This window comes from Procambarus clarkii, chromosome 4 (genome assembly GCF_040958095.1).
Source record: "Procambarus clarkii isolate CNS0578487 chromosome 4, FALCON_Pclarkii_2.0, whole genome shotgun sequence".
Classification (NCBI taxonomy): domain Eukaryota; kingdom Metazoa; phylum Arthropoda; class Malacostraca; order Decapoda; family Cambaridae; genus Procambarus; species Procambarus clarkii.
Window position 1 is genome coordinate 39,560,916 of NC_091153.1, and position 72,089 is coordinate 39,633,004.

Below are 72,089 nucleotides of genomic sequence, written 5' to 3' on the forward strand. Positions count from 1 at the left end.
GGTCGTGTCTGGCGGCCTGCTGTGGCGCAGGGTGGCCCCTCCCCCCATGGGGAGGGGGGGTCGGGGAAGGCAGGGCAGGTTTCTTCCCCTGCATTCTGTCGAGTTGTCTTGGAGTGGGTATGCTTGGGCGTCGTCGAAACGACGTCGTTCCTCAGATGGGTTTCCTGTCTGTTTCCGGTTCCAAAACGGGACTGCGCGGACCTGCGGTTCATTCTGGACTTGTCTCGTCTGAACCCCTAGGTTCATTGCCCCTCCTTTCGGATGACTACGCTGTCTCAGGTTCGGCTCCTCTTGGAGCCGGGCGCTTGGATGGTGTCCCTGGACCTCCGGGACGCTTATTGGCATGTCCCGATTCAGCCACGGTTCAGGGACTGGCTCGGTTTTGTTGTGGGGCGTCTGAGTTACTGCTTTCGTTGTCTCCCGTTCGGGTTGAACCTGGCACTTCGCGTGTTCACGCGCCTTACACGGGTTGTGGTGGCTCGTTTGCGTCTCCTATGTGTTCGGGTGTTGGCCTACCTCGACGACTGGCTGGTTTGGGCTCCTAGCCGGTCAGCTTGCTTGCTAGCCAGGGCTAACCCGAACCTGGTGAGCTGGGAAAGAAGAAAGTTCTTTCCCAGCTCGCCGGGTTCGGGTTCTTGGTGAACTGGAGGGAAGTCCCATCTGGTTCCCTCTCAGGTTCGGACGTGGCTGGGTCTTGTTTGGGACTCTCGAACCGCCTCCTTGTCTCTCCCTCCGGAGTCTCTCCTGTGGCTACGGTCCCTCCTTCGTCTGTTTCTGGTGGGCCCTCAGGTCACCCGGCGGTTGCTCGAGGGGCTGTGCGGGAGCCTGAACTTCGAGATGGTGGTCTACCTGCCGGGTCGGGTTTAGCTTCGTCGGCTGTTCTCGTTCCTTCTGGGTTCCCCTTCCGCCTCGCGATCGCAGAGTTCGACCCCTGGGGGCCTTGCGTCGGTTGCTGCGTCACCGGCTTCCTCTTCGGGTTTTTCAGGGTTCAGTGCCTTGGCGCCTACCCGAGCCCTCGCTCGATGTGTACACGGATGCATCGTCTTTTGGCTGGGGTTTTGTGACCAGTCCTCACCAGGCCGGCCAGGGGTGTTGGGATCCGTCCTTCCGTCGAGCTCACAGCACAGTGCGGGAGTTTGCAGCAGTGTGGAGGATTCTTGGGAGGATTCGGGTGGCCCGCGGATTGACGATTCGGCTCCATTCGGACTGCTCTCCGGTGGTTCATTGCCTGAACCGCGGGGGTTCGATGCGGTCCTAGTCTCTTTGGGGTTGGTCGCCTCGGGTGACTCGTCTGCTGAGTTCTCAGGGTTTGGCTCTCCTGGCGGTTCACGTACAGGGAGTGTCCAACGTCTTGGCCGACGCCTTGCCTCACTTTGTTCCCCTCTCCACGGAGTGGACAGTCGATGACGAGTCCTTCCATTGGCTTTGCCAGACGTTCGGGCGTTAAAGTAAAGCTTTACTTTATTCCTGTCCTGATGGTGTCCCACCTGAGGGCTTCTTCTTGGCGGCAGTATGAAGTTTCCTGGTGGTCCTTCTGTTTCTTTTTGCGTCTTCGTCGTGTTAGTTCCTTGTCTGTTCGGGTGGTCTTGTCCTTCCTCTCTTGGTTGTTTCAGGACCGTCATCTTATGCCTAACACTCGCCTCATATCGTGCGGCGCTGGCAGAGCCGCTTCAGCTTGCCTTCGGTATCGATGTTACGTCTGCGCCGTTTCGCAAGCTGTCTCGTGCATTGTTTCACCTCCGGCCTGCTCATGCGCTGCCTGAGCCGTCCTGGTCTTTGAACAGAGTGCTCGCTTTCCTTTCATCTCCTCGTTTCGTTATGGCCCCTTCGGTCCAGGATTGTTTTTCCAAGGCTCTTTTCTTGTTGGCTTTGGCCTCTGGGGGGTCGGGTAGGGGAGATTCATGCTCTCCTCCGGCGCAGGGGTTTCTGCTCTTTTGGTCGTGGAGATTGTTTTCTTCGCTTGCAGCCGTCATCTTCTTTTCTGGCGAAGAATGAGACTGCTGCGTTCTGGAGGGGTCAGTGGGTGGTTGATGCTTGGTTGGTCAGGCCGGGGGTGCATCATGTTTTGTGTCTGGTTGCGGCGCTTCGCTGTTATTTGCACGCCACGGCTTCTGTGTTCGGGGATGCGCTGTGGGTTGATCCGGTTTCCCTTCTTCCCTGTTCGCGGGTTCGGGTCTCCCAGGTCGTCCGCAGGGTTATTAAGTCCAGCCAGCCTGCGGTCTATCCCCGTGCCCATGACGTTCGTAAGTTCGCGGCTCTTGCTGCCATCTTTGGGAATATGTCTTGGTCTGATATTCGGGCGCGGGGATTTTGGCGATCGAACAGGGTCCTGGCTGCTCGTTACCTTGTGAATGTCCCTGGGCCCCGTCGGGCCTGTGTTGCTTTGGGTCGGCGGTTGCAGCCAGTTGTCTCGGCTTCGAGTTGAGGAGTGAGCGACGACCGCCTCCCGGGTAAGTCCCTCTTTTTCCGTCTGTGGGTAGTTAGCTCCGGGGAGCCGACGGGGCTCCCCCCAGAAAACCAGCGTTGAATGTAATGAAACGCCAATTTCTGGGTGAGACTCGGAGGCTCCCCGGCATCCCTCCCTCCCTCCGGTCGGCGTTTTTTTCGCGTTTTTGACATTCAGCCTCAAGAACTGAGGTGTGGGTAGCCGGCGTGGAGGGTCTGGGGCTCCCCCTTCCCCCCTCCCGGGGAGGGGGGAGCTGTGCAGACAGCAGCGTGGCGGCTTGTGACGTCACACTAGTTTGCTTGTTTTCTATTGGGAAGTTCTGTCCACTAGTTCGGCTTTTGGTAGAAATTTTAGCCAGAATAGGGGTTTATTTTGAGGCGCTTACCTTCAAGATTCTGAAGGGAATTGATAGGGTAGATAAAGAGAGTCTATTTAACACAAGGGGAACACGCACAAGGGGGACACAGGTGGAAACTGAGTGCCCAAATGAGCCACAGAGATATTAGAAAGAACTTTTTTAGTGTCAAAGTGGTTGACAAATGGAATGCATTAGGGGGTGATGTGGTGGAGGCTGACTCCATACACAGTTTCAAGTGTAGATATGATAGAGCCCAGTAGGCTCAGGAATCTGTACACCTGTTGATTGACGGTTGAGAGGCGGGACCAAAGAGCCAGAGCTCAACCCCCGCAAACACAACTAGGTGAGTGCACACACACACACACACAGGCCGACGACGGTAGGAGACACACATGATTAGTGAGGTCCGCGGAAATTTCTTTTCTCGGGACATTGAAGGAGTATAGAGGCTAGATCATAGTATTTGGCCTCTCGCAGTGTGTAGCTAGCAGGGTGCAACATAGCATAGTCATATTGCTAGCGATAGTGCGAAGAAACCAAAGTGGAGCTAGTGGCATCACCGGTGCATATACAGTGTGGAGGACCGCGTGGAGCAACCTGACCTGACGGCCAGGTGGGACGACCCGCCGTGGAAGTACCTGATTGTGTTTGTTCGGTGGTGACTGTGATCAGTGGTAAAGTAAATTAGTGAGTTGGAACACAATGATACAGTGACTGACTCCAGAGCTTTGTGTAGAAAGAGAAGAACTGCCATCATCAATCTACTAGCACTTAGTGAATCACCAAGTGGAAGGCGACGACGGAGCACCGTCAACCATTCATCATCATTACTCATCTAGTTGTGTGAATGGAAAGGAAGACTGATATGTTCCCCTCTCTGGTTAATTAATCAGGTGTGCAGTGCGAGGTAAAATATTATCAAATTCTTGTTCAGGATAGCATATATATTTAAAAAATCTCAAAGTGACTCATTTGGGTAGAAGTTAACGCTTACGGGAACTCGTGAAACACGCACATACGCCCACGTACATATGCACGCACGCACACGCAAAAACGCACACATATACGCACACACAAATTCTGCTCAATTCTTCAGGTGTACAGAGGTAAAATATTACCAAATTCTTGTTCAGTATACCAGATACATTTAAAATATCAAAGTGGCTCATTTTGGGTAGCGGTTGACATTTTACAGGACCCCCGTAACACACGCACGCACACACACACGCACGCACACATGCACACGTACATTTGCAAGCACACACGCACGCACATGCAAAAACAAACACATGCACGCACTCACACATACGTCCAGTCAGGCTAGAAGGGATTAACACCTTTCGTGGAAAGGGGATATAATCCTCACTCATAATCCACCCCTCTCTTACCCCTTCTCTTACCCCCTCTCTTACCTGCCGTAATCTGCAGACACCACAAATCCTCTTAACCCCCATCCCACACACACACGTTCTCTCTCTCTCTCTCTCTCTCTCTCTCTCTCTCTCTCTCTCTCTCTCTCTCTCTCTCTCTCTCTCTCTCTCTCTCTCTCTCTCTCTCTCTCTCTCTCTCTCTCTCTCTCTCTCTCTCTCTCTCTCTCTCTCTCTCTCTCTCTCTCTCTCTCTCTCTCTCTCTCTCTCTCTCTCTCTCTCTCTCTCTCTCTCTCTCTCTCTCTCTCTCTCTCTCTCTCTCTCTCTCTCTCTCTCTCTCTCTCTCTCTCTCTCTCTCTCTCTCTCTCTCTCTCTCTCTCTCTCTCTCTCTCTCTCTCTCTCTCTCTCTCTCTCTCTCTCTCTCTCTCTCTCTCTCTCTCTCTCTCTCTCTCTCTCTCTCTCTCTCTCTCTCTCTCTCTCTCTCTCTCTCTCTCTCTCTCTCTCTCTCTCTCTCTCTCTCTCTCTCTCTCTCTCTCTCTCTCTCTCTCTCTCTCTCTCTCTCTCTCTCTCTCTCTCTCTCTCTCTCTCTCTCTCTCTCTCTCTCTCTCTCTCTCTCTCTCTCTCTCTCTCTCTCTCTCTCTCTCTCTCTCTCTCTCTCTCTCTCTCTCTCTCTCTCTCTCTCTCTCTCTCTCTCTCTCTCTCTCTCTCTCTCTCTCTCTCTCTCTCTCTCTCTCTCTCTCTCTCTCTCTCTCTCTCTCTCTCTCTCTCTCTCTCTCTCTCTCTCTCTCTCTCTCTCTCTCTCTCTCTCTCTCTCTCTCTCTCTCTCTCTCTCTCTCTCTCTCTCTCTCTCTCTCTCTCTCTCTCTCTCTCTCTCTCTCTCTCTCTCTCTCTCTCTCTCTCTCTCTCTCTCTCTCTCTCTCTCTCTCTCTCTCTCTCTCTCTCTCTCTCTCTCTCTCTCTCTCTCTCTCTCTCTCGCTCGCTCGCTCGCTCGCTCGCTCTAGCTCTCTCTCTCTTGCTCTCTCTCTTGACAAGGGGCAAAATGGCAGGAGGACGCAACAGGGACATAGGAAACAGCCAGAGTGACCAAACGGAGGAAATGTTAACCCAAGTTCTGGAGGAATTCAGGAGGGAGATGCATGAAATGAGGATTACAATTAACAACCTGCAAAGTGAGCTGACATCAGCAAGGGAGGAGATCAAATCCCTCACAGAGAAAAATAGACTGAGCATCAGATTATCATCCAAAGGGAAGGTGGGAATGTTACATTGGAAGGAAATGCCTCTGTACCTGAAACATTTGCGGACATACTGAAAAAGAGCTCAGAAGCAATGGCCACAGTGAGGGAGGTAGCCATGCAAGCTGCTACCTCACAGGAAGCAGCAAGGTGCACCACTCAGCTGCTGGAGAGAAAAAGATCAGTGGTAGTTGTAGGCATCAAAGAACAGGAAGGATCCAACAGGCAAAAATGGAATAGCAAGGATAGAGAGGCAGTACGTGGGCTACTGAAGGGGTTACAGATGGAAGGGGCTGAACAAAACATTGAGAAGGTTTTCAGGTTGGGCTGGTACAACAAAGACAGAAACTGACTTGTAAAGGTGGTGTTTACAAATGAAACCACGAAGGAGGATATTCTCGAAAGGAAGGGTCGTCTGCAGCATGTGGAGGGATACAAAAAAGTATTCCTGCAGAGGGACAGGATGAAGGAGGAGAGAGCCAGGGCAGCAGAGGCAAGGAGGAAGCGCAGGGAGAGAGGAGCAAACCAGGAAATCACAGCCCCCAACACAACAGTCCTAGAGACAAGAGGGGAACCTACGACCAGCATCCCAACAACACCAGAGAGGAGGGCAACACCACCACCCCCCTCTGCATAGAAACCCTCCCTTCCCCTCACCCTACCTGCCCCCACCCAACCCTCCCTCCCCCCCCCCCCACCCCATTCTGACCCCTGTCACCCCTTTCCCATTCCCTTCATGTCCCCCCTTCCACCTTTCCCCCCCTGTCTCCCCTCCCCCTTCATCCCATACCCTCCTTATCCCTCCTCCCCCCTCACCCCGTATCCTCCATGTCCCCCCTATCTCCTTAACCCACACCCTACCTGTCCCCCCTATCTCCTTAACCCACACCCTACCTGTCCCCCCTTCCCTTAAACCCCCACCCCCCACCCCAAAATCCTCTGAGACCCTGCAAACCACTTCACAGATCTTCTCACCCACGGAACAGTTTCCCACACCAGCAGAATGCTCGCCAAGAAAGGGACAAGAAAATGAACAGAAGAAAGTGAGCTTCAAGGAAATGTACACTAACATAGATGGGGTTACAAATAAAACAAGTGAACTCGGAGAATGGGCACTAGAAGAAAACCCAGACATAATAGCACTCACAGAAACAAAGCTAACGAAAACTATATCAAATGCAGTGTTTCCACAGGGCTACTATGTAGTGAGGAAAGAGAGAGAAGGGAGAGGAGGAGGTGGTGTAGCTTTGCTACTAAGAGAAGGTTGGAGTTTCGAAGAGATGGTAATTCAGAACTGTGAAGGTTTCAGTGACTACATATCAGGCACCATAGCAACTGGAGGACAGAAAATTATAGTAGTAGTCATATATAACCCCCCACCGAATGTCAGAAGACCCAGACAGGAATATGATAGAAACAACTTGGCCACCATCAATATAATAGAGAGAGCAGCTTCTGTGGCTAGCAGGAACGGATCCAGGCTACTAATCATGGTAGACTTCAACCATGGAAAGATAGATTGGGGGAACAGAGACCCACATGGAGGCCCAGACACATGGAGAGCTAAGTTGCTAGATGTGGCAATAAGAAATTTTCTAAGCCAACACGTCAAGGGACCGACAAGAATGAGAGGAGGGGATGAACCAGCCTTGCTTGATCTGATATTTACCCTAAATGAGTCGGATATAAGGAAAGTTAAGTTGGAAGCCCCCTTGGGAATGAGTGATCATAGTGTATTGAGCTTTGAGTACCTGGTTGAGCTAGGAATTATCACCCCCAAAAAAGAACTGGGAAACAAAGGGCTGGCATACCGAAAGGGAAACTATGAGGAGATGAATAAATTCCTATGGGATATATACATTGGGACACAGAACTCGGAACCAAGTCTGTACAAGACATGATGGACTATGTCACCCAAGAATGTCAAACCTGCTGTAAGCAGGTTTGTCCCAGCCCAACAGGAAAAAACAGAGAAGCAAAGGAAGAATCCGTGGTTTAATAGGGAATGTATGAAAGCAAAGGAGCTGAACAAAAGGGCATGGAGGAACTTCCGTAATAACAGAACACCAGAAAGTAGAGAGAGATACAAGAGAACCAGGAACAAGTATGTTAGTGTGAGAAGAGCAGCTGAGAAAAGGTATGAAAATGATATAGCTAATAAAGACAAGACCGAACCAAAGCTACTACACAGTCACATCAGGAGGAAGACAGCAGTGAAGGAACAGGTGATGAAACTTAGGGTGGGCGAGGACAGGTACACAGAGAATGACAAAGAGGTGTGTGAAGAACTCAACAAAAGGTTCCAGGAGGTCTTTACAATAGAACAGAGAGAAGTCACGGCGCTAGAAGAGGTGGCAGCAAACCAGGTGACCTTGGAAAGGTTCGAAATTACAAGAGATGAGGTCAAGAAGCACCTATTGGAGCTGGATGTGAGAAAAGCTGTTGGGCCGGACGGAATCTCACCATGGGTTTTGAAAGAGTGTGCCGGAGCACTTTGCTTGCCACTCTCCATAGTGTATAGTAGGTCACTGGAAACGGGAGACCTACCAGAAATATGGAAGACTGCTAATGTAGTACCAATATACAAAAAGGGTGACAGACAAGAGGCACTGAACTAAAGGCCAGTGTCCTTAACTTGTATACCATGCAAGGTGATGGAGAAGATTGTGAGAAAAAACCTAGTAACACGTCTGGAGAGAAGAGACTTCGTGACAACCCATCAACATGGGTTCAGGGAGGGTAAATCTTGCCTTACAGGCTTGATAGAATTCTACGATCAGGTGACAAAGATTAAGCAAGAAAGAGAAGGATGGGTGGACTGCATTTTTTTGGACTGTCGGAAAGCCTTTGACACAGTACCCCATAAAAGGTTGATGCATAAGCTGGAGAAACAGGCAGGAGTAACTGGTAGCGCGCTCCAGTGGATAAGGGAGTACCTAAGCAATAGGAAGCAGAGTTACAGTGAGGGGTGAGACATCAGAATGGCGTGAAGTCACCAGTGGAGTCCCACAGGGCTCTGTGCTTGGACCTATCCTGTTTCTGATATATGTAAATAATCTCCCAGAGGGTATAGACTCATTCCTCTCAATGTTTGCTGACGACGCCAAAATTATGAGAAGGATTAAGACAGAGGAGGACAGCTTGAGACTTCAAGAAGACCTGGACAAGCTGCAGGAATGGTCGAACAAATGGCTGTTAGAGTTTAACCCAAGCAAATGTAATGTAATGAAGATAGGGGTAGAAAGCAGGAGACCAGATACAAGGTATCATTTGGGAGATGAGATACTTAAAGAGTCAGAGAGAGAGAAAGACCTGGGGGTTGATATCACGCCAGACCTGTCCCCTGAAGCTCATATCAAGAGGATAACATCAGCGGTATATGCCAGGTTGGCTAACATAAGAACGGCCTTTAGAAACTTGTGTAAGGAATCTTTCAGAACATTATATACCACATATGTCAGACCAATCCTGGAGTATGCGGCTCCAGCATGGAGTCCATATCTATTCAAGCATAAGACTAAACTGGAAAAGGTTCAAAGGTTTGCCACCAGACTAGTACCCGAGCTGAGAGGTATGAGCTACGAGGAGAGACTACGGGAATTAAACCTCACTTCGTTGGAAGATAGAAGAGTTAGGGGGGACATGATCACCACATTCAAGATTCTCAAGGGAATCGACAGGGTTGATAAAGACAGGCTATTTAACACAAGGGGCACACACACTAGGGGACACAGGTGGAAACTGAGTGCCCAAATGAGCCACAGAGATATTAGAAAGAACTTTTTTAGTGTCAGAGTGGTTGACAAATGGAATGCATTAGGGGGTGATGTGGTGGAGGCTGACTCCATACACAGTTTCAAGTGTAGATATGATAGAGCCCAATAGGATCAGGAACCTGTACACCTGTTGATTGACGATTGAGAGGCGGGACCAAAGAGCCAGAGCTCAACCCCCGCAAGCACAACTAGGTGAGTACACACACACACACATACATTATAGAACCCAATAGGTTCAGGAATCTGTACACCAGTTGATTGACAGTTGAGAGGCAGGACCAAAGAGCCAGAGCTCAACCCCCGGAAGCGCAACTAGGTGAGTACATACATATACACACACACATACACACACACACACATACACACACACACACACACACACACTCTAGTGTCAGCACCTGTATCAGAGGAGCTCCAAGATATTTCACAATTCCTAAGCATTGTAGTACAGGTTGATAATAGTGAGTGGTATTCCAAGGAACATAAATGTGTAGGGCTTTGGAAAAATGGTGAGATAACACAAATATGCAAAATGAAGTGAAAAATTAGATGAGAAAAAGTGCCCCCTAGTGTTTACAGTACAGACAACATTCAAGATGGACAACAGCAAGAAGGAAAACAAAACGGAGCTAGATTTTGGGGGTTTTAATGAAGAAACCATTGGTATGAGAAGTCTGCACAACAAATTGGCAAAATTAGATATTATAGTAACCTATCATGTAGAAATAATCAGCAAATTGAAAGAAAGTAATAAGCACTTGAATCTTTGCTTGTTTGCTTTAGTCCGACGATGGTTGGAAACTGCTCACCAGAGGTGACATCAGGAGCTTCCTGTTGAATATCTCCTGCAGCTGGACCAGACGCCTCTGGCTTCCTGCTCATGTTAGAGAGGGCGGGGCGTCGAGGGCAGCCACGATGCCAAACATCTACGCCTACATGCAAACACCTGGGACACTTCCGGACCGGAGGAGAGGCTATCTCCCCATCCTCAAGGGTAGGGGGGTCCCTGTGAGGACTCTGCCTTATATCGTGCTGTTCAGCACAGAGCCCACACTAAGGCTCATGTCGACAGTACTTAGAGACATGATGAGTACCGTGGCACTTAAAACAAACAACAGGGGGGGGGGATACCCAAGGTCTGATAGAACTTGATGGGATGAAATGTCCAAAGAAGGTGTAATGTTCAGGGGGAGCGTCACTACCATTCCAAACAATGATGATCCTGTTGAGAGGTTGACCGTCTTTATGTATCCGTCTTGCCTTTTAGACTCCTTCAAGTTTACAAGCTCTATCAAGAGGATAATCTTTGGGATAACTGGTAACAAGATATTCCTTAATTTTTTTGGGTCGATTGATGATGTCTTCCCTGGTGAAAGCAATATTACCAACCTTACCGTCAATCAGTTGAGTGATGATAGCTTCTTGCTTACGTGACACAAAGATGTAAGGGGATGTTGGTCTAGGTCGGACTATATCGAGGAATGTTTTGGAGAATTTATTAGAAAGTTATTCGAACCATGTCAGTTTATTGTTAGTGGATGTTCCAGGTGGGAATGCCAGGCGCACAGAGTCAGCGAGCACCACAGAGTCAGACAGAGTACCATTGCTTGGATATCACTTGAATCATCAAGTACAATAGAAGGTAGGTTGGTGAGCCTAGTTGCCATGACAACGGGCCACGAGGCGCGGCGCCAGGTAGCTGCCAAGGGCTCCGCCACACAGTTATACCCACCTCTTGTAAACACGCCAGTCGCGCGCACACAAACCACGACGCTGTTGAGATGTTCCACTCTATATGGCACTTCCCGCCCACTCTTGCACCTTCCTAGTATATTCTCACAGCACCTTGTGGAGGCTAGGCACGGTGACGACAGGATGTCACAAGGTATGGCTCAGTAAACTACAGAGCCTCCCCCACGCGTCCGCCCGCCACAGCAGCCCGAAAAAACTCATACGCGTACTAGTGGCTGTACAAGAATGTAGCAACTCTTGTATATATCTAAAAAAAAAAAAAATCATATTAATAAGTGCATCGTTAGTGCTTTTATTGGGTCTGAAACCATATTGGTAAAAGTTAAGTATATTGAGTTTGGCTAGATATGAGTAAAGCTGCTTGTAGATTAGCTTTTCAAATATTTTTGACAAGGTTGGCAGAATTGAGATAGGTCTGTAATTGTCGACATCAGTGAGATCACCACATTTGTGGACTGGGGTTACTCTCACTTTTTTTTTTAGAATATCCGGAAAGGTTTGGAGTTCAAGTGATTTGTTGAAGAGCAATGCAATGGCAGGAGCTAGAAATTTGGAGGCTTTTTTTTGTAAATTAGAGATGGTATCTCATGAAGGGCGCTTGACTTAGTTTTAAGGGAAAGGATTACCTCATTCACATCAGAGGAAGTAGCGGGAGCTAGGTACAGAGACTCTGGATAGTTACTTGTGAGGTAGTCTTTAATATTAGTGAGTGAGAATGGAATATCATGAGCAAGGGATGTACCAATGTATGAAAAGAACCTATTGAATTCAGTAGCAGTGTCTGACAATTCAATTAATTGGGTAATCATCTATAATAACAATAGATGACCAATAAAAATCAAATAACAATTAATAATTCTATCCAACAGTCTCCGTGGTGTAGTGGTAAGACACTCGCCTGGCGTTCCGCGAGCGCTATGTCATGGGTTTGTATCCTGGCCGGGGAGGATTTACTGGGCCCAATTCCTTAACTGTAGCCTCTGTTTAACGCAACAGTAAAATGTGTACTTGGATGAAAAAACGATTCTTCGCGGCGGGGATCGTATTCCAGGGACCTGCCCGAAACGCTACGTGTACTAGTGGCTGTACAAGAATGTAACAACTATTGTATATGTCTAAAAAAAAAAAAATAGCTTACTTACTATAATATTTTATTTACACTATAGCTAATTACTAAAGTTACACTAAAACAAAATGAGGTAGATTAAATAGCACTAGAGATCTGCAATCAGGATGATAAATTGATGATCATAAATGCTTATAGTCCACTGCCAAGCAACACATGGACAAAGGAGGAGCTAAATAATACACAAGAGGGTCTTATAGCAATAATGAGAAAAATTATAGCAAGAGCTGATAAAGATAGATCACGACTGTTGGTAGTCAGGGACTTCAACTTGAAATCCATAGACTGGGAGGCATATGAAGCTAGAACGGAGGATTTTTGAACTTGTAGATTCGTAAACCTCATCCTGGAAACATTCATTTTTTTTTTTTTGAGATATATACAAGAGTTGTTACATTCTTGTACAGCCACTAGTACGCGTAGCGTTTCGGGCAAGTCCCTGGAATACGATCCCCGGCCGCGAAGAATCGTTTTTTCATCCAAGTACACATTTTACTGTTGCGTTAAACAGAGGCTACAGTTAAGGAATTGCGCCCAGTAAATTCTCCCCGGCCAGGATACGAACCCATGACATAGCGCTCGCGGAACGCCAGGCGAGTGTCTTACCACTACACCACGGAGACTACATGTTTCAACATGTTAAACAAGCTACGAGGATGAGGAAAGGGGATGTTCCCTCCATGCTGGATTATATATTTACCAGGAAAGAGGAAGAGATATATGACATTCAGTACCTCCCTCCCTTGGGTAAAAGTGACCATGTCTTTTTGGGAATAAAATATGCATTGCGTTATAATCTGGAAGGAAATAAGGTTGAAGCAGTTAAAAAGCCTGTTTTTAGGAGAGGTCATTATAGGGAACTCAGACACTTGTTTAAGGAATATGACTGGTATGCCACTAGACTATTCCCAGAACTAATAGACATGAGTGACGAAGAAAGGCTGAAGGAAATGCACCTTATGACACTGGAAGACAGAAGAGTGAGGGGAGACAGGACCACTACCCACAAAATCCTCAGGGGAATTGACAGGGTAGACAAGGATAAACTATTCAACACTGGTGGTATGCGAACAAGGGGACACAGGTGGAAACTGAGTACCCGAATGAGCCACAGGGACGTTAGAAATAACTTTTTCAGTGTCAGAGTAGTTAACAGGTGGAATGCACTAGGCAGTGATGTGGTGGAGGCTGACTCCATACACAGTTTTAAATGTAGATTTGATTGAGCCCAGTAGGCTTAGGAATCTGTACACCAGTTGATTGACAGTTGAGAGGCTGGACCAAAGAGCCAAAGCTCAACCACCACAAGCACAAATAGGTAAGTACACACACACACACACATAATCCCGGGATCGAACCCGGGACCACTGGACACGTGATCCTGTGGTCCCGGGTTCGATCCCGGGCGCCGGCGAGAAACGATGGGCAGAGTTTCTTTCACCCTATGCCCCTGTTACCTAGCAGTAAATAGGTACCTGGGAGTTAGTCAGCTGTCACGGGCTGCTTCCTGGGGTGTGTGTGTGTGTGGTGTGGGGAAAAAAGTAGTAGTAGAAACAGTTGAGAGGTGGGCTGAAAGAGCAGAACTCAACCCCCGCAAGCTCAACTAGGTGAATACACATAGATTCCTCCAAAACTTGGGCTAACATTTCCTTCGTTTGGTCACTTTGACTGTTCCCTGTGTGCCTGTTGCGTCCTCCTGTCATCTTGTCCCTTTCCCTGATATGTTTTGATAGGGTTAGGCAGGGGGGGGGGGGGTGGACAGAGAGAGAGAAAGAGAGCAAAAGAGACAGAGCAGGTGAGAGAGCAAGAGAGAGAGAGAGAGAGAGAGAGCAAGAGAGATAGAACAAGAGAGAGAGAGCAAGAGAGATAGAACAAGAGAGAGAGAGAGCAAGATAGAGAGAGAGGGAGAAAGAGAGAGAGAGAGGGGGGGAGGGAGAGATGAGAGAGGGAAAGAGGGCAAGAGAGGAAGTGGGCCAGAGTGTCCCAACAGGAACAGAGAGAGAGAGAGAGAGAGAGAGAGAGAGAGAGAGAGAGAGAGAGAGAGAGAGAGAGAGAGAGAGAGAGAGAGAGAGAGAGAGAGAGAGAGAGAGAGAGAGAGAGAACAGAGAGAGAGAGAGAACAGAGAGAGAGAGAGGGAGGGTGGGGTTGGGGGGTGGGGAGGAAGGAGATTGTATGTCATTCTATCTATGGTGTCCAGTCGACGTGTTGAGAGAAGGTGGGGCGGTGTTACCCCTGACTTGCTAATCCCTACACACACAGTACAATTCAGGTCCCAACTTAAGCTCACAGTGAGTTACTGCCTCATTCTCTATCAATCTATGAAGATTACTATTCTATTATCAAATGAAATGCATTATATGTGACTACTATATGATATTATATAAACCTTGCTCACTTGTTCAAGACTTTAGAGAGAGAGGCACTTACCAGTCACCACCCAACAAGCACAACCAAGCAGTTCCACGGCGGGTCTTCCCACGCTGGCCGTCAGGTCATGTCGCTCCATGTGGTTCTCCACACTGTATATTCACCGCTGATGCCACTAGCTCCACTTTGGTTTCTTCGCTCTATAGCTTGCGATGACTATGCTATGTTGCACTCTGCTTGCTACACACTACGAGAGGCCAAATACTATGATCTAGCCTCAATACTCCTTCAAAGTCCCGAGTATTTGCCGAATCTCCGCAGACCTCACTAACACGTGTGTGTGTCTCCCACCGGCGGCGGCCTACTACTGTGGTGGAGGCTGATTCTATACACAGCTTCAAATGTAGATATGATAGAGCCCAGTAGGCTCAGGAATCTGTACATTAGTTGACTGACCGTTGAGAGGCGGGACCATAAGAGCCAAAGCTCAACCTCCCACAAGCACAACTAGGTAAGTACAACTAGGTAAGTACACACACACACACGTATGTACATACGGACTACGTACAAGACATGATGGACTATGTCACCCAAAAGTGTCAGGAAGCAGTAAACAGGTTTATCCCGGCCCGTCAGAAAAAAACGAGAAGCAAAAGAAGAATCCGTGGTTTAATAGGGCATGTATGAAAGCTAAGGAACTGAACAAAAGAGCGTGGAAGAACTTCCAAAATAACAGAACACCAGACAGTAGAGAGAGATACCAGAGAACCAGGAATGAGTATGTTAGTGTGAGAAGAGAAGGTGAGAAAAAGTTTGAAAATGATATAGCTAATAAAGCCAAGATCGAACCAAAGCTAGTACACAGTCACATCAGGAGGAAGACAACAGTGAAGGAACAGGTAATGAAACTTAGAATGGGTGAAGACAGGTACACAGAGAATGACAAAGAGGTGTGTGAAGAATTCAACAAAAGGTTCTAGGGGGTCTTCACAATAGAACAAGAAGAGGTCTCTGCGCTAGGAGAGGTGGTAGTAAACCAGGCGGCCTTGGAAGGGTTCGAAATTACAAGAGATGAGGTCAAGAGGTACCTGGTGGATCTGGAAGTGACAAAGGCTGTTGGCCCAGACGGAATCTCATCATAGGTATAGAAAGAGTGTGCAGGAGCGCTTTGTTCGCCACACTCCATAGTGTATAGTTGGTCACTGGAAATGGGAGACCTACCAGAAATTTGGAAGACGGCTAATATAGTCCCAATATACAAAAAGGGTGACAGACAAGAGGCACTGAACTACAGGTCAGTGTCCTTAACTTGTATACCATGCAAGGTAATGGAGAAGATCACGAGAAAAAAACTTAGTAACACATCTGGAGAGAAGGGACTTCGTGACAACCCATCAACATGGGTTCAGGGAGGGTAAATCTTGCCTTACAGGCTTGATAGAATTCTATGATCAGGTGACTAAGATTAAGCAAGAAAGAGAAGGGTGGGCGGACTTAATTTTTTTGGACTGTCGGAAAGCCTTTGACACAGTACCCCATAAAAGACTGATGCATAAGCTGGAGAAACAGGCAGGAGTAACTGGTAGGGCGCTCCAGTGGATAAGGGAGTACCTAAGCAATAGGAAGCAGAGAGTTACAGTGAGGGGTGAGACCTCTGACTGGCGTAAAGTCACCAGTGGAGTCCCACAGGGCTCTGTACTTGGACCTATCCTGTTTCTGATATATGTAAATGATCTCCCAGAGGGTATAGACTCATTCCTCTCAATGTTTGCTGACGACGCCAAAATTATGAGAAGGATTAGGTCAGAAGAGGACAGCTTGAGGCTTCAAGAAGACCTGGACAAACTTCAGGAATAGTCGAACAAATGGTTGTAAGAGTTTAACCCGAGCAAATGCAATGTAATGAAGATAGTTGTACGGAGCAGGAGACCAGATACAAGATATCATTTGTGAGATGAAATACTTCAAGAGTCAGAGAGAGAAAGACCTGGGGGGTTGATATGACGCCAGACCTGTCCCCTGAAGCTCATATCAAAAGGATAACATCAGCGGCATATGCCAGGTTGGCTAACATAAGAAATTTCTTTTCAAAATTCAAATTCAAATTCATATTTTTTATTCAAGAAAAGTACATACATAGATGATTTGCAAACATGAAGTCGGATTTATAGATAGAGGTAGTACATACAATACCTAAAGCCACTAGTATGCATAACGTTTCGGGCAAGGTGAGGAGGGGAAAAAAACTTAGACTAAAACTTAATAGTAATTGGGATTAGGTATAAATTGTGTTGACAAAATGAATAAAAAAAAGGGGGGGGGGAACATGACAGAAATCATCAATTGTACAAGTTAGAAACAAACAGCATTGTTTAAAAAAAAGCACGACATGGGTTGACAATTAGGGGGTAAGGTAGGTTACTTGGAGTTAATTAGGTAGTACTTGGTTTTACTCTTAAACTGGTTGAGAGAGGTATAGCCTTTGACATGATTTGAGAGGTCATTCCATATTCTGGGTCCCTTGATTCGTAGAGCATTTCTAGTTTGGTTAAGTCGCGCTCTTGGAATATCAAATAGGTATTTGTTTCTGGTGTGGTGCTCATGGGTTCTGTTACAACCTTCTAGGAAGCATTTAAGGTCAAGATTGACATTGCAGTTCAGAGTTTTAAATATATAGAGTACGCATGAGAGGATGTGCAGTGACTTAATATCTAACATATTCAAGGATTTGAGTAAAGGTATCGAGTGCTGTCTGGGGCCAGAGTTAGATATTGTTCTAATAGCAGCTTTGTGTTGAGTAAATAGAGGACGTAAATGATTTTGGGTAGTAGAACCCCAAGCACAGATACCATAGTTGAGATAAGGATAGATGAGAGAGTAATAGAGCGTCACCAAGGCAGGACAAGGTACATAATATCTGATCTTAGAAAGAATGCCAACAGTTTTAGAAACTTTTTTTTACTATATTTAGAATGTTCTGGAAATTCAGCTTGTTATCGATGAGGACACCAAGGAATTTACCATCAACTTTGTTACTAATTTTGATATTGTTTATTCTTAGATTAATTTCATTTGAGGATTTATTACCAAAGAAAATAAAGAAAGTTTTGTCAATGTTAAGAGTGAGTTTGTTGGCAGTTAGCCAAATATAGACTTTATTTAGTTCAGTATTTACTGTGACATTTAGAGCAAGAGGGTCGGGACTGGAGAAAATGAAAGTTGTGTCATCAGCAAATAGAATTGGTTTGAGGTGTTGAGAAGCATTTGGAAGGTCATTAATGTAGATGAGGAAGAGGAGAGGGCCAAGTATGCTGCCCTGAGGAACACCAATGTTGATGGGTAGGGTAGAAGAAATTGAATTATTCACAGAAACATACTGGAGCCTGTCAGTAGGGTAAGACCTGAAGGTATTACAGGGAGTGACCCTTGACTCCATAATGATGGCTACATATTGGTGTCTGTCACTAAGATAGGATCGGATAAAGTTCAGGGCAAGGCCTCGGATTACATAATGGTGGAGTTGACGGGTTCACCACAGCCCGTGCTGCTTGGAACTTTTTGTTACAAGTCGCGAATCTTAAACAACAATGGTGGAGTTTAAGTAAGAAGTCGTTATAGTTATCAACATCAAGGGCCTTTCTCCGGTCAGTGAAGTGGGAAAATCTTGCCAACTCTCAGCTTTTCCAAACAACTACAAACAGATCAAATGGGATAACACCATAGTAGAGAACATTGCCAAACTCATATAGGTTTAAGAAATAGGAGAGGTCGTAGGATGCTCAAAAGGCTTAAAAGACAAAAGAGAGCTTGGATAGAATAAAAAATGGCCAGTTTCCTGTTCCAGCGCCTCAGTGTCGCGGTCCAGAGAGGAAATGCTTGTTGTATCTTGGGCACGCACACCATCTCCGAAGAGCTGGATGAGGTCTTAAAACAGTGATTGTTCAACCTGTCCTCTTACAAAGAACGTCACATTTCGATCACATGTAGTACATAAGGCCAAAAATTGTTGTACTAGAAAATGGAAGCGGTTTGCGAAAGTGATGTTCTGTCCCGTTTTCTGTTTTGGGTCCTCTGGTAAGTTAGGAGAGGACACTTTAAAGTGATCATTTTCTTGACGTTGCAAAACCTTAAGAGGATGGACTGGATTCTTATATGTGTGTGTTTTCTATAAACTGTAACACAATATAATAAAAAAAATTATATTGTGTAAAATAATATATGCCAGTTGCTGTGAAGCGTCAGTGCTGGCTAGGGTTCGAGTGTCCTGGTGGGTAAGTGTTCTAAAGTTGTTTAACTTCACTTGCGAGTTTAGGGAAGTTAGTGCATAAAGCATAAACACAGTGTTCTTCCATATTAACAGGGACTTGATGAAAAACGTGAGTGACCTCTCACTAGCTCTGGTGCCCTTGGGAAGTGGGGATATTTGGAGGGTTAAAATACCCCGAAATTTCCATCTCTTTAAGGGTCTGAGTTTGGTGTAGTGGGTTAAAGGCGTACCAGTTATGCCAGTTGCTGTGAAGGCTAGGGTTCGAGTCTATATATATATATATATATATATATATATATATATATATATATATATATATATATATATATATATATATGTATATATGTATATATATATATATATGTGTGTGTGTGTGTGTGTACTCACCTAACTGTGCTTGCGGGGGTTGAGCTTTGGCTCTTTGGTCCCGCTTCTCAACCGTCAATCAACTGGTGTACAGATTCCTGAGCCTACTGGGCTCTGTCATATCTACATTTGAAACTGTGTATGGAGTCAGCCTCCACCACATCACTTCCTAGTGCATTCCATTTACTAACTACTCTGACACTGAAAAGGTTCTTTCTAATGTCTCTGTGGCTCATTTGGGTACTCAGTTTCCACCTGTGTCTTTTTGTTCGCGTCCCTCCAGTGTTGAATAGTTCATCCTTGTTTACCCGGTCGATTCCCCTGAGGATTTTGTAGGTTGTGATCATGTCCCCCCTTACTCTTCTGTCTTCCAGTGTCGTAAGGTGCATTTCCCGCAGCTTTTCCTCATAACTCATGCCTCTTAGTTCTGGGACTAGTCTAGTAGCATACCTTTGGACTTTTTCCAGCTTCGTCTTGTGCTTGACAAGGTACGGGCTCCATGCTGGGGCCACGTACTCCAGGATTGGTCTTACATATGTGGTGTACAAGATTCTGAATGATTCCTTACACAGGTTCCTGAACGCCGTTCTGATGTTAGCCAGCCTCGCATATGCCGCAGACGTTATTTTCTTTATGTGGGCTTCAGGAGACAGGTTTGGTGTGATATCAACTCCTAGATCTTTCTCTCTGTCTGTTTCATTAAGTACTTCATCTCCTATTCTGTATCCTGTGTCTGACCTCCTGTTTCCACTACCTAGTTTCATTACTTTGCATTTACTTGGGTTGAACTTTAACAGCCATTTGTTGGACTATTCACTCAGTCTATATAGGTCATCTTGTAGCCTCCCACTATCATCCTCTGTTTCAATCTTCCTCATAATTTTTGCATCGTCGGCAAACATTGAGAGGAACGAATCTATACCCTCTGGGAGATCATTTACATATACCAGAAACAGTATAGGTCCAAGGACTGACCCCTGCGGGACTCCACTTGTGACGTCTCGCCAATCTGAGACCTCACCCCTCACACAGACTCGTTGTCTCCTGTTACTTAGGTACTCCTCTATCCACCGGAGTACCTTCCCTTTCACTCCAGCCTGCATCTCCAACTTTCGCACTAGCCTCTTGTGTGGCACTGTATCAAAGGTTTTCTGACAATTCAAAAATATGCAGTCTGCCCACCCTTCTCTTTCTTGCCTTATTTTTGTTGCCTGGTCATAGAATTCAAGTAACCCTGTGAGGCAGGACCTGCCATCCCTGAACCCATGTTGATGCTGTGTTACAAAGTTCCTTCGCTCCAGATGCTCCACTAGTTTTTTTCGCACAATCTTCTCCATCAGCTTGCATGGTATGCAGTTTAGGGACACTGGCCTGTAGTTCAGTACCTCCTGTCTATCCCCTTTCTTGTATATCGGGACTACGTTAGCTGCTTTCCACATATCTGGCAGTTCCCCTGTTGCCAGTGATTTGTTATACACTATGGAGAGTGGTAGGCACAGTTCTCTTGCTCCTTCCTTTAGAACCCAAGGGGAGATTCCATCTGGGCCTATAGCCTTTGTCACATCCAACTCTAGTAAACACTTCCTTACTTCCTCGCTGGTAATCTCAAACTCTTCCAGTGGTTCCTGGTTAGCTATTGTTACGGTGCCCTCTCCTATTTCTTTCGTTTGCCTGCTTTAAGAGTCATATCAGCTCTCCCTACTAATTCTCTGAGGTTCAGGGAGTCTATTGATATATGTGGCGACCAGACCGGCTGCCAGTTAAGGGAGAAAGTTACATTATAAGTTGTAAGTAAGGGGAAATTGGCGCCCTGATATAAAATGAAAGAGTATCCCCTACTGCAGATATGACGTTTTGGAAGGGACACTAGCCGATCGCGGATTGGCCGACTTAGGTCGCGGGCGACCAATCAGGGCCCGCTATGACGTCACCGAGTGCCCCGGGCGGCGCCAACGTCAGAGTTGACCTGACCGTGAAGGCGAGAGGATGCACCTCGGTCAGCTCTCAAGGATTTGAGGCTCTACAAGCCTTTCTTAGTGGATTAGAGCTGGCTATCGCAGCCCATCTTATGTATTGGAGACCCCGCGCTTCTGGGAAGCAAAAAGGAACCAAGTTTATTGAGCAAAAGAGTGCCAAACTTGGAAAATATTCGGCGACGACGCTGGGCGGCGACGCTGGACGTTGAGGGCCTGGAAAGGTGTGGCGGGCAGGCCTAGCTGTGACCGGGTCACATCCACTGAGGGTTTTGGAAGGACGACACCGTTCCTAGGACAAGGAGCAACGCCTTGTGGAAGGGGCGAGTGTGGGAAAATAGTGATTAGCTCAGTGCCCATCGATGAACCAGGATTGGGGTAGCTGAATCTCAGGGATTGGAACGGCGACGACGCGAAGGCTCCACGACACCCGAGGACCTGTGGAACGTTCCTGGATCGTCAAGGATCGACCCAGGAAGCGTGAGAACCTCACACCATCGAGGGACAGGCGTCGTGAGCCAGGAATGTAAGGTAGATCATTTTCCCTCCCATTACCCCTTGTGTGAGTAGGCTAGATAGGCCACAATATTCACTTATGTATGTGGCAACAGGACATTAATACTTTAGTAGTAGAATAGGCTGCAGGGCAGCTTGTGTCCAGGACTGTCAGAGGGGACAGTGTGTATGGATGGCAGGACAGTGAAGGAGAGGCGCCGACGTGGTGAAGAGGCCCTCCTGTGAGAGACTGTGGGACTCCTGTCTTTCTGCCCAGTTGAAGGAGTGTTGGAGGTCGTGGAAGAAGAGGCTGACGATCTCCAGACTTATTATCCTTATTTTCATATTCATGTATTACTTGTAATTGTATGTGTGTTCATGTAATTTGCGTCAGTAAATTCACACATTTTATCACTGTGTTTAAATGTGCCTCCATTATAATATTTCTCTATGAGCATACACGAAGGTTATTATAGTACCACCTAGGGAACACTACGTTCCCTATAGAAGATCTTATTGCCTGGAGAGTGGTGAAAACAGCACAGACTTATATAAAAGTGTACCCTTAGCCATCCGATCAGTATCAGTGCCTGAATGGTGGCAACTAGTAACGTGGTGGCTAGAGAGAGGTAAAGCCACACAAACCTTCCTGGGAGAGTACCCTGGGCCGACAGTCCAATAGCAGATCTATGGGAGTAGCAACCTTCTGGCAACAAACAATACATAATACACCCACTGAACTGCATTGCTGGGGTGCAGATATAATAACCGAGCTGGCGACCATGTTAAGAAGAAGATAGAGAAAACAGGCGGGAAAGGACTTCCTGCAACCTTTTTGTCTGTCAGGCAAGACTCAGGGAGGTTATGATTATAAGGTAAGCCTGAGTCTTCCTTCACTCCTCCACGGGTCTAGGCCGGAACTGTTAACAGCAGTTTCCCCGTGTTTGACTGAAGGGCTTCCAGGGTGAATCAGTGGCACCACCTTTTGTGGTGGAAGCAAAGACCTGTGGAGGTGGGCATTGTTGGTCCTCTCCTGTGTGACCAAGGAGACTCCGGTGAATCCCGGGAGTCGGAGGGGGCTGAGTATTCGGCCTTTTGAACCCCTAGCAGCTGAGTGCTAGCAGAGCCCCGGCCCACCCCCCGTGACACTATTTCCTCACTTACCTCTGGAATTTCTCCTTGCTCTAAGGTGAAGACCTGGAATTTCTTATTCAATTCCTCACACACTTCCTTGTCATTTGTAGTGAATCCTTCTGCCCCTATCCTTAATTTCATAACCTATTCCTTTACTGTTGTTTTTCTCCTGATGTGGCTATGCAACAATTTAGGCTGAGTCTTTGCCTTGCTTGCGATGCCATTTTCGTATTGTCTTTCTGCCTCTCTACTCATCCTGACATATTCATTCCTGGCATTCTGGTATCTTTCTCTGCTCTCCAGTGTCCTGTTATTCCTATAGTTTCTCCATGCCCTTTTACTTTGCTGCTTAGCTAGCCTACATCTCTGATTAAACCATGGATTTCTCATTTTCATTTCTCTGTTTTCCTTTTTTACTGGGACAAACTTGTTTGTTGCGTCCTTGCACTTCTGCGTGATGTAATCCATCATATCTTGGGCTGTCTTTCCCCTGAGCTCTGTTTCCCATGCTATATCTGTTAGGAATTTTCTTATCCTCTCATAGTTTCCCTTTCGGTATGCTAACCTTTTGGTTTCGGTATCCCTCCTCGAGTTCAATAACCCTTCTTCAATCAAGTACTCAAACACCAGTACACTGTGGTCGCTCATTCCTACTGGGTCCTCAAAACCGATTTCTCTTATGTCGGAGTCGTTCAGAGTGAAGACTAGGTCGAGTCTCGCTGGTTCGTCATTGCCTCTCATCCTTGTGGGTTCTCCGACATGCTGGGTTAAAAAGTTGCTTGTCACCACCTCCAATAGTTTGGCTCTCCACGTATCCTCGCCTCCATGCGGTTCCTTGTTCTCCCAGTCAATCCTTCCGTGATTGAAGTCGGCCATGATGAGCAGGTGGGATCTATTTCTACAGGCAGCAGAGGCTGCCCTCTCAGTTATAGTGTTAACTGCCATGTTGTTGTTTTCATACTCTTGACTGGGTCTTCTGTCATTTGGTGGAGGGTTGTATATTACTGCTACTACTATTCTTGATCCTCCCATTGTCATAGTGCCTGCTATGTAGTCTCTGAACTCCTCACAGCCCGGGATGGCCATCTCCTTAAAACTCCATTCCTTTCTCATGAGTAGGGCCACTCCGCCTCCTCCCCTACCTTCCCTCTCTTTCCTTATTACTGTGTACTCCTGGGGAAACACGGCATTCATTATGATTCCAGAGAGTTTTGTTTCAGTGAGTCCGATTACATTTGGGTTCACTTCTTGTGCTCTTTCCCTTAGTTCACTTGTCTTGCTTGTGATCCCATCTATGTTCGAGTACATCACCCTGAAACTGACTCTCTTCTGCTTCTTCTCTGGGGGGGGAACTTTGGGATCTGGGGTGAGTGGGAGCTGGGGGGACCTGGCACGGGGAGACTGGTGGAGGAGGGAGGGCTTGGGGGGGGGGGAGAGGGGGGGGGGGGAGGGGGGGGGTGGGGGGAAAGGGGGAGGGTAAAGGGGGGTTGGGTGGTGGGGGAGAGGGGGAAGGTAAGGGTGTGTGTGTGTGTGTGTGTGTGTGTGTGTGTGTGTGTGTGTGTGTGTGTGTGTGTGTGTGTGTGTGTGTGTGTGTGTGTGTGTGTGTGTGTGTGTAAATCACGAAAATTAACACGTGATGAAAACTGTGACATGGTATATCCAACCCCCAACAGCAACAGCCGAGCCTCAAATGTACAACATATTTAACAGTCATTACACACATAATATCACAATAGAATGATGTAAGGGCGAAGAGGTAGATCGGCCAATTGACACAGCTCAAGTGCATGGGGGAGTTGTGTAAAACCCTGGTTTGTGTCTCGGAGAGGTTGCAGGATCCAAGTTAGTTCAGTAGAACTTCTGGTTTCAACTCTTTTGACCATGTCGTAGCTCAGTCGATTAAGGCAGCATCTGGGATGCTCTCGGACGTAGGCTCGAATCCTCGTCACGACCCTTGTGGATTTGTACACTTTACAGTCAGTTAACACATTTTAACAGTCTGCCATGGTCGAGTGGTTACCGTAGTGATTATGCTAGTGTTGTTTGATGCACCTGGATTTCTGAGGTTCGAATCCTTCACGAGGAAGAGTTCTTAGGTTACATATAACTTGTGGTTTAAGGAAGTGTTATCTTCACCGGGGAAACACAGACCCTGCACCACACTCAGTGGAAAATGAAATCAAATATTTGTAATAATATTTATTGGTAGTATAAAATAGCGATCACGCACTGGGGCTGATGAGTCGGACGATAGTGCTCCTAACTTGTTTATTATTGTCACCAGAAATGTTGAATAGTCTTGGTGAAGCGAAGGAACTCTTGTGCCATGTTGACGCCTGTGTTCCCAACCCTCTTTGTCGCGTTGTATTTCCTGTATCTTGACGAAGAATAAGTGTTAAAAAACAAATATCACCAGTTTCACTCTATGTATCTCCTGCTAGCTTACGACAACGAACAGTTCATGATTACATTAAGACAAATCTTGTGAATTTGAACCATGTTTTGATTGATTTCACATCTGGGTGAAAGGCATGACGGCCATTTTTGTGCATTCACTGCTGGGCGAATTGACGAGTATTTGTGGAGTTGATGACGATAAGACACGTGAAGATGCTCTGGAGAGACGACGTTTGCTGGACGATTGACGGACGAGGACGATTGACGGACGATGAGAAGATAATATAAGGTTAGCGTTATTAATATGAGATATTTTATTTATTTCCCCCATCCTTGGCGTCAGACATGACGTCAGAGGACGGGGAGCGTGGGGGGGGGGAAAGTATGTGATTTTGGAGTTACTCGTCGTCGTCGTCGTCATCGTCATCATCATCATCATCATCATCATCATCATCATCGTCATCATCATCATCATCATCATCATCATCATCATCATCATCATCATCATCATCATCATCATTATCATCATCATCATCGTCATCATCATCATCATCGTCGTCGTCATTATCATCATCGTCATCATCATCATCATCATCATCGTTATCATCATCATCATCATCGTCGTCATCATCATCATCATCGTCATCATCATCATCGTCATCATCATCATCATCATCATCATCATCATCGTCGTCGTCCCCGTCCCCGTCGTCATCGTCGTCATCATCATCATCATCATCATCGTCATCATCATCATCATCGTCATCATCATCATCATTGTCATCATCGTCATCATCGTCATCATCATCACTGCAAAAGAGGGCAAAATAAGACTCTCAAGAACACACAATGATGGTAACTCAAGGCAAATTGGGGGACTTCCGACAGGCCGCCGGCTTCCTGTCCCCGTCTAGACCACTAGAGTTAATGGCTCAGGTAAATTCTGGTAAAAACTCTTGAGGATCAGGAACACGGAGGCTGCCGTTGCAACCCGTTCTCGCACTTGCTTATAGTCAATATTGGCTTATTAATAAGTTCATATGTGACATACTAATTTATTGTGAATATTTTAGTTTACCTTGAAAAGCTTAATAGAAAACACCGACCTAACCTAACCACCTTAGTATGTTAATATGAGCATCTTATTGCTTCTTAAGTACAATTATTACTTAACCTATACTTATATTGATATTACAGTTTTATAAAAATAATAAAACAAAACCAATATATTTAAATAAATTGTAAAGTAACTCAGGATATTGTCAAATATTGTATAAAATCTCTACTGTTTAATAAAACTGAAAAAGAAATTCATAATATGAAAACTGGTGTTTAGCAAATCTATAGTAAGAGTTGTACCTTACAAACAACATATAACTTGGCATATACCACATATGTACTTATTAATCAGACAAATAGTGACTACAAACAATAAGTCATATATGTACTGTCTTTTGCGAGAGCGGGTTGCAACACCACGGCGCTCACTCCACATTCAACCCTTAAATAATATAATGAAAAAAAGGTAATTGTTCCAGGTAAGGACCTTCCGTATACATCATTATCACTATAATTACCACCATTAACATCAACAAATCTTATTTGCTAATGACACAACTTTCATTTTCTCCAGTCCTGACTCACATGCTCTAAATGTCACTGTGAATACTGAACTAAATAAAGTCCATCTTTGGCTAACTGCTAACAAACTCACTCTTAACATTGACAAAACTTTCTATATTTTGTTTCGTAATGAATCCTCAAATGAAATTAATCTAAGAATAAACAATATATAAATCAGTAGTAAAGTTGATGGTAAATTCCTTGGTGTCCTCATCGATAACAAGCTGAATTTCCAGAGACACATTCTAAATATAGCAAAAAAAGTTTCTAAAACTGTTGCATTCTTTCTAAGATCAGATATTATGTAATAATAATAATAATAATAATAATTTTTATTTAGGTAAAGGTACATACATAAAGAGATTTTACAAAGTTTGTTGGCTTTATAGATAGAGCTAGTACATACAATGCCTAAAGCCACTATTACGCAAAGCGTTTCGGGCAGGAAAAAACACTAATGACTAAAGCTTAAAACTAATGGGTAAAAAGAATAAAATGTGTTGAGTACAAATATACCCCGCCCTGCCTTGGTGACTCTCTATTACTCTCTCATCTATCCATATCTCAACTATGGTATTTGTGCTTGGGGTTCTACTACCCAAAATCATTTACGTCCTCTAATTACTCAACACAAAGCTGCTATTAGAACAATATCTAACTAAGTTGACCAATATCTAAGTTTGTTGACCAACTTGTATATTGGCTATTTTCTACCATGTTCCCCTCTGTTTTATATATATTTTTTTCAACGCAATTTATACTTTAAGCTCAATTACTATTAAGTTTTAATCTAAGTGTTTTCCCTCACCTCACCTCACCTTGCCCGAAACGCTATGCTTACTAGTGGCTTTAGGCTTTATTGTACGTACAACCTCTATCTATAAATCCCCCTTTATGTTTGTAAATCAACTATAAACTTTTATAAATTCTATAACTATAACTTCTATAAATTTCTATAACTATTCTAAAATCCTATAACTTCTATAAATTCATCAATATTTGTATCACACCTTTTATGTATGTACTCTACCTGAATAAACATTTGAATTTGAATTTTGAATTTTGAGTTATGTATGTATTTCCTGAATAAAATTTACTTTACTTTAAAACATCATCATAACCACGACTCATCACCATAGCCATCATTACCACCATCTTCATCATCATTATTCTTATTACCACTATCATCATATTTGTCATCATTAACACATCATTATCATCTGTATTATCCTTTTCACCATCACCATCAATATCATCATCACTACAGTCGTCATTTTCACCAACATTATCATTATCATCATTACCACAGTCATCATCATAACCATCATTATCATTATCAACATTATCAACATTACCATCATCATCACTATCATCATACAACAGTCAGGCACTCGTTATCAGTATCAGACTCCACCATATCATACACGTCAGGAACACATCATCATACATCATACACGTCAGATACTCCTGTCATCACGCATCATACAAGACTGGTACTCATCATACACGTTAGGAACTCATCACCACGCACCATACACGTCAGGTACTCATCATGCACGTCAGGAACTCATCATTACGCACCATACACGTCAGCTACTCATCATACACGCCAGGAACTCATCATCACGCACCATACACGTCAGGTACTCACTCGTCGTCGTCGTCGCCAGCACCGAAGAGGTCCCAGGCGGAGGTGCGCGCGAACAGCACCATCATGGCTAGCAACAACGACAATAACGCCCTGCAAAGATAAATTGTTTAAAATAGCTGAAAAATTAACCAGTCTGTGAGGAACAGGCTATTTGTTGGCAGCAGGATATCTGTAAGAACAGGCTATCTGTGGGGAATAGGCTATCTGTGGGGAATAGGCTATCTGTGGGGAATAGGTTATCTGTGGGGAGCAGGCTATTTGTTGGGAACAGGCTATCTGTGGGGAACAGGTTATCTGTGGGGAACAGGTTATGTATGGGAACAGATTACCCGAAATAAAGGATTTACTACACCATTTTATTTCTTGTGTGGAATTCAAGATTACACTTTAAAACTTCTAAAATTTTACGATTTTGTTTTCCTTTAAAATCTTAGGACTCATTCCTTGTATTATTACATAATTGAAGTGAGATTATCGACTACAGAACTCGATAAATTTATAATACACTTGCATGTAGCGATTCATCGTGGCAGATTTGAACTGATGTGAATCCTAAGACAAACTTTCTATACTTAGAAACATCTCCTCTCTTCTGCCAATTCTCACAAACTGCGTGGCGATAACACGCGGTTGCCAGTAAATGTGGCGTGTGTGGGAAGCCTACAGCAACAGCTGCTACGCGCCTCTGGGGCTGGCTCACAAAATCAGTGCCAATGAATGCAGTCACAGCAGACGCTGGTATGGCCTTATATCCAGAAAAAAGACGACACTAGGATGACATCAAACACATGTTCTGTTCTGTTGCTTTGTGGTCTGGTCTGTGTTTCTTCTCTGATGGTGTGGTCTGGTCTGTGTCTCCTCTCTGATGGTGTGGTCTGGTCTGTGTCACTCCTCTGATGGTGTGGTCTGGTCTGTGTCTCTTCTCTGATGGTGTGGTCTGGTCTGTGTCTCTTCTCTGATGGTGTGGTCTGGTCTGTGTCTCTTCTCTGATGGTGTGGTCTGGTCTGTGTCTCTTCTCTGATGGCGTGGTCTGGTCTGTGTCACTCCTCTGATCACTCAGATCTTTTTAGTAAGTTCAACATCATCTAGCACAAATCTGGTAACTTTGTCTTCATTACTTAGTTCAGAACCAAGAAATGTTCAATTTAAACTCCTGCCAATCGTTCGTCCACACTCCCTTAACAACCAAATTTCTGAGATTCGTAGATAATATTTTTATTAGTAATACTGAATAACTATTTTGCTATGTATTTAACAAATACTACATGAAGTTAATATTTAAATAATGTATTAAAATGTTACGTGGGGATCACATAATCTTTTCTTATATACAAATGAGCGTCTGTAAAAAGCATAGTCTATATTACTATACTTTAATGGATGACTACTAATACCTGTAGAAGGTTTCGGGAGTTTTTCTACTCCCCAAGGCTCCACTTGAGCCTTGTGATAAGGTGGTCCAACAGGCTGTTTCTTGAAGCGGCCCGCAGCATCCACTACAACCCGGTTGGTCAATATATTGCACAAAGATGGGTTCAGCCTTGTTTCATCCAGCTGGTGGTTTGTTTTTAGTCGTCTACTTCAAGGCAACACCAACATTGTGTTTGCTCCCATTTACCCATTGTTGGGTAAATACTGGTTCGGTAACAGGCTTGTCGATTTGTGGAACCAATTACCGCATAATATAATAGACGTAGGCTCCCTTGATTGTTTCAAGCGTAGGTTAGACATATCTACGAATGTGTTATGGTGGATGTAAATAGGAGCTGCCACGTATGGGGCCAATATGCCTCCTGCAGTTTCCCTGATTTTTATCTTCTTATGTTCACAGATGAGGCTAATATTGTCCAGGCCATCTGGTCCGTGTTGTCTCTGGCATTCGTTTATTACTCTAGTGTGAGTGTTTTTAAACATAAGGATTGGGTCAGAATTTTCGAAGGACAGGTATGTCAATTAGTTTTTTTGAGCAAAATCTTAAATAAAAGGCAAGAATTAAATTTATCTCCAGCAATCTCTGCCAGGTTCTGAAGCCATACTGATGGAAATACAAGCGTTCAGCCCGAGTTAATTAAGAAGAGGAATTTCTCTAAAAGTGTGTAATCTGGGAAGAGGTTAATTCTTGCCCCGACTGAGCAGAGAAGCTTAGTGTTATCTGCACCTTTGTGAACACAGTAACTACAATGAAACTGGAAAGATTTTGTTAAGAATGTTGATAAATAACACATCCTAGACACTAGTTTACAGCTCTCAGTAACATGCATTTGAGATTTCTTTGGGGCCTGTCCCAAAGAATTACATTGTTTATGTAATTGTTAACATAAATAGTTCAAATAGTTTTGAGCGCCCAATATAAATATATTATATAATATATAATATTATATATAATATATATTATAAATAATATAATATATATTATATTATATATGTAATATATATTACATAATATATATATTATAATAAATATAATATATACATATTAAAAAATACGATATATATATATATATATATATATATATATATATATATATATATATATATATATATATATATATATATATATATAAAATGTCGTTTTTTATTTTATATGTATTTATTATGTTTATTATAATATATTATATAATATATATCATATGTATTGTATTTTATATATATATATATATATATATATATATATATATATATATATATATATATATATATATATATATATATATATATATATATTAGATTATATATTATAAATAAGAAATATATATATTTACAATACTTGAACTATTTATGTTTACAATTACATAAACGTCAGACAGGCACCAAAGAAATCTCAAATGGCCGTTAATGACAGCCGTAAACTATTGATGTCGTTGTGTGTCTTGGAGACACAACAATATATAGCTGTCGACTCCCGATAGCTCAGTGGAAGAGCTTCCGACTCACACTGTGGAGTCGGCGGTTCGAGTCTCCTAGAGAATCAAATATATCAAACACTACAGCTATTGTTCTAGTTGATGATACAGTCAGCCCAAGTCAAGAGGCACCAGGTCGAACTGGGAGCTGTGTAACCCAGTCAGCCGCCGCGGGTTCGGACACCGGTACCCCCCTGCTGGCCTAAATATGGTGCGAGCAACTCCTGGCTCTTGCCCACCATTTTATTTTGGCTCTGGTGCCCCTCTCCCGGACTCTCTTTGCTTTCTGCTTGCCTCTCCTCCTTTGTCACTTATCGGCGCTGCTCTCCTGTTTGTTTTCTCTTGTAAGAGTGGCGAGGGCGTGTTTGTAGTAAGTATTTGGCTGAGCGCTAGTTTGTCCACTGTTGTTCAAATAAATTCGGAGATTTGAACGTCATAAAGCCACTCTTAATTTTTAGATTATTTGCAATGTTTCTATATTTTTACTTGGCCTATTTTTGTATAATATATGTCTCTGAATGCTATATTTACGCTTTATTCGCTCTCAAACTGTGGCCGCCAAATATAGCCTAGGCTCTGTTGACGTTTCCTGTATGGTCAATTAGAACCAATCAAATAGCGGCTTGCACATCACACCCCACACAAAAAAGACACCAAAAAACCATCCTTGCTTTGACACACTCCCTGAGCAATTATAACTGTCTCTAATGAATGCTCTCCTCCCGTTTTAGATGGGCGAGATCAAACGACTTCACAATGGTGGCTGGCAGTGTGAACGATTGCTTCCACTCCTGCCCCCAGGAGATAATACCGGTGATTCTTCCATTATCACAAGCTTGAAAGAAGGAGATACGAACGTGTGATGATTGGCAGATATATCGCATGAGCTAACCAATACAAGCAAAAGAAATTCAAGAGTAGAGTGAAGATATGATGACCAGACCACACACCAGAAGATGATGAGACGACAACGTTTCGGTCCGTCCTGGACTATAATAAGTCGATTGTGATGATGATTAAGTCACAATCGACTTGATAATGGTCCAAGATGGACCGAAACGTCGTCGTCTCTTCATCTTCAGCCACGTTATTATGACTTATCATCTGCATATGAGTAAAGTGAACTAAAACAAGCGGGAAATCAATATCGAAGGCGATAAAAGATTGTAAACAATTACGGTGACTGGTATATCAATTAGAGTTCGCAGTTTTTCCATTCAAAACAATGCAACTCCTGATGAAGATATCAACGCATTAAGGCTTAGCTGGGAGGAAATAAAGACTGACGATTATGAGAGTCAGGAATGCGTTCTCCGGCATTCGTACCTAGTAGCCAGAACTCACTTCTCAGCCTACTATGCAAGGCCCGATTTGCCTAATAAGCCAAGTTTTCCTGAATTAATATATTTTCTCTACTTTTTTTCTTATGAAATGATAAAGCTACCCATTTCATTATGTATGAGGTCAATTTTAAATTTATTGGAGTTAAAATTAACGTAGATATATGACGGAACCTAACCAATTAGGTTACGTTAGGAAGCCGAAAAAGTTAGGTTAGGTTAGGTTAGGTAGGTTAGGTAGTCGAAAAAACATTAATTCATGAAAACTTGGCTTATTAGGCAAATCGGGCCTTGCATAGTATGCTGAGAAGTGCGTTCTGGCTATTAGGTATGATATATATATATATATATGTCGTACCTAGTAGCCACAACGCACTTCTCGGCCTACTATGCAAGGCCCGATTTGCCTAATAAGCCAAGTTTTCATGAATTAATTGTTTTTCGACTACCTAACCTACCTAACCTAACCTAACCTAACTTTTTCGGCTACCTAACCTAACCTAACCTATAAAGATAGGTTAGGTTAGGTTAGGTAGGGTTGGTTAGGTTCGGTCATATATCTACGTTAAATTTAACTCCAATAAAAAAAAATTACCTCATACATAATGAAACCGATAGCTTTATCATTTCATAAGAAAAAAATTAGAGAAAATGTATTAATTCAGGAAAACTTGGCTTATTAGGTAAATCGGGCCTTGCATAGTAGGCCAAGAAGTGCATTCTGGCTACTAGGTACGACATATATATATATATATATATATATATATATATATATATATATATATATATATATATATATATATATATATATATATATATATATATATATATATATATATATATATATATATATATATATAATTGTTAACATCCAAAATAAGAGTTTAATATATTCTTGTAATTAGAGCATAGAGAGCTGAGACGGCAAACAGCTGTACACAAGAGAGGTGCGGGCATAGAGTTACTTGTGTTGCGATTTAGAAATACCTTGGCAGAAGTACTCAGTGTAGAGGCTACACGCATTCCAGGCTACACCTGAGCCACGAGTGTATTGTCTCGCTTACACTCCCACCAGCCCTCAACACTGTACTCCAGCAACACTGTTCTCTAGCAACACTGTACTCCCACCAGCCCTCAACACTGTACTCCAGCAACATTGTACTCCCACCAGCCCTCAACACTGTTCTCCAGCAACACTGTACTTCCCCCAGCGCTCAACACTGTACTCCAGCAACACTGTACTCCAGCAACACTGTACTCCAGCAACACTGTACTCCAGCAACACTGTACTCCAGCAACACTGTACTCCAGCAGCACTGTACTCCAGCAACACTGCACTCCAGCAACACTGTTCTCTAGCAACACTGTACTCCAGCAACATTGTACTCCAGCAACACTGTACACCAGCAACACTGTACACCAGCAACACTGTACACCAGCAACACTGTACTCCAGCAACATTACTCCAGCAACACTGTACACCAGCAACACTGTACTCCAGCAACATGTACTCCAGCAACACTGTACTCCAGCAACATGTACTCCAGCAACACTGTACACCAGCAACACTGTACACTAGCAACACTGTACACCAGCAACACTGTACACTAGCAACACTGTACACCAGCAACATGTACTCCAGCAACACTGTACTCCAGCAACACTGTACTCCAGCAGCACTGTACTCCAGCAACATGTACTCCAGCAACACTGTACTCCAGCAACACTGTACTCCAGCAACACTGTACTCCAGCAACACTGTACTCTAGCAACACTGTACTCCAGCAACACTGTACACCAGCATCAATGTACTCCAGCAACACTGTACTCCAGCAACACTGTACTTCAGCATCACTGTACTCCAGCAACACTGTACTCCAGCAACATTGTACTCCAGCAACACTGTACTCCAGCAACATGTACTCCAGCAACATGTACTCCAGCAATATGTACTCCAGCAACACTGTACTCCAGCAACATTGTACTCCTGCAACACTGTACTCCAGCAACATGTACTCCAGCAATATGTACTCCAGCAACATGTACTCCAGCACCATGTACTCCTGCAACACTGTACTCCAGCAACACTGTACTCCAGCAACATGTACCTTAGCAGCACTGTACTCCAGCAACACTGTACTTCAGCAACATGTACCTTAGCAGCACTGTACTCCAGCAACACTGTACTTCAGCAACATGTACCTTAGCAGCACTGTACTCCAGCAACATGTACCTTAGCAGCACTGTACTCCAGCAACATTGTACTCCAGCAACACTGTACTCCAGCAACATGTACCTTAGCAGCACTGTACTCCAGCAACATGTACTCCAGTAACATTGTACTCCAGCAACATGTACTCCTGCAACACTGTACTCCAGCAACTCTGTACTCCAGCAACACTGTACTCCAGCAGCACTGTACTCCAGCAACACTGTACTCCAGCAGCACTGTACTCCAGCAACACTGTACTCCAGCAACATGTACTCCTGCAACACTGTACTCCAGCAACACTGTACTCCAGCAACACTCTACTCCAGCAGTACTGTACTCCAGCAACACTACTCCAGCAACATTGTACTCCAGCAACGCTGTACTCCAGCAACACTGTACTCCAGCAACATATACTCCAGCAACATTGTACTCCAGCAACACTATACTCCAGCAACATATACTCCAGCAACACTGTACTCCAGCAACACTGTACTCCAGCAACACTGTACTCCAGCAACACTGTACTCCAGCAACACTGTACTCCAGCAACACTACTCCAGCAACATTGTACTCCAGCAACACTCTACTCCAGCAGTACTGTACTCCAGCAACACTACTCCAGCAACATTGTACTCCAGCAACACTGTACTCCAGCAACATATACTCCAGCAACATTGTACTCCAGCAACACTGTACTCCAGCAACATATACTCCAGCAACACTGTACTCCAACAACACTGTACTCCAGCAACACTGTACTCCAGCAACACTGTACTACAGCAACATATACTCCAGCAACACTGTACTCCAGCAACACTGTACTCCAGCAACACTGTACTCCAGCAACACTGTACTCCAGCAACATATACTCGAGCAACACAGTACTCCAGCAACACTGTACTCCAGCAACATCTACTCCAGCAACACTGTACTCCAGCAACACTGTACTCCAGCAACACTGTACTCCAGCAACACTGTACTCCAGCAACATATACTCCAGCAACACTGTACTCCAGCAACACTGTACTCCAGCAACACTGTACTCCAGCAACATGTACTCCAGCAACACTGTACTCCAGCAACATGTACTCCAGCAACACTGTACACCAGCAACACTGTACACTAGCAACACTGTACACCAGCAACATGTACTCCAGCAACATGTACTCCAGCAACATTGTACTCCAGCAACATGTACTCCAGCGACACTGTACTCCAGCAACATGTACTCCAGCAACACTGTACACCAGCAACACTATACACTAGCAACACTGTACACCAGCAACACTGTACTTCAGCAACATTGTACTCCAGCAACATGTACTCCAGCAACACTGTACTCCAGCAACATGTACTCCAGCAACACTGTACACCAGCAACACTGTTCACCAGCAACATGTACTCCAGCAACACTGTACTCCAGCAACACTGTACTCCAGCAACACTGTACTCCAGCAACATGTACTCCAGCAACACTGTACACCAGCAACACTGTACTCCAGCAACACTGTACTCCAGCAACACTGTACTCCAGCAACACTGTACTCCAGCAACACTGTACTCCCCCCAGCGCTCAACACTGTACTCTAGCAACACTGTACTCCAGCAACACTGTACTCCAGCAACATGTACTCCAGCAACACTGTACTCCAGCAACATGTACTCCAGCAACACTGTACTCCAGCAACATGTACTCCAGCAACACTGTACTCCCGCAACACTGTACTCCAGCAACATTGTACTCCAGCAACACTGTACTCCAGCAACACTGTACTCCAGCAACACTGTACTCCAGCAACATATACTCCAGCAACATGTACTCCAGCAACATGTACTCCAGCAACACTCTACTCCAGCAACACTGTACTCTAGCAACACTGTACACCAGCAACATTGAACTCCAGCAACATGTACTCCACCAACACTATACTCCAGCAACACTGTACTCCAGCAACAATGTACTCCAGCAACACTGTACTTAAGCAGCATGTACTCCAGCAACATGTACTCCAGCAACACTGTACTCCAGCAACGTGTACTCCCACCAGCCCTCAACGCTGTACTCCAGCAACACTGTACTCCAGCAACATGTACTCCAGCAACATGTACTCCAGCAACACTGTACTTCATCAACATGTACTCCAGCAACACTACTCCAACAACACTATACTAAAGCAACACTGTACTCCAGCAACACTGTACTTCAGCAACACTGTACTCCAGCAACACTGTACTCCAGCAACATTGTACTCCAGCAACACTGTACTCCAGCAACACAATACTAAAGCAACACTGTACTCCAGCAACACTGTACACCAGCAACACTGTACTCCAGCAACACTGTACTTCAGCAACACTGTACTCCAGCAACACTGTACTCCATCAACACTGTACTCCAGCAACACTGTACTTCAGCAACACTGTACTCCAGCAACACTGAACTCCAGCAACACTGTACTTCAGCAACACTGTACTTCAGCAACACTGCACTCCAGCAACACTGTACTCCAGCAACATGTACTCCAGCAACATGTACTCCAGCAACACTGTACTCCAGCAACACTGTACTCCAGCAACATGTACTCCAGAAACATGTACTCCAGCAACACTGTACTCCAGCAACACTGTACTCCAGCAACACTGTACTCCAGCAACACTGTACTCCAGCAACACTGTACTCCAGCAGCACTGTACTCCAGCAACACTGTACTCCAGCAACACTACTCCAGCAACACCGTACTCCAGCAACATTGTACTCCAGCAACACTGTACTCCAGCAACACTGAACTCCAGCAACACCGTACTCCAGCAACACCGTACTAAAGGCAACATTGTACTCCAGCAACACTGTACTTCAGCAACACCGTACTCCAGCAACATTGTACTCCAGCAACACTGTACTCCAGCAACACTGTACTTCAGCAACACTGTACTCCAGCAACACTGTACTCCAGCAACACTGTACTTCAGCAACACTGTACTCCAGCAACACTGTACTCCAGCTACACTGTACTTCAGCAACACTGTACTCCAGCAACACTGTACTCCAGCAACACTGTACTTCAGCAACACTGTATTCCAGCAACACTGTACTCCAGCAACACTGTACTCCAGCACCACTGTACTTCAGCAACACTGTACTCCAGCAACACTGTACTCCAGCAACATGTACTCCAGCAACACTGTACTCCAGCAACACTGTACTCCAGCAACACTGTACTTCAGCAACACTGTACTCCAGCAACACTGTACTCCAGCAACACTGTACTTCAGCAACACTGTTCTCCAGCAACACTGTACTCCAGCAACACTGTACTTCAGCAGCACCGTACTCCAGCAACATTGTACTCCAGCAACACTGTACTCCAGCAACACTGTACTTCAGCAACACTGTACTCCAGCAACACTGTACTCCAGCATCACTGTACTTCAGCAACACTGTACTCCAGCAACACTGTACTTCAGCAACACTGTACTCCAGCAACACTGTACTCCAGCAACACTGTACTCCAGCAACACTGTACTCCAGCAACACTGTACTTCAGCAACACTGTATTCCAGCAACACTGTACTCCAGCAACACTGTACTCCAGCAACACTGTACTCCAGCAACACTGTACTCCAGCAACACTGTACTCCAGCAACACTGTACTTCAGCAACACTGTACTCCAGCAACACTGTACTCCAGCAACACTGTACTTCAGCAACACTGTTCTCCAGCAACACTGTACTCCAGCAACACTGTACTTCAGCAACACCGTACTCCAGCAACATTGTACTCCAGCAACACTGTACTCCAGCAACACTGTACTTCAGCAACACTGTACTCCAGCAACACTGTACTCCAGCAACACTGTACTTCAGCAACACTGTACTTCAGCAACACTGTACTCCAGCAACACTGTACTCCAGCAACACTGTACTCCAGCAACACTGTAGTCCAGCAACACCGTACTCCAGCAACACTGTACTCCAGCAACATTGTACTAAAGCAACATTGTACTCCAGCAACACCGTACTCCAGCAACATTGTACTCCAGCAACATGTACTCCAGCAACACTGTACTCCAGCAATACTGTACTCCAGCAACATGTACTCCAGCAACACTGTACTCCAGCAACATTGTACTCCAGCAACACTGTACTCCAGCAACATGTACTCCAGCAACACTGTACTCCAGCAACACTGTACTCCAGCAACACTGTACTCCAGCAACACTGTACACCAGCATCACTGTACTCCAGCAACACTGTACTCCAGCAACACTGTACTCCAGCAACATGTACTCCAGCAACACTGTACTCCAGCAACACTGTACTCCAGCAACACTGTACTCCAGCAACACTGTACTTCAGCAACACTGTACTCCAGCAACACTGTACTCCAGCAACACTGTACTCCAGCAACACTGTACTCCAGCAACACTGTACTCCAGCAACACTGTATTCCAGCAACACTGTACTCCAGCAACACTGTACACCAGCATCACTGTACTCCAGCAACACCGTACTCCAGCAACACTGTACTCGAGCAACACTGTACTCCAGCAACACTGTACTTCAGCATCACTGTACTCCAGCAACACTGTACTCCAGCAACACTGTACACCAGCAACATTGTACTCCAGCAACACTGTACTCCAGCAACTTGTACTCCAGCAACACTGTACTCCAGCAACACTGTACTCCAGCGACACTGTACTCCAGCAACACTGTACTCCAGCAACACTGTACTCCAGCAACACTACACCAGCATCAGTGTACTCCAGCAACACTGTACTCCAGCAACACTGTACTCCAGGAACACTGTACTCCAGCAACATGTACTCCAGCAACACTGTACTCCAGCAACACTGTACTCCAGCAACATGTACTCCAGCAACACTGTACTCCAGCAACACTGTACACCAGCAACACTGTACTCCAGCAACACTGTACTCCAGCAACACTGTACTCCAGCAACATGTACTCCAGCAACACTGTACTCCAGCAACACTGTACTCCAGCAACACTGTACTCCAGCAACACTGTACTCCAGCAACACTGTACTCCTGCATCACTGTGCTCCAGCAACACTGTACTCGAGCAATACTGTACTCCAGCAACACTGTACTCCAGCAACATGTACTCCAGGAACACTGTACTCCAGCAACACTGTACTCCAGCAAACACTGTACACCAGCAACACTGCAGGAAGGTGGGTGTGTGGGGGTGATGCTGCAGGTATGTGTGTGTGTTGGGGTGATGCTGCAGGAAGGTGGGTGTGTGGGGGTGATGCTGCAGGAAGGTGGGTGTGTGGGGGTGATGCTGCAGGTAGGTGGGTGTGTTGGGGTGATGCTGCAGGAAGGTGGGTGTGTGGGGGTGATGCTGCAGGTAGGTGGGTGTGTGTGGTGATGCTGCAGGTAGGTGGGTGTGTTGGGGTGATGCTGCAGGTAGGTGGGTGTGTTGGGGTGATGCTGCAGGTAGGTGGGTGTGTTGGGGTGATGCTGCAGGTAGGTGGGTGTGTGGGGGTGATACTGCAGGAAGGTGGGTGTGTGGGGGTGATGCTGCAGGTAGGTGGGTGTGTGGGGGTGTTGCTGCAGGTAGGTGGGTGTGTTGGGGTGATGCTGCAGGTAGGTGGGTGTGTTGGGGTGATGCTGTAGGTAGGTGGGTGTGTGGGGGTGATGCTGCAGGAAGGTGGGTGTGTGGGGGTGATGCTGCAGGTAGGTGGATGTGTGGGGGTGATGCTGCAGGTAGGTGGGTGTGTTGGGGTGATGCTGCAGGTAGGTGGGTGTGTGGGGGTGATGCTGCAGGAAGGTGGGTGTGTGGGGGTGATGCTGCAGGTAGGTGGGTGTGTTGGGGTGATGCTGCAGGTAGGTGGGTGTGTTGGGGTGATGCTGTAGGTAGGTGGGTGTGTGGGGGTGATGCTGCAGGAAGGTGGGTGTGTGGGGGTGATGCTGCAGGTAGGTGGATGTGTGGGGGTGATGCTGCAGGTAGGTGGGTGTGTTGGGGTGATGCTGCAGGTAGGTGGGTGTGTGGGGGTGATGCTGCAGGAAGGTGGGTGTGTGGGGGTGATGCTGCAGGTAGGTGGGTGTGTGGGGGTGATGCTGCAGGAAGGTGGGTGTGTTGGGGTGATGCTGCAGGTAGGTGGGTGTGTTGGGGTGATGCTGCAGGAAGGTGGGTGTGTTGGGGTGATGCTGCAGGTAGGTGGGTGTGTTGGGGTGATGCTGCAGGAAGGTGGGTGTGTTGGGGTGATGCTGCAGGAAGGTGGGTGTGTTGGGGTGATGCTGCAGGTAGGTGGGTGTGTTGGGGTGATGCTGCAGGAAGGTGGGTGTGTTGGGGTGATGCTGCAGGTAGGTGGGTGTGTTGGGGTGATGCTGCAGGAAGGTGGGTGTGTGTGGTAATGCTGCAGGAAGGTGGGTGTGTGGGGGTGATGCTGCAGGAAGGTGGGTGTGTGGGGGTGATGCTGCAGGAAGGTGTGTGTGTGTGGGGGTGATGCTGCAGGAAGGTGGGTGTGTTGGGGTGATGCTGCAGGAAGGTGGGTGTGTTGGGGTGATGCTGCAGGAAGGTGGGTGTGTTGGGGTGATGCTGCAGGAAGGTGGGTGTGTTGGGGTGATGCTGCAGGTAGGTGGGTGTGTTGGGGTGATGCTGCAGGAAGGTGGGTGTGTGTGGTAATGCTGCAGGAAGGTGGGTGTGTGGGGGTGATGCTGCAGGAAGGTGGGTGTGTGGGGGTGATGCTGCAGGAAGGTGGGTGTGTGTGGGGGTGATGCTGCAGGAAGGTGGGTGTGTTGGGGTGATGCTGCAGGTAGGTGGGTGTGTGGGGGTGATGCTGCAGGTAGGTGGGTGTGTGGGGGTGATGCTGCAGGTAGGTGGGTGTGTGTGGGTGATGCTGCAGGTAGGTGGGTGTGTGGGGGTGATGCTGCAGGAAGGTGGGTGTGTGGGGGTGATGCTGCAGGAAGGTGGGTGTGTTGGGGTGATGCTGCAGGAAGGTGGGTGTGTTGGGGTGATGCTGCAGGAAGGTGGGTGTGATGCTGCAGGTAGGTGGGTGTGTGGGGGTGATGCTGCAGGTAGGTGGGTGTGTGGGGGTGATGCTGCAGGTAGGTGGGTGTGTGTGGGTGATGCTGCAGGAAGGTGGGTGTGTTGGGGTGATGCTGCAGGTAGGTGGGTGTGTTGGGGTGATGCTGCAGGAAGGTGGGTGTGTTGGGGTGATGCTGCAGGTAGGTGGGTGTGTTGGGGTGATGCTGCTGGAAGGTGGGTGTGTTGGGGTGATGCTGCAGGAAGGTGGGTGTGTTGGGGTGATGCTGCAGGTAGGTGGGTGTGTTGGGGTGATGCTGCAGGTAGGTGGGTGTGTGGGGGTGATGCTGCAGGAAGGTGGGTGTGTTGGGGTGATGCTGCAGGTAGGTGGGTGTGTTGGGGTGATGCTGCAGGAAGGTGGGTGTGTGGGGGTGATGCTGCAGGTAGGTGGGTGTGTGGGGGTGATGCTGCAGGTAGGTGGGTGTGTTGGGGTGATGCTTCAGGTAGGTGGGTGTGTGGGGGTGATGCTGCAGGAAGGTGGGTGGGAGGAATGGTCCTAAACGCTGTATGTTTACATCTCGAAGAGAACTTCAGCTCTTCATTTCTATTCTTGACTTCCCAGTGGTCGTAACTCTTGGTGCTCCGGCTCAGACGTTTACAATGTAGGCTGATGAGTCGTATTCAATTGTATTGAGTTTCTGGACGATTTTAGCCTGGGCGGGAACATGGTTCTCCAGAAAGTACATTTTGATCTAATGCATCTAAGGTACAAGTGGCCCTGTACCTTAGATGCTATGGTTGGCAGCTTGTTCCAGATGCTTGCTACCTCCTCAACGGGCCGCTGTACCGTTGGGTGAAGCTGATGAGGCAAAGTACGCCTTTTGTAGAAATAGTTTAGGCTACTCTATCCCTTTGGTGGGGGGTAGAAATAGCCTAAGCTACTCTATCCCTTTGATGGGGGGTAGAAATAGCCTAAGCTACTCTATTCCTTTGATGGGGGGTAGAAATAGCCTAAGCTACTCTATTCCTTTTGATGGGGGGTAGAAATAGCCTAAGCTACTCTATTCCTTTGATGGGGGGTAGAAATAGCCTAAGCTACTCTATCCCTTTGATGGGGGGTAGAAATAGCCTAAGCTACTCTATTCCTTTGATGGGGGGTAGAAATAGCCTAAGCTACTCTATTCCTTTGATGGGGGGTAGAAATAGCCTAAGCTACTCTATTCCTTTGATGGGGGGTAGAAATAGCCTAAGCTACTCTATTCCTTTGGTAGGGGGTAGAAATAGCCTAAGCTACTCTATTCCTTTGATGGGGGGTAGAAATAGCTTAAGCTACTCTATTCCTATGAGATGTATTTCTTTCTTGTCTCAATAAACATACTTGAACTTGAAAATACTCTCCCGTCGCCAGCTTCGTCTGTGATCATGTAATAGCGTGATCTTTAATGCAGATTGAGATCAACTTTTGAATTCGTTATAAAGAAGGCATGGAAAACTCTTCAACTCCCAAATCAGATCTATAATAGAGAACTCCTCACTAATTCCGATTCCTATTCATGGTTTTATCTAAAAATGTTTGATAAAATAGAAGATAAGACCGCACATTTAGCGAGGACCAAAGGTAAACTATTTGACCCAATACCATCAAGAAAGTGTCGTATTAAAGTGCCCCCTTTATCCTAACCTACCAGAGGATCCAAAACAGAAAACGGGACAGTACGTCAATTTCGCCAGCCGCTTCCATTTTCTAGTACGACGATTTTTTTTGCCTTAGGTAGAGTATACGTCAAAATGCGACGTTCTATTAGAATGACGGGTTGGTTTTAGCAACTCGCGCAAAAAAATGTAACATTTTTTTCCTCTAAATAAATTTCACACTTGTTGTATAAAAATATAACACAATAATAATAATGAAATAATTTAATATAAATAATTATTGTAATAATTAATAACAAAAGTTGTTGGCATGATTACAGAAATAGCTGTTTAAAATTTATTAAAAATTATTATAATTATATGATCATAAACCGAATTATATTTCTGGGGCAAAGATAAAGATCTATGCAGAGTATTGCGTGAGAGAGAAAGACAGAGAGAGAGAGAAACACACTTGTGTATTTATGTAAATAAATGACACCAAATCTTTCGCACTCTCCTGAGTGCTTTGTCAAAGTCTGAGTGTGTGGTTTGAGCGAGACATCAGTCGTTGAGATGTAAGTCTCAACGAACCACACACTCAGACCTTGACAAAGCACTCAGGAGAGTGTGAAAGACTTGGTATTTCACAAATACACAAATGTGGGTTATCTATATTGCTGCACCTACTTCTGCTTGCACTGCTACTACTATTTATTGCTACTGCTACTGATATTACTGCTACTTCTACAATTATGACTGCTGCTATTACAGCAGCTCTAATACTAATAGTACTGCTGCTATTAGTTCTTCTACTGGTACTTGTACTACTATTACTTCTAGTACTGCTACAATTACTGTTGCTGCTGTTACTACTACTAATAATAATAATAATAATAATGCAAATAAAAGTATTATTAAAGAGATTATGATTTCTGCTTTCGTTATACAGTACAATGTTTGGACCTAATGTGTTTGGTCGTACATCTTTGGTTTGTCTCTGGTCATAACGTCTTTGGTCATACTGACTTTGGTCAAAATATATTTTGTCGTCATGTCACTGGTCGTATTGGCTTTGATGATAATATCTTTCGTCGTGCTGTATTTGGTCGTAATACTTCTGGTCGTGCTGTATTTGGTCGTTATACCACTGATCGTGCTGTATTTTGATCTTGTCATGTACACATTCTGTATTTGGTCGTGCTGTATTTGGTCGTAATATCTTTGGTCGTGCTTTATTTGGTTGTACTATCTGGTCGTGCTGTATTTGGTCGGATTCTCTCTGGTCGTGCTGAATTTGATTATACTTAGCATTACTTGAAATTGTGTTTGCAAAACAGTTTGTCAATGGTCTCTCTTGCACCTTTGCACTTGCTATAACCTTTCGCCAGTACAAGCCTGAAGGGCGCCGGGGTGGGTACGATAAACTTGTTTGTCGAGCACTGACGGCAGTGTTATATCCTGTCCTTCCTCTGAGAAAATGAACTTATCTTAAATCTAGGCCAGGAATGTTTGTTTTGTTAGATACACAGAATTTCATCTCCAGTTTTATGTTAACGCAGCGGCGGCAGCGTAGTTTTGTGTGGAGACAGCTGCGTAGTTGTATGTAGAGGCAATATTGTTGTCTCTACGACAATGCTGCATCTCGCTACATTTCGTTATTTCAGTTACATTCAACCGCGTAGTTTCTGTCGAGCTCAAAATAGCTCCAGTACTTATTTAGCCTTCAAATATTTCTTAAACTGTTTACTGAGATTGCGATGAACCTGCCGATATAGTTCATACTCCTAGCAGTGTTTATATCTCAGTATACTCTAGTTTACATTAATCCTTGACTCTGGATAGGATTAAAGGTTACTTTAGAGTTGTAAACAAAATGAAATGATAATTCCGTCAGTGTGTGTACCTCCTCAACTTGCAATCGCAAAAAAATTGAGCTTCACACGGTATAAATGATGTCATGTAACGCCAGAACATCAACAACGATCGCGAACAACACTCTTTATTAGTCCATGACATCAATAAAAGACTTTGAGCTTTGGTATGTATCACTGAGCAAATTAAGTTGGTAATACGTAGGGAAAATAAAGCCCATAGAGGAAATAAAGCCTAGTCCGGGAGGCGGTGGGTGAATTAGTGGGAGTGTTCGGACGTTGTCTATGAATAGCCTAGCCTGGGCGTCCAGTCTTGCGCTCTGGTGGTGTGTTTTGCGATGAAGCAGACCTACGTCACGCTACAGCAGACCTATGTCACTCTACAGCAGACCTACGTCACGCTACAGCAGACCTACGTCACGCTACAGCAGTCCACATAGCTGCAAAAAGTAGTCTAAACAGGATAGGTTTGATTGAAACAGACAATGGGATACATAACTGTGCGCCAGGAACAGTTCGTTAGTTAGTCAATGATCTAATGTGCATCAGGAACAGTTCGTTAGCTAATCAATTATCTAATATGCGCCAGGAACAGTTCGTTAGTTAGTCAATGATCTAATGTGCGCCAGGAACAGTTCGTTAGCTAGTCAATGATCTAATGTGCGCCAGGAACAGTTCGTGTGCTAATCAATTATCTAATGTGCGCCAGGAACAGTTCGTTAGCTAGTCAATGATGTAATGTGCGCCAGAACAGTTCGTCAATTATTCAATCAGCCCGTTCTTGTGAGCATTCGCAACGTCAAGAAATTGTTGTATTAAAGCGCCTCAATTTAACCTTATTACCAGAGGACCCACGAACATAAAATGGGGACGAGGAGTCACAATAACGTGGCTGAAATATGTTGACCAAACCACACACTAGAAAGTGAAGGGAAGACGACGTTTCGGTCCGTCTAAATCACAATAGACTTGAGAATGGTCCAGGACGGACCGAAACGTCGCCGTCCCTTCACCTTCTAGTGTGTGGTTTGATCAACAGAAAATGGGGACATTATGTCAAATTCACGAGCCGCTGCCATTTTCTTGTACATAAATTTTTGACCTTCGGTAATATATGCGTCAAAATGAGACGTGCTATAACGAGAACAGGTTGATTTTATGACCTAGTGATAAAAAGATATCACTCTTAAAGATATAAAGATGCAAAGATATCACTCTTCAAAGATACACTTATAACGTTTTCAAAGATAATCATTGAAAGAGTGACAAGAAGTAAGATCACAAAACACATGGAATCCCAGCATCTCTATAACCCTAGACAACACGGTTTCAGAACAGGGCGCTCTTGTCTATCACAGTTGCTGAACATCACTATGCCCAGCATAGACCAGAAGACCAGAAGACATACAAAACGCGGACGCAATATTCAATTTTGCAAAAGCCTTCGACAACTGTGTGTTACTGCGCACAAAATGCGTTCAAAAGGAATCACCGGAAAAATAGGAAGATGGATCTACAATTTCCTAACAAACAGAACCAAATGTGTAATAGTCATCAAAGTTAAATCCAGACCATCAACGGTGAAGATGGCCAGTTCCCCAGGGTACTGATGCTTGCTCCAGTACTCTTTTTCATTCTCATATCGGAACTATAGTACCGTATCATCCTTTGTAGATAACAATAGGATTTTTATGAGAGTAGACAACATAGAGGACACGGCAAACCTCCAATCTTATGTAAATCAGGTCTTTCGATGGGCTACAGAAAATAATATGGTATTTAACGAAGATTAGTTCCAGCTCATGCGCTATGCAAAAAAATATAATATAAAAATGGAGACCACGTACAAAACGCAGTCAAATCATACCGTACAACGCAAAAGCAATGTAAGGAATTTGGGTGAAATCATGTCGGAAGACCTTAACTTTAAAGAACATAATAAAGTAGCCGTCACAACTGCATGAAAAATTGCAGGTTGGATAACAAGAACCTTTCAAACAAGAGATGCCGAACCAAGGATGATACTCTTCAAGACGCTAGTGCTCTCTAGAGTAGAGTACTGCTGCACAATGACAGCCCCTTTCAAAGCTGGAGAAATTGATGATCTGGAGAGCGTGCAGAGATCCTTTACCGCTAGAATCCACTCAGTAAAACATTTAAACTACTGGGAACGACTAAAATGCCTAAATCTGTAATCTCTTGAGTGGAGGCGGGAGAGATACATAATAATTTTCACGTGGAAAATATTAGAGGGGCTGGTCCCAAACCTGCACACAGAAATAACATCACATGAGACCAGAAGACATGGCAGGATGTGCAGAATACCCCCGTTGAAAAGTGGAGGTGCAACAGGTACTCTGAGAGAGAACCCTATCAACATCAGAGGCCCGAGACTGTTCAACACGCTTCCACTACACATTAGGGACATAACTTTTGGAATAGTTCGTCAACTATCCAATCACGCTACATCACTCCTGTGTTACGTTAAAACAGTCCAACGTCGCGTTACAGTAGACATACATCATCCTACTGCAGATTTACGTCACACTACAAGACTTACGTCACGCTACAAACATTCAAAGCCACGCTACAGCAGTCCTACATCACGCTACAATGGACCTATGCGCGGGCTACAGTAGGGAGTTTATCTACACCAAATCACTCTCCTCTTATCACCTTTCCTGCCTGGAGTCAGGGGGCGGTATCAGCGACTGTCAGCGTGAGGCGGCAGTCTGATAGCTGCCTTCGACCCAGTCCAATTAGAAGAGGAGCAGACTGAACACTAAGTCATTGTAATCCTGCTATTTTCTTCTCACAATGTAGTCATAAAACCATGAAGCTTTTAAATGCAAATTATCTAAGTCGGAAATTAATTTACAAATTACAATTAACAAATAAATGAAAGATTTAAGCTTAATCTAATCACTCTCATGTTAAAAGTGGCGCTCACAATTTCACTAGGATATACCGGATAAATTTTTTGAGTGGGACGAAACATAGCTTCCAGTACTCAGCCGAAGCCTAAACAAACATTTTCAAACCCAGTGCATGATTTAAGATGACGATAGCTTTGGCTGTATTAAATAATACTTGGTAAAATACTTGGTTATACTCGATAATTGGCTAACTCGAAATGCTAAAACTGACAATAATTTTGGACGAGAGAATTGAATTCTCTACAGTTTTGGGAACATATGATTGATCGTTTGTTCCACAGCGTGAGGGTAGGGTATAGCGTACCCACAACCATTATACCCCGTAAGGGTACGGCATACCCACAACCATTATACCCGTGAGGGTACAGCATACCCACAACCATTATACCTGTAAGGGTATAGCGTACCCACAACCATTATACCCGTAAGGGTATAGCGTACCCACAACCATTATACCCGTAAGGGTATAGCGTACCCACAACCATTATACCCGTGAGGGCACAGCGTACCCACAACCATTATACCCGTGAGGGCACAGCGTACCCACAACCATTATACCCGTGAGGGCACAGCGTACCCACAACCATTATACCCGTGAGGGCACAGCGTACCCACAACCATTATACCCGTGAGGGCACAGCGTACCCACAACCATTATACCCGTGAGGGCACAGCATACCCACAACCATTATACCCGTGAGGGCACAGCGTACCCACAACCATTATACCCGTGAGGGCACAGTGTACCCACAACCATTATACCCGTGAGGGCACAGCGTACCCACAACCATTATACCCGTAAGGGTACAGCGTACCCACAACCATTATACCCGTGAGGGCACAGCGTACCCACAACCATTATACCCGTGAGGGTATAGCGTACCCACAACCATTATACCCGTGAGGGCACAGCGTACCCACAACCATTATACCCGTGAGGGCACAGCGTACCCACAACCATTATACCCGTGAGGGCACAGCGTACCCACAACCATTATACCCGTGAGGGCACAGCGTACCCACAACCATTATACCCGTGAGGGCACAGCGTACCCACAACCATTATACCCGTGAGGGTACAGCATACCCACAACCATTATACCCGTGAGGGCACAGCGTACCCACAACCATTATACCCGTGAGGGCACAGCATACCCACGACCATTATACCCGTGAGGGCACAGCGTACCCACAACCATTATACCCGTAAGGGCACAGCGTACCCACAACCATTATACCCGTGAGGGCACAGCGTACCCACAACCATTATACCCGTGAGGGCACAGCGTACCCACAACCCAAGTGTTAAGGACAATTTCGTTTAACTTTGATTACGGTTCCGCTCTTCGCAAGGTTAGAATTGACCCCAAATATCCTCTGTTCATCTTCCAAGATACACAGGTATTTTATCAATACGTCTTTCTTAATGAACGTATCACTAAACTGCGGCAGACCACTTCGTTATCAACATTTGACGGACGCAACGGTGGTCCTCAGATAGCTCCACGCTTAGTCCACTACGGGCTCACCATAGCCCGTGCTACTTAGAACTTTTGTTCCAAGTAGATGATTCTTAAGCAACAACATATGAAGAGCTCCGTGCTGGTTGTGACAACAAAATATTGCTACACGCAGCAGACGATATTAACGTCGTGCGGGTTTAGGCTTCCTCCTGCACCGCTCTCTGCTGTGAAACAGGTTGGTGGTGACTATGACATTCCACACCGCCTCCCAACCCCCACTGACGCCGGTGATGGTGGCAATCTTGAGTAATCCTTATGTGTCGCCATTGGGTGATTGAAATATAATCCTGAGCACCACCGTTTAGGCTCCTGTTTTGAGTTAGATTTTGAAATGAGCACTTTAACAAGCCTGTAAAGTAATTACGAAACAGAACGGATTTATTTTCACGTTCAAAATATGTATGCACTTCGACAAGATGCTATAAGAAACGCATTTGATAATTCTTGGAGGACAATTTGTTGGCAATATTTTCATTTTTATGCAACAGAAAACGGCTTCAGGCTGGGCAGTCTTGAAGGGTGACTTACTTATTCTTCATGGTTGCGACTTGTCCCGGAGACGAGTGAAGACCAACTGGTGGCAAATGTGGCACTCCTGGCTGGCTCTAGCCTGCGCTTGGCACCCGGCGCCACCACCGGTACATGGCACCACACGCTGCTATCGCTGGCCTTCGCTATTTTCCGTGAAATCATATCCGGGTACTTTTCTTGCTAAATGTAGAATTCAGAATATTATTATCAAAAATATATTGCAATTATTTTGCTTAAATTCCAAGGCATATATAATTTATTATACAACGGTTCATTTCCTGTTTTAAAAAACTTGTTGAGAAATAGTGAACGAGAAGTGTTGCCATACAGACACTTCCTGAAGATACCTCTACCTGAGGCCCCGCCTACATGCACACTTGAGGAAAAGAACCACCTAACTCTTCTAGCAACATCACAGAATACTGACGCTTCCGTCTAGGAGGCATAAGGAGCATTACGACGCATCACGCTCGGGAGACTTAGCACATCATTAAGGTAAGGTTGGTAAAGCAGTGGTAGTAAGGGGTGAGAATAGAAGCCAAGGCGGCCCTGGACTAAACATGAGATTCGTAGCTACGGCCAGTACTCTCGCTACTTTTGGGTACCTCGGTCATCCAAATATGCAACTAGGAGTCCCAATGCGCACCTGCTACTAATGGGTACCTTGGGTATCGAGATATGCAGCTTGGGGGTCCCATTTGGAGGACTTCCTACGGCTTTGGGTACCTTTGTACTTTTGTTACTTCGTTTATTATGCCCCCAAATACCCAATCCATGGGCGGTAGAGGAAAGGGTTACAGAGGCACATAATGGGCTCAGGGACTGAACCGCAAAGTTAATAATAATAATAATAATAATTTTTATTTAGGTAAGGTACATACATAAAGAGATTTTACAAAGTTTGTTGGCTTTATAGATAGAGCTAGTACATACAATGCCTAAAGCCACTATTACGCAAAGCGTTTCGGGCAGGGTTCATTTTCAAGTTCATTTACCTACGTAAGTTACAGTCTTGATAAGCTAGTTACACTGTTTAATTTCTATTTGTATTATATCAATAATGAGTTTGAGACTACAAGTACAGTCTCCAGGCTAAGTAACTCTCACATTCAGTGATTGTTGTTTAAGATTCGCTACCTGGAACAAAAAGTTCCAAGTAGCACGGGCTATGGTGAGCCCGTAGTGGACTTCTTAAGTTAGTTTCATAATAGATTTGTCTATTTTGCTCACCGCCCGGCGTCCAGCGGAGGAACAGCTAATAGTCGGCCAAATATATTGGGTGTCAAGATATAGAGCCCAGACTTGACACAGTCGGTGTCAAGGTATAGAGCCGGGACTTGACACAGTCGGTGTCAAGATATAGAGCCCAGACTTGACACAGTCGGTGTCAAGGTATAGAGCCGGGACTTGACACAGTCGGTGTCAAGATATAGAGCCCAGACTTGACACAGTCGGTGTCAAGATATAGAGCCCAGACTTGACACAGTCGGTGTCAAGATACAGAGCCCAGACTTGACACAGTCGGTGTCAAGATATAGAGCCCAGACTTGACACAGTCGGTGTCAAGGTATAGAGCCCAGATTTGACACAGCCGGTGTCAAGGTATATAGCCGAGACTTGACACAGGCGGTGTCAAGACATAGAGCCCAGACTTGACACAGTCGGTGTCAAGATACAGAGCCCAGACTTGACACAGTCGGTGTCAAGATATAGAGCCCAGACTTGACACAGTCGGTGTCAAGGTATAGAGCCCAGATTTGACACAGCCGGTGTCAAGATATAGAGCCCAGACTTGACATAGTCGGTGTGAAGGTATAGAGCCCAGATTTGACACAGCCGGTGTCAAGATATAGAGCCCAGACTTGACACAATCGGTGTCAAGACATAGAGCCCAGACTTGACACAGTCGGTGTCAAGATACAGAGCCCAGACTTGACACAGTCGGTGTCAAGATACAGAGCCCAGACTTGACACAGTCAGTGTCAAGATATAGAGCCCAGACTTGACACAGTCGGTGTCAAGATATAGAGCCCAGACTTGACACAGTCAGTGTCAAGATATAGAGCCCAGACTTGACACAGTCGGTGTCAAGATATAGAGCCCAGACTTGACACAGTCGGTGTCAAGATATAGAGCCCAGACTTGACACAGTCGGTGTCAAGATATAGAGCCCAGAGCAAGGCGTAGTAGCCAGGTTCTAGAGCAGTTGAGGGCAGCAAGGACATAAAGACGGCGCCACAACGCATTCCAAACAATTTTAAGTTCATTATACATTTGTATTTCAAATCCTTACACATGGAAGATACATTAATGTTATTTTGTATTTAAATTAAAAACTCAAGGACTTGAGATGATTTGTATTTATTTTGTATTTAAATTAAAAAATTCAGAGACACACAATTGTTATCTTGTATTTAGAATCAAAACACTAGACACCTTTGTATTTAGAATCAAAACACAAGATACCTTTGTATTTAGAATCAAAACACAAGATACCTTTGTATTTAGAATCAAAACACTAGATACCTTTGTATTTAGAATCAAAACACAAGATACCTTTGTATTTATAATCAAAACACAAGACACCTTTGTATTTATAATCAAAACACAAGATACCTTTGTATTTATAATCAAAACACATGACACCTTTGTATTTATAATCAAAACACAAGATACCTTTGTATTTAGAATCAAAACACAAGATACCTTTGTATTTAGAATCAAAACACTAGATACCTTTGTATTTAGAATCAAAACACTAGATACCTTTGTATTTAGAATCAAAACACTAGATACCTTTGTATTTAGAATCAAAACACTAGATACCTTTGTATTTAGAATCAAAACACTAGATACCTTTGTATTTATAATCAAAACACTAGACACCTTTGTATTTAGAATCAAAACACAAGATACCTTTGTATTTAGAATCAAAACACAAGATACCTTTGTATTTAGAATCAAAACACAAGATACCTTTGTATTTAGAATCAAAACACAAGATACCTTTGTATTTAGAATCAAAACACAAGATACCTTTGTATTTAGAATCAAAACACAAGATACCTTTGTATTTATAATCAAAACACAAGATACCTTTGTATTTAGAATCAAAACACTAGACACCTTTGTATTTAGAATCAAAACACAATAAAAGAGTTTTACAGTAAGCTCTTAAATTTACATTGTATTTAAAATAAAAATATAATATAAATATGTGTGCTATTTAATTATTTTACAATTTTAACGTAAAAGGAAAAGGGAACGAAGAAGCATGAAACAGCCTGACCAGATGGCTGAGTGGACAGCGCTCCGGATTCGTAGTCCTGAGGTTCCGGGTTCGAGCCCCGGTGGAGATGGAAACAAATGAGCAGAGTTTCTTTCACCATGATGTCCCTGTTCACCTAGCAGTAAATAGGTACCTGGGAGTTAGACAGCTGCTACGGGCTGCTTCTTGGGGATGTGTAACAAGAAGAAGGCCTGGTCGAGGACCGGGCCGCGGGGACGCTAGGCCCCGAAATCATCTAAAAATAACTCTTTCAATGGAGAGCGAAGCTAACCCAGACAATCCATCCTCATCTAGTTGTGCTTGCGGGGGTTGAGCTCTGGCTCTTTGGTCCCGCCTCTCAACTGTCAATCAACTGGTGTACAGGTTCCTGAGCTTACTGGGCTCTATTATATCTACACTTGAAACTGTGTATGGAGTCAGCCTCCACCACATCACTGCCTAATGCATTCCATCTGTTAACTACTCTGACACTGGAAAAGTTCTTTCTAACGTCTCTGTGGCTCATGTGGGTACTCAGTTTCCACCTGTGTCCCCTTGTTCGTGTCCCACACGTGCAGAAACGCGGAGAAGAGTATGAGTTACCTGATTTTTTTTTTACCCGATTTACCTGAGGGCCACTAACTCTAGTGGTCTCGACGAGGACAGGAAGCCGGCGGCTTGTCGTAGGTCCCTTCTCTTGAATGTGGAACGAAGGAATGATTTATGTGCTAAAGGGTCGTTCCTCAGCTGTTGGTAAGGTCAGAACAATGTGGTACAATGTGGACAGGTTGGGATAATGTGGTACAATGTGGATAGGTTTGGATAAATGTGGAACAACGTGGACAGGTTGGGATAAATGTGGAACAATGTAGACAGGTTGGGATAAATGTGGAACAATTTGGGATAAATGTGGACAGGTTGGGATAATGTGGTACAATGTGGATAGGTGTTGGAAATTTCCAACAGTTATTCTTGTCCCTTATACAATATGATGTATTTCCTGTATTAGGCTTCATTATCATTTGACACTCATTTACTAATCCTTAGTACAATGGGATGTATTTCTTGTACTAAGCGTAATAATTAACTAACACTACTAATTCGTAGTTTAGTATCATAGAATTCATTGCATTAGGTTGTGGAACATCATGTAATTTCTCCTAGAATTGTGCAGTGTTGCGTCAGCCACACACGGAGAATAAATTTCCACATGTATGTAGATCTAATAGAAGTCCAACCATTTACTTTCCTTTATTAGGGATAATTATTTAGTAATAGGTTTACTTTTAGTACACAACAGTTTACTGGAATTCCTTTACCCAGCTTGATCGCTGTTCCAGTAAATAATATCATAATCTAAAATAATTTCCACCTCCAAGGGATTCTCATCTTATTTGTGCAGTCTACATTAACTGATCTGCACTGTGAGAATCAAACATCACCACATAAAGTATTTAATCAATAAATAAAAAGTATTCATATACACTTTCTTCCCTAATTTAGCTTTAATAAATAAATATAATTTATGCTCGGGCCCCCTACAGGGAGCTATGCGCATGCGCAACTTTCGGAAGGAAGGAGACTCTCGCCATTTTCGATCAACTACCAGTATGGTGTTCCGAAGCGGTCCCTACAAATCTTACAATCTAGAAGGCATCTGTGCATCCTCGGACGTCAGATTGAGGACGCAGCTTACCAGAATCACGGACACCAGTTCGGCATGCATTTTTACCTTGTTCAGTTGTAAATTTGAGTTCAGATAATAACTAATACAGGTGCCATGTCGTAACGCTGCAGGCGATAAAATAAACTCCACGTAAGTGCTGCTTTCATCCCTCCAAATATTTAGATATTGCATTTATGTGTGTGAATACTAATTTGGAGTCGAAATTATGGAATTTAATTATTGCAGCCTGGTGCAACCCCACTGAGGAAGCGTGTGACCGCCACATACTTGTGGTGTTTGTGTGTTACTGAGGAAGTCTTGGTTGTAGGGTTGATGTAAAGTCATGACTTGGTTACTGACTTTAATACTTAATATGATTACATGACTAGTAGCTACCAAGCTTGGCGGGCGTCCTGTACACTCTTTTGTTTACCTTCCTTCTCTCTCTGGCGTCCCAGCCGCCGCACATAGAAAACGGATGGTACCATTTTCTGTGAACATGACATCCCTCCTTTTCTTTAAAAAGAATGAATACAGGATGTCTAGTATGCGTGTAGCACAAAGCAAAGTTATTGACACAAAGTAAGTTATTAACATATCAAGAGATACTGCATACATTTAACATTAATTAAGCACACAAAGAATTTAAACAACTTAATCTTTTCCACAAAGGATTTCAATGTTAAAAATACATATGCAATGTTAAACAAACATGAAAGAAACTGTAATACAAAGTTACAAAATATTGAATGAGATATCTGCATTATTCAAACAATATTAAATTTAGTTTAGCATAATAAGTAAATACTTTTCATTACATAGGAACACAATTAATCATCAAATCGTGTAGGGCGTTTAACATGACGTTTAGGACGAGAGTCCTTAAATGCAATAACATCCCTTGATGAATTGTTTGTCGGGTTATAACTATTTTTTTCTTTTTCTTTTGCACGACTTTGCACTTCATCATTTTCTACACTAGTTGGAATCACTTTGAAATAAGCCATATTACGTGTTATACTATGATCTCTATTACTAGCTGTTACCATAGTTCCTTTTACACTAATCACTTTATATGGTTTTGTATCATACGGCATATCTAACTTTCCCTCTTTTTTCTTTTTAACGAGAACAGTGTCTCCAACCTTTATGAACTGTTCCTTTGCACGTTGATCATGAGCAATTTTCATTTTGCCCTTGGCTAGTGCATCCTTCTGAGCGAGACGTTTATCCGTTACCTCGGCTGGCATGACGGGTAGTGCGATTCTCATAGGACGTCCAAATAAAAGTTCACCAGGTGACTTGCCCAGTGTTCCATGCGGTGTTGCACGGTAGTTCCTGAGAAAAGCATACATAGCTTGTTTCCAGGATCGTCCTTCGGCATGAGCACAGCGTACCGCTTTCATGAGAGGTTGCATGAATCTCTCAACTTCTCCATTTGCTTGAGGATGTAGTGGCATCACACGGCGGTGTTTGAATCCAATATGCTCAGCAAAGTTGACGAAGTCTTGTCCATTGAATGGCGGTCCATTGTCTGTCTTGACAGTTTCGGGAATGCCAAAGTTTGAAAAGATCTTGTCGAGTTTCGGGATGACGGCCTTTGCAGATGTGGAATTGATGATTTCTACTTCTGGATAACGTGAGTGATCATCAATGACTACCATCAAGTACTCTCCAGTTGGTAGTGGTCCGCAGAAGTCCATCGATACTTCCGTCCATGGTGCAGCAGGTAGTGGTGAAGGTTGTAGAGGTGTTGGTCTTGAAGTATCCACTGCAGCTTGGCAAGGGACACAGGCATCATGCATATCCTTTGCTTGACGATCAATGCCAGGAAACCACACCTTTTCTCGTAGCAGCTGTTTGGTCCTAACAAGACCTTGGTGTCCTTGATGTGCAAGCTTCAGAGCACGTTGCTGGAGAACAGCTGGAATAACGATACGAGTACCTCGCAGCACAGTGTCGCGTTGTTGCGTAACACTTAATTCTGTCTGGATGCGTTCAAGTGCTTTGAATGCATCTTGGTCAACTCCTGAGGGTGGGATGCGTGGAAACTTTTTCTTAGTCAATGCATCCACTGTTGCTTGCAGAGTTGGGTCCTCTAGGGTTGCAGTACGGATTTCATCAAGAGTAAGAGCCTTAGGGACTGCATCACAGGTTACAGAGTGTACATATTCCTCGGCAACTTGCTGATGCTTGGTGATGGTGAAACTGTTGGCAGGATGTCGACTGATGTAATCAGCGGGATTGCCTGCACCCGGCTTGTATTTCACCGTAAAGTTGTATGGTTGCAGACGAAGAGCCCATCTCTCAATGCGAGCTGGTGGTTTGGACTTTGGATTATTGAAGATGGTCTCCAACGGTTTGTGGTCAGTGACTATCGTGGTGAAGGGTGCACCAAGCAGATACACATTGAAGTGTTCACAGCCCCATACAAGAGCAAGAGCTTCCTTCTCTGTCTGACTGTATCGTTGCTCAACATCTGTGAGAGAACGGCTGGCGTAGGCAATTACTACTCGGGAATCTGGTTGACCAGGTTTGTGTTGGGCTAAAACAGCACCTAAACCAACAGGACTAGCATCCACCGTTAACTCAGTGTCCATTGATGGATCAAAGTATGCAGCAGTCGCATTCTCTACTAGTGCATCTTTCACAGCATCAAATGCATTTTGCTCGATATCGCTCCAGTACCATGATGCATTTTTCTTCAGGAGCTCACGTAGAGGCTTTGTAATGGTAGCAAAATCTGGAATGAAGCGAGAACAGTAGTTTGCCATTCCCAGAAAACTATGTACTTCAGTGGACGTTGAAGGAGGTGCAGCATTCTTGATATCTGCAACTTTCTTAGGATCTGGAGACAGACCTTTGTCACTAAGTACATGTCCAAAGAATTCAATTTTATGTTGATTGAACTCACACTTTGCTCGGCTTAGCGTCAAATTCTTTTCTCGTAAGCGTTGCAATGTTGCACGAAGAGCTTTGTCGTGTTCAGCTTGGGTACGGCCATAAACAATGATGTCATCAGACATGTTGTCAGCATTAGGTATATCTTGCAATACCTGGCTGATGATGTGCTGGAATACCTCGGCAGCACTGTTAATACCAAAACTCAGGCGCTTGTACCTATACAGACCTCGATGTGTCGTAAACGTTGTGATGAAGCGACTCTCATCATCAAGTTCAAGCTGATGATAGCCCTTGTTTAAATCTAACTTGCTGAATACAGTTGCACCATTCAAGCGGTAGATCATATCATCTACAGTGGGTGTAGGATGGCGTTCACGCATTATTGCCTTGTTGGGAACACGCATGTCCACACAAATGCGTATCTCATCTGGATTCTTCGGCTTTGGTGGAGTGACAATTGGGCTTACCCATGGTGTTGGGCCTGTTACTGGTTCAATGATATCTAGTTCCATCAGCCTATCCAGTTCAGCATCGACTTTCTTGCGAGTATGAAATGGTTGTCGGCGATGTGGTTGGGCAACTGGAATTACATCTGGGTTGATATGCAGATGTACTTTGCTATCAGTATAACAACCTATGGATTTAAATCGATCAGAAAATTCAGCAACAATACCATCAACATTGTTTGCAGATTCCACTGCTACAGCATTAGAAAGCTGAAGTAGCCCCAATTTGGTTGAAGTCTTGTAACTGAGTAAAGACTCCTTTGCATTCCTAACAACATGGAATGTAGTAATGAGCATTGCATTCTTTGACTTAATCTCTGCAGTGAAAGTTCCAATCACTGGCAAGGCTAACTTCGAAGCATAGGCAGTGGCTTTGCCATTATAGTTTTCAAGCTTTGGGAACTGTTTTTTAAATTTTTCATAGTGGCACTCAGCAATGGTATCAATGTTTGATCCAGTGTCAATGAGAACTTTGAGACAAATACCAGCAATGTATACACATGTCTCTGGGTTGTTTGGAAGATCATTCCATTCTGTGATTGCTTGTACTCCATAAGTATAATCACATTCACTGTCATCTGAGACTGGTTGTAATGAAATGTTGTCTTGTATATTATTAACATTCTGGATATGAGGTGCAATATTGTGTTTACCACCTCGACCCCTATGACCTGATCCTCGTACAGTGCTTTTATTCATTGACTGTGGTTTCTTTAGTGCGGAACGACACATAGCACCAAAATGACCTAGTTTTCCACACTCATAGCACTTCTTACCTTGAGCAGGACAAACATTATCTTGGTGTGGGTAGTCTCCTCCACAATTGTAACATTTATTGTTGACACCCTCTGATGTGGGTCGTTGTGACTGCTTGAGCCTTGTTCCTTGACCCCAGTTGTGACGTGGTTCTCGGCTAAATTTACTGTTAGGTTTGGCATATCTTCTTTGATTGCGATGTCCTCCCTGAACCTTACATACCTCATCACTGTTAGTAACAGTGGCAGAACCGTTGTTGGCACTGCACTCCATGACACGAGCATCACGTGCAGCATCTTCCATTCGACGAGCAATATCCAGTATCTTGGTAAGAGAACTTTCATCATCAACAAGTTCTAGAGATCTTCGACGGAGACGTGTAGATGTGCATGTTTCAATTATTTGCTGTTTGATTTCTTTGTCAACATCAGCAAACTCACAATGGGCTGCTAAACCCTGCAGACGTGTGTGGTATTGATCCACAGTTTCATTAGAGAGTTGTTTTGCTCTCCTGAAATGCATAATTTCCATAGCAGTATTTTGCCTTGGTTTGAAATGCTCTGTTAGTTTGGCTTTGGCAGTGTCATAATCTTTGGCACCACCAGTGTCTTTCAGTGTGTCAAAGATGTCACAAACTCTATCACCTGCATAATGAAGTAGAAAGGCACGCTTTCTTTCAGCACTTTTGATGTCAGAAACTATCAACAAATTTTCAAACCTTTTAAGCCATTTGACCCACCTCTGTGACAGGTTTGTCTGGTCGCAGTCAGGATCAAATGCAGGAAACTGAGGTATATTTGCCATTTTTACTGAATAAATGTAACTTATCACTTAAATGTTCCTCAGAATATTAAACACTTACTGCACTGAATATGTTAGTCAAGAATTCACTGTAATTACTTTAATTTTGCAAAGCACACAAGCATTTTAATGCAAAAGTTCACAGCAGTGCACAATATAGCAGCAACTGACTTCTTACCTAGCCCTTGTGTACATGTGTTGTTCCTACTCACAGCAGCAGCACAGCAGTTGGTACAGCAGCAGCACAGCAGTTGGCACAGCAGTTGGTACAGCAGCAGTTGGTACAGCAGCAGTTGGTACAGCAGTTGGTACAGTGTGATGAATTTTGTAGCACGAAGCGTCGTTTCGTAACCAAAACATCAGGTTTTGTACATATCAAAGCGTCGTTTCGTACACAACGTCGGCAGATTCCTCAGTACACAGTTTCTTCAGCACAACTTGGGTAGCACACAGCTTGGGTAGTACACAGCATCGGTTAGCACACAGCATCGTTTAGCACACAGCATTGGTTAGCACACAGCATTGGTTAGCACACAGCATCGGTTAGCATACAGCATCGGGTATGGCGCTCACAGCTTCTCTTCCTCCTCCAGGCAGCATGCTTCTCCCTTGTGTTTGAAACTGAACAAATACCTGCGTTCACAGTTCATCCTCGTCGCCAATGTGGTGTTTGTGTGTTACTGAGGAAGTCTTGGTTGTAGGGTTGATGTAAAGTCATGACTTGGTTACTGACTTTAATACTTAATATGATTACATGACTAGTAGCTACCAAGCTTGGCGGGCGTCCTGTACGCTCTTTTCTTTACCTTCCTTCTCTCTCTGGCGTCCCAGCCGCCGCACATAGAAAACGGATGGTACCATTTTCTGTGAACATGACAATACTCACGTATTCCAAGTATCACTATCTCAAGCTGTTTCCAGACTGTTGTAGAGATTGGACTCCACCTATGTCCCTCTATCACAGCTGAGATTTAATCAGTTTTCATTGTAGATAGAATTTAATTATTGAGAGTCAAGCATTTCTAATCATCGCATATTAATCAGATGATGAATTTAATTTTAATATGCAGTAGTATTTGTTGCATTACATTTTATTTATCATTATCTATGTGTCTGCATATTATCACTATTATTATTACATAATATATGTTACACACGTAGACTAACCTCATAGAAGACCCCCCCCCCCTCAAAAAAAAAATTTCATGGGAAGCTGGTTCTATCATGCATAGGATTTACAGTCATTACTTAATAGAATATAATTACATATAATTATAGAGATCTATAAGTCACTGGTTCTCTCATTTAACAGTGCATTCTGGTCTTTCAAGCTATCTTACATTTAATTGTTGTTTTGCATTTATAGAATTATACATTTTATTAGTATTAAACTAGAGCCAGATTTCTCTACAACAGGTTGGGATAAATGTGGAACAATGTGGACAGGTTGGGATAAATGTGGAACAATGTGGATAGGTTGGGATAAATGTGGTACAATGTGGACAGGTTGGGATAAATGTGGAACAATGTGGACAGGTTGGGATAAATGTGGTACAATGTGGACAGGTTGGGATAAATGTGGTACAATGTGGACAGGTTGGGATAAATGTGGTACAATGTGGACAGGTTGGGATAAATGTGGTACAATGGGGACAGGTTGGGATAAATGTGGTACAATGTGAACAAGTTGGAATAAATGTGGTACAATGGGGACAGGTTGGAATAAATGTGGTACAATGTGAACAGGTTGGGATAAATGGAACACATGTGTTTGGCGATCATGCTTTTAAGTTTATTATTGATGGTCAGTTCCTCGACACTTGAATTTACCAGACTGCTGGACCTCTGTAGCTCCTTGTTCATGTCTTTGTGTGAAAGAATTTCTTGTGCTATTTTGGGTTGACTGTGGATGACATCTGAGCGATTTTCTAAAATTCTAATTTGCTCACAGTATCTGCGTTGTCAAAATGCTTTGAATCTAAAGCACTACATTCCGAAGCCACATTTTCAGAATGTTCAAATCTTTTATCTGTGCTATATATAACAGAATCTAAGGACACAGTAGGATTTAATGATAAATTTCTTTCGGACGTCCAAGATTTATCTATCATCTGTCAGCCCGTCCTCCAAAAATGGGGTGGTAAATGTAAGGAGGCAAATAAGTGCAATTATGTACTATTCATAGCAGTTAGGAATTGTACTTATTTTCACTCAGTATTAAATCGTACTGTCAAATATATTGTGAATATTTGAGTTTACCCGAAAAACTGAATAGAAAACCACAACCTCACCTAACCGTCTTAGTTTTTGAAGATAATAATTTTATTACTTCTTAATTACAATTAGTACTTAACCTATAGCTATATTGATATTACAGTTTTATTAAACTAATAAAACAAAACTAAAATATATCAATAAATTGTAAAGTAACTCAGGATATTTTAAAATTTTGTATAAAATCTATATTATTTAATAAATCTGAAAACGAAATTCCTGATATTTAAAACTTGTGTATTGCTAATTGAAGTTGAAACCGTCATCCTAAAATTCTGAGTGTCTTAACAGAAAACGAGAAAAATTAAATCGGGGGAGGGAGTTGGGTCAATGTAACAGCCCCATAAGTGCAATTATGCACTGCTTATGACAGTAAGAAAGTGTACTTATTACACTTAGTATTAAATCGTACTGTCAATTCGGAGGATGGGTTGCATCTGTAGCCTAATCGTGGAATATTTTTATTTTGCGTTATCAGTCTATTTGAATTGAGATATATGCTTATTTCGCAGGCTATCCTCCTTTTTTGGTAGTACTTATAGTAACGATGAAGACCATAGTGCATATACCGACGTACAACACAATTAGAAAGTAGAAATACGCACTATTGAATTTGGACAAACCGGAAGATGATTTTCTACTTATGTTGCAGAGACAAACTAAACTAACCTAACCTTTCTAGGCCTAATACACGCTATATGAGGCCTAATATAGTACATATATGTGCTATACTAGTCCTAGTAATATTTAAGTTTGTTTTTTTAATTTCATTTTTTACGGACTATAAAGTGAATAGTACAAAGTTCTACTACCTAATTGCTTACGTCAATATGTGTACTATGGTGCACGTACTTAAACAAAGTACTATCCAAACAGGAGGATGGGTTGCATTTCGCATATTTTTCGTATATTTTTTCTTCAAAAAGTTGAATCAAATAAGAAACCATTACCAGATCGAGACTATTTTTTCTGTAAGTACATTGATAAATTGGAAGGCTAGTCTAGCATTTTCCTCCAGCATATGCGAACTACTAAGAATTTGTATATAATGAGTTTCCACTATGGCCTGAGTGTTCCCACTATGGCCTAAGTGTTCCCACTATGGCCTCTGCCTCTGCCAGTTGTGTTTGGGTCCAGTACAGCAACTCACTATCAAGGATTCTTTGCAGAGAATCTACTTTTTACAACAAATTTTTGTTCGAAACTCTGTGTGTATCCTTGGCTTCAGGGATAGTATGTCCACAGGAGCCTTGATAAGAGTTCGAACCTATTCGCTGGGTGCTCCCCAGGCGCGCTCTAGTCAACTGCACAACGACATGGTCAAAAGAATTGCAACCTGGGCGCAGTAGTACGCTAGGCTGCAATATATTCCGCAGCATTGGAGAGAGGGTTGTGACGTCACGGTTTGTTTTCGTTTTCCAGGTAGTAACAGCCTCCAGGGCAACACCGGAGACCAACAACAGTTCAGAACACTGGGAGGCTGGTCGAATTAATGAGTTCAGAAAATTCTTCCAAGTTCGTGCAATACAAAAAAATAAAAAAAGATATTCCTATTTTTGTGGCACAAGTCAGATGAAAAACGTTGAAAAGCGGCCACTATGAACACTGAAGTTACTGGTGTAATCAGTGACAAACTAACCGATCACTATTCAACTTACCATCAGACTACACAGTAAAGAACCAATTAGGAATCAAATGCAGTTCACAATATAAACTGGGAACCTGAACTAAACAATACACAGGATATAAATTCATTACCCGACATCTTCCTCTCTAAAACTCTAAGCCTCTACAACACTCACTGTCCACTCCTCACCAAGCAAGTAACTGCCAATTAGATTAAACAACCCCTGGCTCACTAGTGGCATAATTAAAGCAATCAACAAGAAACATGAATATGAAAAAAAAGGTTTGGCCTAGTTACAAAAGTAGTTAAGAGATACTCATCAATGCTAAGAAGTATAATAAGAAGAGCCAAACTTTCCTTTTATGAGAGAAGATTCAAAGAAGCAAAATGAAATATGAAAATCGCATGGAAAGCCATCTGTTACATTATTCCCAGCATAGCAGAGAAAACTGCCTTCACCACTCTACATACAACCTACCAAGTATATACTAATTAATAAGCTCTCGCACAAGACAGAACATATATGACTTATTGCTTATAGTCAATATTTTGCTTATTAATTAGTATATACGTGGTATATTCCAAGTTATATACATATTTTAAGATATTAGCTCTTCCTGTGGTTATTATTCCCAACTTATTGCTTATAGTCAATATTTTGCTTATTAACTACTATTTAAATATTTTAGTTTTGTTTTATTATTTTTATAAAACTGTAATATCAATATAGGTATAGATTAAGTATTAATTGTAATTAAGAAGCAATAAAATGCTTATCTTAACATACTAAGAAGGTTAGGTTAGGTCATTCAGCTTTTCAGGTAAACTCAAATATTCACAATCAATTACTATATCACATATGTACTTATTTATAAGCAAAATATTGACTATACCTCATATAACGTCCGATATGGAACTCAACCACGTTGCAGACGAATATCAAGACACCACCACCAGTACACCCTTCACCCAGCCCGAGAGCTCCAAGCGGGTGTATGGCTCCAAACTCCCCGGTTCCTTGTTACGTCTATAAAACTGCCAGTTACACTGCCGGTTCCTAGCTACAAGCCTCGGTGAAACTGCCAGTTACACTGCCGGTTCCTAGCTACAAGCCTCGGTGAAACTGCCAGTTACACTGCCGGCTCCTAGCTACAAGCCTCGGTGAAACTGCCAGTTACACTGCCGGTTCCTAGCTACAAGCCTCGGTGAAACTGCCAGTTACACTGCCGGCTCCTAGCTACAAGCCTCGGTGAAACTGCCAGTTACACTGCCGGCTCCTAGCTACAAGCCTCGGTGAAACTGCCAGTTACACTGCCGGCTCCTAGATACAAGCCTCGGTGAAACTGCCAGTTACGCTGCTGGCTCCTAGCCACAAGCCTCGGTGAAACTGCCAGTTACACTGCCGGTTCCTAGATACAAGCCTCGGTGAAACTGCCAGTTACACTGCCCGTTCCTAGCTACAAGCCTCGGTGAAACTGCCAGTTACGCTACCGGCTCCTAGCTACAAGCCTCGGTGAAACTGCCAGTTACACTGCCCGTTCCTAGCTACAAGCCTCGGTGAAACTGCCAGTTACGCTGCCGGCTCCTAGCTACAAGCCTCGGTGAAACTGCCAGTTACGCTGCTGGCTCCTAGCTACAAGCCTCGGTGAAACTGCCAGTTACGCTGCTGGCTCCTAGCTACAAGCCTCGGTGAAACTGCCAGTTACGCTGCTGGCTCCTAGTTACAAGCCTCGGTGAAACTGCCAGTTACGCTGCTGGCTCCTAGCTACAACCCTATTGAAACTGCCAGTTACGCTACCGGCTCCTAGTTACAAGCCTCGGTGAAACTGCCAGTTACACTGCCGTCTCCTAGTTACAAGCCTCGGTGAAACTGCCAGTTACGCTGCCGGCTCCTAGTTACAAGCCTCGGTGAAACTGCCAGTTATGCTGCCGGCTCCTAGTTACAAGCCTCGGTGAAACTGCCAGTTACGCTGCCGGCTCCTAGCTACAAGCCTCTGTGAAACAAAATGTGTCGTTACCATCAGGGGTATAAATACCCATGACCTCGGTCAAGTAGTCAGTCTGTATTAGATGCTCAGGTCACCAACATTATGTCTGAATGCGACAATTGCCTCCAGCTGCTTCGTGTGCAGGTTGTAGTGTTTATGTGTAAATACTCATAACCCTGTGTTAGCATAAGTAACAATGTGTTTTTGTGTTATAGTTTAGTAGATGTATCTGTGTTGTTATTGATTTTGTGTGTTAGCCAAGGGTGTCACGTCTTGGGTTTTGTGTGTTAGCCAAGGGTGTCACGTCTTGGGTTTTGTGTGTTAGCCAAGGGTGTCACGTCTTGGGTTTTGTGTGTTAGCCAAGGGTGTCACGTCTTGGGTTTTGTGTGTTAGCCAAGGGTGTCACGTCTTGGGTTTTGTGTGTTCTTCATGTTATTTGTTTATTTTGATGTTGGAGTAATTTATGACAATTTACTTGAGTATTTCTTCACTCCTGTAAAATTTTCACACTGAAAGGCTAAAGCGGCATTTTTATTTATTAATGAGACGCGAGTCACATTCCATTTGCCCGGCATAGCTGCAGTACTGAACCACATCACACCATCTCTAACAGCCTAGGATCTAAACAACAATCATGTAACACGCAGATGAAAACTCTCCAAGAATGGTTACACATCTGCAAAAGACTTAGATCTGCAGTGGATCTGGGGGCCTGGTAGCCTGGTGGATAGCGCGCAGTACTTGTAATTCTGTGGCGCGGGTTTGATTCCCGCACCAGGCAGAAACAAATGGGCATAGTTTCTTTCACCCTGAATGCCCTTGTTATCTAGCAGTAAGTAGGTACCTGGGAGTTAATCAGCTGTCACGGGCGGCTTCCTGGGATGTGTCTGGTGTGAAAAAAAAATGTAGTTAGTAAACAGTTGACTGACAGTTGCGAGGCGGGCCGAAAGAGCAGAGCTCAACTCCCGCAAGCACAACTACATGAATACAACTAGGTGAATACAACTAGGTGAATTAGAAACGACAATTGAATTTAGCCCTGGAATGCTCACCATTTAAATTTAACAAACATGTGAAGCTCACAAAAGAAAATTGTTCTGAATTTTTTTATATGGTTAATTAGTATCCAGGAAACGCAAAAAATCTAAGATAAAATTAAAAGTCTAAATCTTATAATTGCACATTATACGAGCACACATTTTGCCTGTAAATATGCACGATAATCACTCACTTGCTGTTGTTTAAAAAGCTCATTGCCTTCTAATATGGCCGCCCAGCACACTGGTTGGTGATGAGGGCAAATATGACCCTTATTGTTTTACTCAGGCACTAGAAGGAAAGTAAGAAACTTAGGATTTTTCCTCAAGATGGGGAATGGTTACTGGAGGTCTGATGATGCAAATAAGAGGCCCTTGTATGTGTGGGAGTTTTGAATCTTATGATATACCCACGAGCACCTTAAGGCACTATGCGCACCACTAGTCTTCGCAGCGCAGTAGTTAATAGCTTCTTTTCATCAATTGGTGCTAATCTTGGAAGAAAATTCTCAGAACCCCAGACACATGTTGCTGCATATCTCACAGGCAGCTATCCTACCTCTCTACCCCTTTTACCAGTCAGCCTGACAGACATTATAGCCATAATTCCCTCACGTAAAACCAAAGCTGGGAACATTATTGAAAACCATCTATGGTATAAAGGAGCTCCGCACATCTCCTTGTACCACCTATAGCTCTGCTATTCAAGAAATCTCTAGAGAACACAAGAACATAAGAATGAAGGTAACTGCAGAAGGCCTATTGGCCCATACAAGGAAGCTCCTATTTTCAAACCTTTCCTGTTATCCTTAAAAAAGCAAGAGTAACGTCAGTTCATAATACAGTTCTATTGATCAAAGACGGTCAATGGTGCGGTGGTCACGGTACTGTGTACGTTTGGGGGTGATCCTGGACGTCATGGGTTCAAAATCTTGGCGGATTATTTAGATTTCTTAGTGATTTATGGCTTGCATTTCCTGCAACATTTCTGACAAACACACACACACACACACACACACACACACACACACACACACACACACACACACACACACACACACACACACACACACACACACACACACACACACACATACACACACACACACACACACACACAGTGTGTGTGTGTGTGTGTAGGCCAGTGTCCCTAACCTGCATACCATGCAAGCTGATGGAGAAGATTGTGCGAAAAAAAACTAGTGGAGCATCTGGAGCGAAGGAACTTTGTAACACAGCATCAACATGGGTTCAGGGATGGCAGGTCCTGCCTCACAGGGTTACTTGAATTCTACGACCAGGCAACAAAAATAAGGCAAGAAAGAGAAGGGTGGGCAGACTGCATATTTTTGGATTGTCAGAAAGCCTTTGATACAGTGCCACACAAGAGGCTAGTGCGAAAGTTGGAGATGCAGGCTGGAGTGAAAGGGAAGGTACTCCGGTGGATAGAGGAGTACCTAAGCAACAGGAGACAACGAGTCTGTGTGAGGGATGAGGTCTCAGATTGGCGAGACGTTACAAGTGGAGTCCCGCAGGGGTCAGTCCTTGGACCTATACTGTTTCTGGTATATGTAAATGATCTCCCAGAGGGTATAGATTCGTTCCTCTCAATGTTTGCCGACGATGCAAAAATTATGAGGAGGATCCGGTCGGCCGAGCGGACAGCACGCTGGACTTGTGATCCTGTGGTCCCGGGGTCGATCCCGGGCGTCGGCGAGAACCAATGGGCAAAGTTTCTTTCACCCTGATGCCCCTGTTACCTAGCAGTAAAATAGGTACCTGGGTGTTAGTCAGCTGTCACGGGTTGCTTCCTGGGGGTGTAGGCCTGGTCGAGAACCGGGCCGCGGGAATAGGTACCTGGTATCAATGAATATGAATAGGTATCAAGCCGCCTGCTATCGCTGTATCTATCGATGATTTCTGTGTTGTTTACTAGGATTTCTCTGGCGATGGTTTGGTTGTGGGAAGAGATTATATGTTCCTTAATGGAGCCCTGTTGCTTATGCATCGTTAAACGCCTAGAAAGAGATGTTGTTGTCTTGCCTATATACTGGGTTTTTTGGAGCTTACAGTCCCCAAGAGGGCATTTGAAGGCATAGACGACGTTGGTCTCTTTTAAAGCGTTCTGCTTTGTGTCTGGAGAGTTTCTCATGAGTAGGCTGGCCGTTTTTCTGGTTTTATAGTAAATCGTCAGTTGTATCCTCTGATTTTTGTCTGTAGGGATAACGTTTCTATTAACAATATCTTTCACGTTATGCCTATATATATATATATATATATATATATATATATATATATATATATATATATATATATATATATATATATATATATATATATATGCGGAAAATCCACAGAGAAATATGAAATGAGGTGAACGTTTCGGCTTTGTATAATTTAATGTGTATAGGAAACCTACCAACGTGGGGTCGTATGTTCATTTTTATTCGAATCATCATAGTAAAGTTAAACAGGCAGTATTTTCAGGAATGTTTCTACGAGCTTTGAGGATTTGCAGCCCTGAGTTTTTTGATGAAGAGATTGCTAAAATATATGAAATTGGGAAGAGTTTACAATATCCTAAGAGGTTTTTGGATTTCTCGTTTGTACAAGCCAAGCGTACGTTTTATAATCACGTCCCTAAGGCGAAACCAAAAATTATCAACTCATTGGTGGTACCTTATGCGAGTGGACTTGAAAAATTGTCTCTGATTTTTAAGAAACTTAATATAAATTTGGTGTTCACTAATAGTACGATCAAATCCAACTTAATAAAAAACTCCCCTGATACAGCAGGTTGTGTGTATTCGATTCCCTGCAATGATTGTGATTCTCTTTACCTTGGACAAACAGGAAAGTCCTTACAATTGCGGTTGTCACAACATGCTTATAGTATTAGAACTGCCCAAACGTCTAATGCATTGTATCTAAATACGAGTTTATGCGATCACAATATTAACTGGAATGGGGCAAAAAGCATTACCAATTGTGGGGATTTCGTGGAACGGAATTTGATTGAGTCTGCTCTAATCAGTCAGTGTCCAAATCTTCTTAACGTTAGTACTGGAATGTACAAACTTGATCCATTTTTAAGTTATAATATTGCACAACAGTTTAAGAAACAACTCTGATAGAGAGGCTTACAATGTCTCATTATAATTGTATATTCATATATTGTGTGTTCATGAGGCTTTTCTTTAATCTTTCATCCTTATTCTCTGACCGCTTTATCCTCTTTTTCCATTCTAAGCTAAGCTATACCTGTTTTTGGTTAATTACACCTGACCAACCCTAGGGATGGGTTGGTCAGGTGTCGACCTATATATCCTCCCCCTTCTCCCTTCTCCTTAGTCAGTCTGGTGTTGACAAGGCTTTAACAAGCCGAAACGTTCACCTCATTTCATATTTCTCTGTGGATTTTCCGCATAAAATGATCAGTGTTTTGTGATTGTCAATTGCATATATATATATATATATATATATATATATATATATATATATATATATATATATATTATATATATATATATTATATATATATATATATTATTATATATATATATATATATATATATATATATATATATATATATATTATTATATATATATATATATATATATATATATATATATATATATATATATATATATAAAAACAAAAATGGATATGTTCGTTAGCGCATAACCGCTAATCGCCGAAAGTTCTTCACCGATTGCTTTGAAATTTTCACACAATGTTCCATTCGCATCAGAGCAGGTTTTTATATACATATTATATAGGTGTCACTTCTGTGACGATAAAAAAACATGCTTTTTCTGAAAACTGTGATTTTCAAGTGTTTTTCATGTGAGGGAAATCTTCGAAACCTCTTTACCGATTGCTTTGAAATTTTGACACAACATTGCATTCAAATAGGCGCGTCTTTTTATATACCTACTATATACATGCCTCACCTGTGACAGGAAAAATACATACTTTTTTCGAAAAACAGCGCCATCTGTTGGACGTAAGAGCAACACTCGCTGTAATCTCTGAAAGTTCTTCACTGATTGCTTTGAAATTTTGACACAACGTTGCATTCGAATAGGCGCTTCTTATTATATACTTGCTATATAGATACCACCCCTGTGACAGGTAAAAACATGCGTTTTGAAAACAGCGTTATCTGTTGCACATAATAGCAACATGCACGCTATACTAAATATGTCACGAATTCCATTTAAATGTTTCTGATTCCAATGATACATTCTTTTTCATAGATTTCGATTTATTTTAATTTTTATTGAATTATTTTGTGTGACATTGTGTTGGAATTGAGCTGTGTCGTTTACCACACCGTTCATTTCATGAGTATACTTTATTTTTTATTTTTTTCATATTTTCATTTCATTTCTTAACTATTTTTCTTATATTTCAGTGATGGGAACATCAGTTCACTTGATGTTCCCAATTTTCTGTTGGGAACATCAGACCGTTTGGGAAGGCTGCGGACGAGGAAGTGGGGGATGGTGGGGAGGACGAGGGGATGAGAGTGGGGGATGGTGGGGAGGACGAGGGGACAGGAGAGCGGGTAATGGTGTGGAAGGACGTGGGGATGGGGGAATGGGAATGGTGGGGAGGCCGAGGAGACGGGTGAGGGGGGAATGAAGGGGACGACTGGGAGACAGGGAAGGTTGCTGTGGTGTGCGTTGCTGAGCCACAGCAACGCGTGGCCGGGTACTGCTAAAATATATGCAGAAATTGTGGGTGGGGACCTGAGAGTTACAGTGATATTGAGTAAACGAACAAAATATAAGGCAGCAAGTAATAATGAATCACTTCATATAACAATGGCCAGCCAACACCAACCATGCTGTCAACTCCCCCAAACAAGCCCAGGAAACTGCTGCCGACCCAAGTCAAGGCCAATCCAGGCTAGCAAAACCCAGTAAATCCCTGCCAAGCCCGGCCAGACGCTGCCAACTCTCACACTCTGCGACACAA

General features: G+C 43.8%; 1 protein-coding gene across 1 annotated transcript; it reads right to left on the reverse strand.

Moving 5' to 3' along the window:
* Window positions 1-24,848: 24,848 nt before the first annotated feature.
* Window positions 24,849-50,418, reverse strand: LOC138369809 (penicillin-binding protein 1A/1B-like). The gene is made up of 3 exons (XM_069333549.1): window positions 50,276-50,418; window positions 28,334-28,423; window positions 24,849-25,869 (listed from the first exon to the last, which is right to left on the reverse strand). The coding sequence occupies exons 1-3, from the start codon at window positions 50,284-50,286 to the stop codon at window positions 25,458-25,460; spliced, it is 513 nt and encodes a 170-aa protein (XP_069189650.1). The 5' UTR covers window positions 50,287-50,418; the 3' UTR covers window positions 24,849-25,457.
* Between the last annotated feature and the right edge of the window lie 21,671 nt (window positions 50,419-72,089).

Coding starts and splice junctions, on each gene's coding strand:
- LOC138369809 (XM_069333549.1), bottom strand. Junction 25,870..28,333: donor GCTGGCGACGACGACGACGA/GTGAGTACCTGA, acceptor CCTCTTTTGCAG/TGATGATGATGACGATGATG.